This window comes from Oratosquilla oratoria, chromosome 8, assembly GCF_046742065.1.
Source record: "Oratosquilla oratoria isolate Oo_2021 chromosome 8, ASM4674206v1, whole genome shotgun sequence".
NCBI classification, from domain to species: Eukaryota; Metazoa; Arthropoda; class Malacostraca; order Stomatopoda; family Squillidae; genus Oratosquilla; species Oratosquilla oratoria.
In genome coordinates this window covers 36,265,161-36,337,249 of record NC_134784.1, presented here as the reverse complement: position 1 = coordinate 36,337,249, position 72,089 = coordinate 36,265,161, and the positions used below count along the sequence as shown (strand labels likewise).

The 72,089-nt window shown below is 39.8% G+C and overlaps 3 protein-coding genes across 6 annotated transcripts; all 3 read left to right on the top strand.

Moving 5' to 3' along the window:
* Positions 1-2,548: 2,548 nt before the first annotated feature.
* Positions 2,549-15,176, top strand: LOC143027698 (uncharacterized). Of its 2 annotated transcripts, none has more exons than XM_076189152.1 (10): positions 2,549-2,689; positions 6,916-7,245; positions 8,149-8,292; positions 8,456-8,633; positions 10,394-10,523; positions 11,042-11,167; positions 11,302-11,384; positions 13,258-13,306; positions 13,805-13,930; positions 14,637-15,176. In XM_076189152.1, the coding sequence occupies exons 2-10, from the start codon at positions 6,921-6,923 to the stop codon at positions 14,835-14,837; spliced, it is 1,362 nt and encodes a 453-aa protein (XP_076045267.1). In that variant the 5' UTR covers positions 2,549-2,689; positions 6,916-6,920; the 3' UTR covers positions 14,838-15,176. The 2 variants fall into 2 exon arrangements, with proteins under 2 accessions (XP_076045267.1, XP_076045268.1); XM_076189153.1 differs by having other exon boundaries at positions 2,551-2,689; positions 6,876-7,245.
* Positions 15,177-23,578: 8,402 nt separating this feature from the next.
* Positions 23,579-40,823, top strand: LOC143027695 (uncharacterized). 3 transcript variants are annotated; one of them, XM_076189148.1, is made up of 7 exons: positions 23,580-24,097; positions 24,220-24,333; positions 32,786-32,908; positions 36,637-36,817; positions 38,402-38,591; positions 39,803-40,256; positions 40,548-40,823. In XM_076189148.1, the coding sequence occupies exons 1-7, from the start codon at positions 23,666-23,668 to the stop codon at positions 40,701-40,703; spliced, it is 1,650 nt and encodes a 549-aa protein (XP_076045263.1). In that variant the 5' UTR covers positions 23,580-23,665; the 3' UTR covers positions 40,704-40,823. The 3 variants fall into 3 exon arrangements, with proteins under 3 accessions (XP_076045262.1, XP_076045263.1, XP_076045261.1); XM_076189146.1 differs by having other exon boundaries at positions 23,581-24,097; positions 24,220-24,294; XM_076189147.1 differs by lacking the exon at positions 24,220-24,333 and having other exon boundaries at positions 23,579-24,097.
* Positions 40,824-59,355: 18,532 nt separating this feature from the next.
* LOC143027694 (adenosine receptor A2a-like) lies at positions 59,356-68,768 on the top strand. The gene is made up of 6 exons (XM_076189145.1): positions 59,356-59,675; positions 60,479-60,657; positions 61,060-61,234; positions 62,936-63,139; positions 66,193-66,285; positions 68,247-68,768. Exons 1-6 carry the CDS (start codon positions 59,358-59,360, stop codon positions 68,319-68,321), a joined length of 1,044 nt encoding a protein of 347 aa, XP_076045260.1. The 5' UTR covers positions 59,356-59,357; the 3' UTR covers positions 68,322-68,768.
* Positions 68,769-72,089: the final 3,321 nt, after the last annotated feature.

Genomic DNA, 72,089 nt, shown 5'->3' with positions numbered 1-72,089 from the left:
TGCATATGATACCTCATCATTGTGTTGAGCTTTGTTGTTCTTATCTGGGTTACGCCCATTAGCGGCTGCACACCCAGTTACACTTCTGCGAATAGCAAGATAAGAAATGTCAACTTGGTCGTGCCCAGAGATAAAGCTTTGGGCTGTGACGCCTTACCCACTCAATACGATTGTGGAAAAAATAAGTGGGTATGAATAGTATATGCAGTTACATGTGCTTGTAGCCTAGGGCATGTATAAATGTGCGTAAACATGTATAAATGTATGTATGAATGCATGCACGGCAAGGCAATACAAATCTACCCAAGCTATTTACAGCTTACTTCGAAGAGAGTGTCAGGGATCACCGGTGACAAACATCGTTTCCATCCTTTGGGCGACAATATAGCACTGACGATATGACGTCACAGAGGTGGTCAACGGGATATTAAAGCATGGCAATAGAAGGATGGAAGGAGTTAAGGAAGCCTTGGCGATTCGAGAAGATCTTACAGAGGTATTGCAAAATGGAGTCTGCAGAAATAAAGAAAGATGGAGAGAAATTAGGAAACGAGAACCACTGGCTGACAGGAGATAATCCTACCAGGCGGCTGGCAAGAGGAGAAGGTAAGAATAGGCGTGACAGTGGAAGAGAGAAAAAAAAACTATGTGCATTTCTTTATACAATCCTCAATCACACAGAAATTGTGACATTACGAAATGCGAAATGAAAATGCGACATCTGTTGGAATGTCACTAAAAGTCAATAATAGTTGTGGCGGGAAGTTGAATATTGCAGAATGGGTCATATATATGGGAAATGTTTCAGTTACCTAAGACTTGTGTGTAAAATTATTTTTATTTCTGAAAACAGCGAGAGGCTGGGCGGTCTAAACAAGAAAAGACCCAGAGTAGGATTGATGATGAATTAATAAAAAATCAAAGTCATGTTCACCCCTATAGTTCAAAGTAAATAAATATAAACTTGAAGAAGTTGAGGAGTATATTTGTTTAAGCTAGGTGATGTCCAAACCGACGAAGAATCATGGAAACTCACAATCACGTAGTGTGTAATCCCGACTATAATCTAATGATAATCTCGGAAACCAGCAAAGGTGATGGAAACAAAGTTTAACAATGCATAAAGAAGAAAGGAGAGATCCATGCCGGGAATAATGCAAGTATGTGAAATTAAAGATGAAATGTAGAAGTTCAAAGCCAACATAAGTAATATAGAAAATATGAAGTATCATATAAATATTTACAATCAAAGAACAGACAAATGACAAAAAACAAATAAACAAATAATATAAAATAAGTGACAGTCATTACAGCATCTTGCTTAGGTGTTTATCTAAATGACTCTTAAAGCTTCGAACTGAACTACATTGCACTGCCTCTGCAGGAAATTTTTCCCACTCATTAACTACATGGTTGGCGAAGTTGTTTCTACCCACTTCCAAATTAAATCTATTCCCTGACCGTTTGAGACCATTGTCTCTTGTCGGATTTTCATTCAGTGTGAAAATTTTGTCACTTTTGATGTTATCAATTCCCTTTAGAATCTTAAAGACCTGTATCAAGTCACCTCTGAGTCTACGCTTTTTTAGGGAGACCAGATTCATATGTTTAAGTCGATTTTCGTATGGTTTTCTTTTGATATTTGGAATTAGTTTTGTGGCTCGCCGTTGTATTTTTTCCAATCTGTCAATGTCTTTAATGAGATTCGGTGACCATACGGAAACAGCATATTCCAAATGTGGACAAACTAACGATTTATATGCCGCTAGCTTGTTAATGAGTGATGGACTTTTGAAGTCAAAAGATCGCGCAATCAGTCCTAGAATCTTATTTGCTTTCTCAGAGGCTAAAATACACTGCATGGATGATTTTAGATCGTTACTGATAACTACGCCGAGATCTTTTCCACTATCCACTTTTGTTAACGAATTTCCAAATAACTTGTAATTGTACTTACTGTTGTTTTTACCTATGTGAATTACCTTGCATTTACTTGTGTTTAAATTTCATTAGCCACTTTTTAGACCATTGCTGTAATCTATCTAAATCTTCTTGCATATCTAATTGGTTTAAGTGATAATTTGCTATTCCGCACAGTTTTGTATCATCAGCAAATTTTGAAACAATAGATTTTAGTCCGTGGTCTATATAATATATTTATACTATGAATAGAGTGGCCCATGAACGGAACCCTGAGGAACTCCACTCGTAACATTTTTCCATCTAGAAGTTTTTCCATTTAAAACAACTCTCTGTTTTCGATCATTCAACCAATTACTAGTCCAACTTAATATGCTACCACTTATTCCAACTGAAGCTGATTTAGTAAGTAGTCTTTCGTGGGTGACGATATCAAAATCTTTTGAAAAGTCTAGATATATTAAATCTATATTGTTTCATCAACTTGTCACAATGTCACAGCATATATATATATATATATATATATATATATATATATATATAAATATATATAGACATCCAGACACAAGAGTGCGTCGTTAGTAGGCTGGCTAATAAGATAAGCGACTGATTAAGTCATCAGCTGATAAAGGCTTTCGGATATAAAAGAGAGAATTCGACTAGGTCTTCTATTAGTCTGTTGCTTTTGCATTTCGTGAGTATATTTGGATATCTGCTGGCCAAGAAGCATAATATTTTGTTTAAAAGCTGGGGACGTTTTTCATAAGCGGTGAGTGTGGTGCATTGAAAGATGATACACATGCGACCTCGTACTTTATTTGTCCGTGATTGTTACCAAACAACACAAGTGGGTACTATTGTATTATAAAGATTCAAATATAACATATCTGATGCGTCATGAACCAAGTCTGGGTGTCCACAACATTACAACAAACAAAATCATTGTTAGAAAGACATCTCAAAGGCCGAAAAGCAATACGTCAATACACGCATGTGATCGTAAATAGATCGGGTCCTGTACGAACTTTGAGCTCTCATCGGGGAGGGTACAAGTGGATCACGAGACCAACACATGGTTCAAGACCATGGTGAATCACACACATACGCATACATACCAATCCGCCTCAGACAGACATTAATCTACTTAAAAAGGGAAAATTACTTTGGCTAATGAGATTAAACTTCTCACTGTCACAAAAGCAAACGATAACAGAATAAGATTAGATAAATTAAAAAAGCAATATAGATTTGATATATCTAGACTTTATACAAGCTTCTGATACCGTCCCCCACGAAAGACTACTTACTAAATTAGCTTCACACGGAATAAGTGGTAGCCTATTAAGTTGGACTAGTAATTGGTTGAATGATCGAAAACAGAGAGTTGTTTGAATGGAAAAACTTCTAGATGGAAAAATGTTACGAGTGGAGTTCCTCAAGGTTCTGTTCTTGGGCCACTTCTATTCATAACTGATATACACCATGGACTAAAATCTACGGTTTCCAAATTTGCTGACGATACAAAAATGTCCGGAATGGTAAATGATCACTTAAACCAATTAGATATTCAAGAAGATTTAGATAAATGGTCTGAAAAGTGACTAGTGAAATTTAAACACAAGTAAATACAAGGTAATGCACATAGGTAAAAATAACAGTAAGTACGATTACAAGTTATTTGGAAATTCGTTAACAAAAGTGGATAGTGGAAAAGATCTCGGCATAGTTTTCATTAACGATCTCAAAACATTCAAGCAGTGTATTTCAGCCTCTAAGAAAGTAAATAAGATTCTAGGACTGATTGCGCGATCTTTTGACTTCAAAAATCCATCACTCATTAACAAACTACCGGTATATAAATCATTAGTTTGTCCACATTTGGAATATGCTGTTTCCGTATGGTCTCCGAATCTCATTAAAGACATTGACAGATTGGAAAAAATGCAACGGCGAGCCACAAAACTAATTCCAAATATCAAAATTAATCATACAAAAATTGACTAAAACATATGAATCTGGTCTCCCTAAAAAAGCGTAGACTCAGAGGTGACTTGATACAGGTCTTTAAGATTCTAAAGGGAATTAACATCAAAAGTTTCACACTGAATGAGAATCCGACAAGAAACAATGGTCTCAAACTGTCAGGGAATAGATTTAATTTGGAAGTGGGTAGAAACAACTTCGCCAACCGTGTAGTTAATGAATGGAATAAACTTCCTGCAGAGGCAGTGCAATGTAGTTCAGTTCGAAGCTTTAAGAATCATTTAGATAAACACCTAAGCAAGATGCTGTAATGATTATAGTTTATTCTATATTATTTGTTTTTGTTTTGTTATCATTTGTCTTTTTTATTTTCATTTATTATTAGTTATATGTCAATTTATTATGTACTACTTACCTGTTTATTTATTATTTAACTATACCTATGCATTTATTTATGTATTTTATTTGTTATTTACATTATTATAGTTTTTATTTACTATTTTATTATTATGATTTTTTTTTTCTCATCCGACCTAGATATGAACCAAAAGGTCTCATGCTTTGGTTTGTCCCATGCTTGGGAGGGCCCTAAGGTCATCAGCTTGTATATTTATATTTGGGCTCAACTCTTTAATGTATAATGTATAAATGTATAAATGTTTACTATTTACCTGTTTGTTTATCATTTAACTATACTTATGCACTTATTGTTTTTATTATTATTTACATTATTATAATTTCTATTTCATCTATTTATTCTATTGATCATCATTATAATTTTTTCGCATCCGACCTAGTTATAGACCAAAAGGTCTACTGTCGGCATGCTCAGCCTTTGTAATCTTTTGTAATTTAGCTTTAAGGTAATATACAAGAACTGGTTTACCAACGGAGTTGTTAACGAATGGAATAGACTTGGTAAAAATGTAGTGAGCACTGAAACTATTGGTTATTTTAAGAGAAGGTTAGATAACTATGGATAGGGATGAAAGATGGAAGGGAAATGGAACTGACTTGTGTAGGCCTTGAAGTCTCTAGCACTCCTCCATATTTGTGTTCTTCATGAGTAAGTTCCGTGATTTCAGTTAGAGGGAATAACACTCCCACAAAGTTTGACTTGCTTCTTATTAAAGAAGCAGCTCACTGAAATAGCTTGGCATTTTTGGAAAATGTGGCACAATAGCACGTGAATTTGAGTTGGCGTTAAGTGGGCTCCTCAGGCCTGAGGAAATTCTTTGAAGAAGCAGGCTGGGAGGAATTCATGAATACCAACGGAACTACGAGGAAATGGGAAACTTTTCTTTGCATTTACACATAAGGTGCCAGGGAATAATGGAAGGAAAAGGCAAATGCAAGACTGGTTTAATAATAAGTGCACGTTTTGTATACCGTAACGATAGCCACTACATTCATCTCCGAGGATATCGCGCCCATCGGGTGAAATCTACTTGAAGAGTTCAAGGAGAAATAAGAGGGCAGCTGCAGAAAGGAGGGATGAGGGAGGAGTCGAATGAACCAAAAACAAGGATAGTACATAAGATATTAACAATTAGAATGAGACCCTAATAGAGAAAATGGGTTATGTGGGTGATCACTTCGAAACAAAGTCTTCTCTTGAGTCTAGTCTAACCAGAGGTCTTGTCAAGAAAGCGGATTCGTACGAAAAGGTGAAGGGAATCCGTGCGATTATTTATAAGTCGACCTGAAATGGTGTACTTCCGGCAAGGGGTTTAGGACTAACGCCGAGTAGGGGGGGGGGTTAGTCACGGAAATCCGGCTCTGACGTCACAGTCAGTCGATCGTCTCTCGGTCGAAGTCGGTTGCGAGCCAAATAGAAGTGTATAAAAAGGTACTTAGGGCTCACTACCATGGAAGAAGCCGACGCTTGACGACAGTCAATCTGCCTTTCTTTCGGTCGACTACGTATTCGAGTGCTTACGTGACTTTTGATATGTGAAGAATACAGAGTACATTTCGTAATTTTGATAAACATAATATGTGAAGTTGATTACATACTGGATTGCACATTGCATTAATGGTGCAGTTTGCACTTACACATGAGAATACAAAATAATAATACATAGTACATGATGACAAATACATCATAAGTTAGAATGATAAGCATGGGTAAAACATAAAGGAAAGAAAAAGTATTCATACAAATAATAACGTAATAATCTATATATATATATACATTTCATCTAATCTACAATTAATGCTTTATGCAGCAAATAACATTGATTGTTCTATATACTTATGTGCATTAATGGTGCAGTTTGCACTTACACATGAGAATACAAAATAATAATACATAGTACATGATGACAAATACATCATAAGTTAGAATGATAAGCATGGGTAAAACATAAAGAAAAGAAAAAGTATTCATACAAATAATAACGTAATAATTTATATATATATACATTTCATCTAATCTACAATTAATGCTTTATGCAGCAAATAACATTGATTGTTCTATATACTTATGTGACGAGTTAAACACCAAATGAGGACGGAGCCTTTTTTTGTATGTTTCGCTTATTACAGCTTTTTCAAGTACAAGTTGAGATACATATGCTTGAGATTAAATATGGGGAAAGGAGGGAACGAGGAGAGAAAAGAAGTAAGGTGGCCCAAACCTTTCCCATTGTTCAATCCACTTCTCCTCCTCCTACTACTCCTCTCCTCCTCCTCCTCTTCCTTCCCCCCTACTTCTTTTCTCTCCCCGTTCCCTCCTTTCCCCTTATCTAATCTCAAGCATGTGTATCTCAACTTGTACTTGAAAAAGCTGTAATAAACGAAACGTCGTACAAATAAAGGCTCCGTCCTCATATGGTGTTTAATTCATCAGTCTTGTCGGCAACTGCTACTTTCATGAAAATATACTTATGTATTCATCAGTACATTTATTCATTCATCCACCTTTTCCTCCACTCGTTTTTTCTCTATCTTGCCCTTTATTTTATTCTTAGATTAACCAGACTAAAAGACAACCTGGACCCTCTATTCAAGGTGCCATGACTTGGCTAATTGTGGTGCAGCTCCTTCTGCTGCAGATGAACTTCCTCTCTGGACAGAGGAACGGAACAGCTTTAACAGAAGGTAACCCCACTAACAGCTTCAGGGGCAGCAGCAGCCCTCTTAAGGCCCAGGAGCCCCAGTCTCACAATGTGACATTTGCCCAAAGCCGTCCTCCTCTACATAAGATCGAGGAAGCTACCAAGCAAGTCGCCGCAGAGGGAGCCCGCGGCATATTTACACCGTGTCGCAGCCTCTCACCCCCGGAGAATGAAACGCTTTTTCCCGTCCTCGTGAAGGGAAACGATTACTTGGACCTTGAACGTAAGTACAAGAGGATTCGGTTGATTTGTACAAGGTTCTTCTTAATGTCGCCGTTTCCTGTCTTCTGCCTTCTCAAATAATAAACACACACACACATTATATATATATATATATATATATATATATATATATAATATATACATATATATATGTATATATATATGTATATATATATATATATGTATATAATATACATATATATATATATATATATATATATATATATATATACATATATATATATATATATATGACCCACCCACTTGTCAAGTTTTCTTTCCCTTCCTAGCCGCGGGTCCAGTGTCAACTGCTTGCAAGATGTATACAGAACCGTCTTTTAATGGCACTCAATTCTTACTGCCATCTTTATTGTTCTAATTGTAGATCTTACTACCAGATGATGTACATAATCTTTCCAACAAAGCTTGACAGCCTAATATAATGTAACTCGGAAATTGACCATTTGTTTCTTCCTTTCTTTTCTATGACCTTCCAACTTGACGAATCGGCACTTGCTCCCTCTGCATGCTTTATTTTTGATGGACTGGCCGGAGCATGGCCAAATAAAATAACGTTGCTGTCACCAATATAATCATTTGGAAGGCGATGCTGTCACTCACATATGGTTTGGTCAGTGAAAGGGTGCAAAACATGTACTGAAAAAGGAAGACTATGAGTTTGTGTACTGCATACCATGTAATAGTTGACGAAACAAGGATTATTGAAGACCTTAATGTTGACGTTTTGAAACTGAACCGATGGGGCTCTTAGAGCTGACGTTGACATAAGGGCACAATCTTGGACATCTGGCCTCAAAGTTCGGTGTCTTCCTAGCTACATAATGACTTTGCCTTTCAAGAACCTCTTCGCACCAAGACTTTCAACATCCACGTTTCATTTCAGTAACGTTGACCTCTGTGATTTGTGAATTCATCCCAGGGTTGGAATTCGTAGGTCCTGCTATCCATGTTTTCAAGAAATTGGCCTCTTTTTTCAAAGGTCAGACATCTACCACCGTAGAGGCCGACTACTGGGAGCTTCTCAAAAGTAGGTGCATTTTTATTTTTATTTACGTTTGGTTAAAAGTTTTACTAAGTCACTGGTTCCTGCAAAATTCATTGTTAAACACATCTAGTTAAATGAGCATAATTACTGTTTTTTATCCACCCACTTGCATACTAACGATTACTCTTCTGGCCCGTGATGACAGACCAAGTGGAGTACATGATAGAAAGCTCCATTGACGAGAGTATACTTTCCGCCACTAACAACGCCATAAGTAGGATGCAGGAAGACATGGATCTCTTCCTTGAAAACTCTCAGCCGACGAAGACGTGGTCTACTCTAGCAATTGCCTTGACGATGGACGCTACATTAAATGATATCCTGTAAGGGTGCAAAAATATCGTGCCAGGTGCTAAGAATTGTGATTATCAAACTTCGAAAAATCTTCTAGATTGTTGTCTTACGGGTTTCTGTAGCCAAGGACAAACTATTGTAACAACATGGCAATGCCATTGGGCCACACCTCCAAGGAGTCCCCATAGGCCTTGTTCTCTTGAGATCAAGGCGTATATCTGAAACAGAATAAATGGAGTTCTGTAGTTCCTCAATAGATGCGACATACAATCAATAGATGCCATAAACAAAAAGTGTGTGTGTGTGTGTGTGTGTGTGTGTGTGTGTGTGTGTGTGTGTGTGTGTGTGTGTGTGTGTGTGTGTGTGTGTGTGTGTGTGTGTGTGTGTGTGTGTGTGTGTGTGTGTGTGTGTGTGTGTGTGTGTGTGTGTGTGTGTGTGTGTGTGTGTGTGTGTGTGTGTGTGTGTGTGTGTGTGTTCTCCTACCATGGCGTATGAACTTGAGAAGTGATGGTTTATGCTAAACTTGACTTTATATTTGACCAGTGCTCGCCACAGGACACTCGTTGTTTTGCATGACTTCGATGTAATTATTGGCATCTATAGAATTGGTATAGCGATGCCGCAGCTATGGCAAGAGTAAGTACTCGTTGGATAGTCATACAGAGCTGCAGAGCTACATGGCCTTCTGGAGTGCTGAGTTCTTTGCGACCCATCGTAGACTTGTGGTTACAACATTCAGGCTACGTGTCCAGTCCAAGGAAATCCTGAGGTGTAATCCACCAGGATTTCATCTGAAGAAGCTCAGGGATGCTCACGCTCAAGAGTATCCGGTTGTATTTTCCACCCTTGAAGATCTTGAAGAGCCGTGGAATATCTTCAAACTCTAGAAGATACCGAGGAATGCAATGGAGACCGTCCAAGGTCGAGTAGTGTGGCGTCGTGTGAGACACTAAGAATATAGACGATTTGCGTTGCCAGTTTGGCTGATGCGGCGGACTTGAGCTCTCTTGAGGAAGAGATAATTATGTCAGGGGAATCACTGAGAATTTCGAGGCCTATTTTAATACAAATTACCTCAGAACTGCTTGTCGAACCCCAAAGAAACTTAGACTCAGGTAAACACTGCCCGAACAGCTGATGGGCAAATAACGTCACTAATGATGGATGTAGAGCTGTTTGGGTACTTTGAACAGCTATTCATGGCTGACTCTTCGAGTGCCCCGAATCCTCTGGTTGGTGTCTGGGTAACGGTTGCTAATCTACCGATAGATGGAACTCCTCAGTCTAAGTGAGGTTACAGAGGTTGTAAATTGGAGGGTGAAAAAGGAAACTAGGATCTGGATTGTCGGTGTGGAGTTGCCGAAACCTGGAGGTGGGGCCATGATCCGTGAGTTGCATACAGTGCTGTCTGCCGTTTGGCCTTCCTGTACCATCACAGGATTCTCAGTATGAATTGAGATTAATTTACTCTAACCTTGATCATTCAGCTTCATGATTTTACAAGTTCTCTTGGAAACCCCTGTCTTCGAAAAACATTGGTTGGTTAGACATGTCCCTAAGATTTCGAAGAGATTTAGGAAGGTCAAATGAACATTGTGGATAGTACAGGATACATGTCGGTCAAATGAGGTGGTTCTTCATGTTTTGTTTTGTTTTTTGTGTTGTCGAAATGGATAAAGGAAAACCAGGAAAAAATAAAAATAGATATAACTTTCCCGTGCGCCGACCTGCAGTGCAGATAAATCCGTAAAAAATAAGCAGGTCAGATTATAATTGTTCTTTTTTCCAGTTCTGACTACTATGGTGTAACTCACACAGAGAAGTCACTTTTGCATTACATGGATATGGCCACCACTAGGATAGTTCTTTGGCAAACGACAGCCATCCGCTATATTGCAGAATTAGGACTTTACGGACAAGTAAGTCGGTTTCCATGCACAGTTAAAGTGAATCTGACATAATTGTTTGGTACCATGTTTCAAGATAGGATATTCTAATTTTAATAGGGTCAACTTATATGTACCTAAACCTATCCATAAATACATGTACACACACATATATGCATAGTGCATACTCGTTCACACACACATATATTTTATATCAATTACACTATCAAATGCACTAAATAACTTTCTAAATATTTCCCCTGAAGAATACCATGTTTCAATCCTCTTTTTTTTTTTTTTTTTTTTTTTATTTTTTTTTTTTATTTTTGGGACTCGTCGAGAGCTGTGGCGTTCGCCCATTCACTACGACGGCCAAATATAAAATGTGCGTGCGTGCGCGCGTGCGTGTGTATCTGTGTGCACTCTTAGCACAAAAGAGTTAAACGTTACACGTTATTTAGAATCAAGCACATATTTATACACACTTCACAGATTTGTCTATCAATCACTAATTCTTCCCTCGCCCGATATGACCTGTCATTAACTTACAGGGAAGTTCGAGCAGTGTATGTGACATCGTCCTGAAGTGGCGTAACGCTTACGAATTCGAGACGGAGCGCGTCAAGAAGGACATCATACCTGCCATGGATACGTGGAGGAAGACATGGAAATCCAAAGTAAATGGAGATTCACCTTTCAAATTCTTGTAAATTGAAAATTAAAGAACTTATGTCTGTAACCAGTCCATTGGAGAATCCGGCGAAGGCTATTAGGTAGAAATGTTAATGACTCTTCCTCCCCTCCCTCACAGATGCAACTCTCTTGTCGTGTAGAATGTGACGACTATTTCGGATGGGGTTGGAATAAATACATCGACTGCTACGTTAGAGATGGGTAATGTAGTTACATGGAGCCACTTTTTGGGTTATCTTATATAATCTACTTATTCTATGATGTCCTTTTATTTACTTACCTATTTATCTAGTTATCTATTTATTTTTTTATTTACCTAATTTTTTTTTTATCTACTAAGTATTTCAGCGGCTTTGACCCATCGTTTTTCGCTCATATTTCCGAAATAATCATTCACATCAGCATGGTATATTAGCACAGCCTAATTCACACCCGGCCATAATTTTTGAAGTTATAGTGTATTCACAAGTGTATTTAATTACGGTGTTTACTCTTGATATTGTGTGTGTCGTAGCCGACACCCGTGAAGTAAATCGAACAAGTGAAGTTGGGATACACGAGGTAGTTTGTGATGACGTCACGACTTCACCTGTTCGATTTACTTCACGGGTGTCGGCTACGACACACTTAATATCAAGAGTAAACGCCGTAATTAAATACACTTGTAAATGCACTCTAACGTCAAAAATTATGGCCGGGTGTGAATTAGGCTGCGCTAATATATCATACTGATGTGAATGGTTATTTCGGAAATATGAGCGAAAAACGATGGGTCAAAGCCGCTGAAATACTAAGTAGTTTGTTATTCTTAAGCACCAGGAAGGGAGAGCATGATCTTTCTTCACATTCTTTATGCTCATCTCGATATTCACGCATAGTCAGAAGAATCTAGGCCAGGCTTAGTACTAGTACTGTGGCTTCTTCACGCATAAATATTTCGCAACACTACTTTGCTTTATCCACTCCTAATGCCACCAAAGACACAAACCAAATCCAGTGATTGAAGAAAGAAAGACTTTACCAGCGACCTTCAATATAGGATTGTTTTATTGTAGGTTCAGGACCAAGCTGTAATTGGGGTAGGTCCACATGTAAGGACTAAACACTCACATTCAAATTACAGACATTATGCTTGAATCCTTCTTGAGATAGTTTGATATCAAGTACTACCATTTGTTCCCAATTGATACAAATTACGATAGCATTTGGATGGTTTCCATTCATGTCATACAAGAGTGACACAGGCAGATAATGACAAAGTTCTGTAGGGTGTCAGAGGAGAAAGTTGAAAGCAAATGTAAATAAAAGTAAAGTGATGAGATGCACAAGGGGTGATGGTGGCAGTGGGCTGGAGTGGTAGTGGATCTTAAAGGAGAGAGGCTAAAGGAAGGAGAGTTTTAAGTATTTAGGGTCACACGTAGCAGGAAATGAAGAAGTGGGGTGGACCGTAGAGTGAGAGAAACAAATAAATGTCTTGGGGAAATGGAAATTGCCATGACAAATAGCTATCTGAGGATGGATACAAAGAGAAAACGGTATGAATGGGTGACTGCGCCTAAGAGGGGCTTTACACGGTGTAACGGTTCGTCGAACGCGGTTCGACAGACACGTGTTTAAAGTGATGTGTGAACGTGTGAACGGGGTATTTGGTTGTCGAACACGTTGGTTAAACCCCAAATACCCCGTTCACACGTTCACACATCACTTTAAAAACGTGTCTGTCGAACCGCGTTCGACGAACCTCTTAGACATTATGCGGGTGGGTTTCAGATGTGTGATCTATTTATTCACCAGTGGGACGTGCTCCCAAACCGAGAGTTTATTTCAGACCCACCCTTCGGTTAAAGAAAACCGCCCGTCATGAGCTAAGATGAAATCTATACATTGTGTCATTGTGTGGGCGAGGATTTGTACTCATCTACAAGAGCTTATGTTCAGTTTGTACAAACCTGCCTTTACAGGTGCGTGAGGTAAACACTATAAGGAGTACGGATCAAGGATCATCCTAGACTTCATAAATAACCTACGATGGACTAAGTTCTTGTGAATAACCTAACTATATTTTCGCTTCCAGGTACAACGGGCATAACTATCCGACTTCACACCACTCGTGCGATCACCATGTAAGTGGAAATAAGATTATTGTGTTGGAACTGGAAATGGTTGTCAAGCAACAACCACGCATGTATTAGTCTTAAACAGTATTTTCATATTCAAGATTTGACAGCCTTTACAACTCAAAATAATAAAAAATTCAATACAGCTACGAGCATTGCAATACGTTAACTATAAGATAACAGATGAAGAACTCTTCACAATAAAAGTCAATGGTACTGTCAACGGGAGTAATCTTTGGAAAGAATGAACATACTATTACCCATGTAAACAGCCCTATTGTTCCATACTCTAGCCGATCGTAACCTATGTCATTACTGCCCCTGCTTTCGTTGACTTCTGTCTTGACCGACCCGACCCGTTTGTATACTAACCCATGCGGGTACTGAGCAATTACTTGTCTTCCAATTGCTGATTTCTGTCTCAACCAACCAGTCCGCATGATGACCGACCTATCCAAATATCAATCTATGACCATACTAACGCGTTATCTAATCTCCACCCAGACTTGTTGGACCCACGTCTGCGACCAGTTTTGTTCGAAGATGGTGTCCGAGCAACAAGCTAAAGCTGATGCTACATACCGCGACATTATGACAGTTCCAGATACTTTTATGAAGAATATGGAGCAGGTGAGACCTGCATCTTTCTTCTCCCTTCCTTCCGCTGTAATTACTTCCAAAACTTATCATTTGTCCTTGAAAATGGGTAAGACAGTTTACACAGTGTTCAATGCAAGTACCTGGGATCTTCGTAATTGGTCACACTCTGTGCTATCAGACAGGCATTAAACTGTAAAGGCGGATTCCCTCTCATGGGTCCCGCCGATGACAGAGGCGATCAAGTCGGGAGTACAAGGTCTTTCTGCTGAGACTACTTTGGCTTGAGTCTCTGGGCCCGGGAACTTTGAGAGCACAAGAGGAATTTGGATTGGAAAGATGGAGCTGAATGGCTATTGACTCTCATAACTGGCGAAAAATCAACAGGGGAACCGGTTGAGTGGTGCCCTATTTATAAACGTGAATTGGAAACATATTTGTGTGCCATGGACTATCGACGAACATTTTCTCATGAGTTACCTTCAGTCGTTGTACAATATCAATGTAACTTTCTGTGGAACAATGAATTTACTCATGTTTTCCTTCAGTGTTTGAGTACCATCCACCATGCCTTTGTATTACGTCAGTTCGGACCTTTCCAGTTTAGATGGGAGTTTCCTAGGCGGAATAACGTTGTCAAACAGCAGATAAAATATATCCTGTAATAACGTGAATCTTTGATTACCAGGTGACAGAAATTACGCGTGGCAGCAACTAATCTCAACCTTTCCTCCCGCAGGTTCCTTCTTCCAAGATGTTCGACTATGTGCGCGGGTGCTCTGTAGGTCCTACCCCCACCCCACCCACCCCCGAATGTCGTGTCCCCGTCTATCAGTACAGCAGGAACTCGGGACACAAAGTCAGCAACAGCCAAGGCGTTCTTCTTGTGTCCCTTTTGGCTGCATTGGCGTTTGGCCTCCGGTTGCCACTCCTTCAGTAGTCTTGGAGGACGAATTATCTTGCTGCATCCAGTGCTCCTGGGTCCAGGTTTCTTTACCCGAATTCAAAGGTGATGAGTTATTCTGTTGCGTGCCTATTGGATTCATCTAATCATCGATGTCGTTGGAACATTCTGATGACTTCAATATTTGTTTACATGCAAATGTTTGTTCAAACTATGCATTACCTCCAGTTTAGTTTTGTGATTCAATGTCCACCGCAGATTAACTAGGACATAAGAATGATCTTGAGGCACACTTAGTAAATATCATATTTGTAATGTCATTATGTTTGCTACATGAATGATTAATAAATGCACCAATAAAAAATGTATGAGATATTTTGCACTCTTTCTTCCTTTTGCACCTCCTTATCTTTTGTCCTTTTCCTCTTTCTCCATCTATCCTGCACTCTCAACTTACCTTCCACCAAAAAATGATCTGATATTCCCCCGCCCTCTCCCCTAAGAATATAGACATCCAAAAATCTTCCTACTCTTATCCTGGTAATCACTGTATAGTCCTGGTTGCAAGAAAATGTATAAATTGTAAGGTCAGTAGATCACCAGGAATGCAGCAAGTCAATTGGTACCTCTTCGAGTTCCTCCACCACGGCTTATTCAATCATACATGCTTGTCATTCATTTCTTCTCTGTACAAAGCACAGAAAATATAGGTACACAAAAACACTCTGCCCCATCAGAGACTACTAAATAAAGTCAAAGCCCATGGCATAGGATTGTTTTATTGGATTAGAGCTTGGATCAGTGACAGAAAACAGTGGGTTACCATAAACGGTGTAAAATTCAAATGGTGGAGCGTTTCTAGCGGTGTCCCCCAGGGCTCGGTTTTGGGTCCCTTATTGTTCTTTATGTATATAAACGACTAAGACAATGAGATCAATAGTGATGTTAGTAAGTTTGCGGCCGACACTAAAATAGGACGCCTAATTAGGTCATTAGAAGACGCTGAAATTCTGCACGATCTTAACAAATTGTTGACATGGTCGGTGAAATGGCATATGGACTTCAATATCCCAAAGCGTAGCGTGTTAAACGTAGGTTTACACAACCCAGAATGCAGGTATAGCTTATATAACACTTCTTTAAAGAAAACCGAGCAGGAGAGACTTGGGAGTTCTAGTGAGTCCTGTGTGTGTGTGTGTGTGTGTGTGTGTGTGTGTGTGTGTGTGTGTGTGTGTGTGTGTGTGTGTGTGTGTGTGTGTGTGTGTGTGTGTGTGTGTGTTTGTGTGCGTGTGCATGTGTGTGTGTGCGCGCGCGCGGGTTTTGTGGTTACAAGCAGAGCTGTGGAGTCGGAGTCGTGGAGTCGGAGTCGGAGTCGGAAGCAATTACGGTGTCACTGGATTCGGAGTCGGTAAAAATATACCAACTTCGACTCCAGTTATATTTACACTTTATAATGACTTCGTTTAGTCTGTACAGTTATGCAGTGCACACTCCTTATAAGTAGATTATATATAAAAATATATATATAAAATGTAATAAATCTCATCGTCTTATCTTCGTGGTCATTCCACTAAACCCCCAAAACGTCCTTGTGCAACGCTGGCTTTCAAATTTATACATACAGCGATAAACATCCAAAGTATTACTTGAATAAATTAGATAAACACCTCCATTTTACACCTTCTGTTGACACACAGTCACGGGAGCTGTAATATTCCTGTAAAGTTCCATATGCGTCGTTTCCATCACTCCATCAGTTTGGTGGTTTCCCCCACTGCTGTGCTGCCAAACATTAGGATAATTATGATTTCAACTGTTGACTAACGCAATAATACTGTCTCTTCTCTCTTTTCCCCTTCTTTGTCCCCTCTATACTTTTTAACATTAAATTATTGAAATAAGGATATCTAAAGTTGAAAAAAAAAGTTTCACGTTTCAAACATGTTCAGCTCTATCTTGTATTATACTCGTATCGATAAGATCGGTTCCAGAACCAGAGTAATGTCCATCGCAATAATCGCATAGCAGTGCCAGTATGTAGTTAAATCAAGAGGTACATTATAGAATCTTTATTTTACTGAATTTTCTTCAATATCCTTTCAAAAAATCTCTACTTCAGTAATAAAGTAATAATGAGGAGGCCAAAAATAGCAAGGCCACACTATAACATATATATTCATTCTTTGATATAAACCAGTTATAATGAAATAAGTCTACTCAAGATTGGAGCGTATGTGTGTTGTATAGGCTCTATGAAATATGTAGGCCATAATCAGTTAATTACATGAAGAGGAGTCGGAGTCGGAGTCGGAGTCGGAGTCGGTGGTGCCAAAAATAGAGTCAGAGTCGGAGTCGGTGGTGCCAAAAATAGAGGAGTCGGAATCGGAGTCGGTTTTGTGTTCCGACTCCACAGCCTTGGTTACAAGTGCAAAATATTTTAGTCTATCCTTAACGTTTTTCTTGAATCTCAACTTACAAAAAACGAATAAGAACGGGAGTAACCTTAATATTTTTCATACATTACAGAACCGTACACACCTACTCTTAATTTAGTTTTACTTTTACAATAGGATATATAACTATAAAAATACAATGTATAATATTACGATGATGATACAAAAAAGAGTTTGACATTTATTCCCATTGCGGCGCTCGAGGAAACCCGTCTCTCATTATCAAATTTAATATTTATCATACCTAAATATAGGCTGTGGCCAAAAATTAGATTTTTGGGTGGGCTAACCATGCTTTAGAGGGTGCTGCCGCTGCACTTTACCCACACACACACACACACACAAACACACTCACACACACACACACACACACACACACACACACACACACACACACACACACACACACACACACACACACACATACGAGCTTCTTTGCGGATGATGCAAAATTGTTGGAAAAATGAACACTGAAGAAGATTGTGAGTTGCTACAGAGTGATCTCAATAAAGTATGGGAATGGAGTAGGAAGTGGGAGATGGAATTCAATATCAAGAAGTGTAGTATAATGGAATTTGGAAGAAGCAAAGAAAGAATAGTGGGATCATATAAATTAGGAGAAGAAGAATTAAAAAAAGTAGAAAATGAGAAGGACCTGGGACTCATTATTATGAATAATATGTCCCCTGAGAAGCATATAAACAAATTTTTTGGAGAAACTTATGATTCAATAAGAACAATTAAAGTGGCTTTTACATACCTGGACGAAGAAATGGTGAAGAAAATAGTAGTTACCTTGATAAGACCAAGATTGGAATATGCAGCGACGATGTGGTCACCAAGTACAAAAAAATGTATAACAAAATTTGAAAGAACACAAAGAGCAATTACTCCGGGAGGGAAATGGTGTCGATCGCGAGTCCAACACGTGATCCAAGACCATGGTGAATCACACGATGCGCGCGCGCACACACAAGTTTTTGCCCTTCACGTTAGAGTGCAGGCTCGCAATGCAGCGATGTTGATTTTTTCAGGCCTGTGTGAGACTCTTACTCGGACCGCTGAATTAGTCATGGATGACGATACCACCGCACTGTCGAGCCTTGCGTTTCATCCTTACTCAGAAAGTACGTACGAAACGAAGTCAACATTCCATGCCCTTACATTGTTCTTCTGCGGCCCTCCTCCTCCTCCTCCTCTTGCCCGTCCGCTCCGTTTTCTGTGTATACCTACCAATTCTTAGCCGAGTCCACCGGTGGGGTTAGGCCGGGTGTGAAACTGGGACCCTGCTACCACTGAGCTACGTCACCCCCGTACTGGATGGTGCCTGTCCCTTTATTCTGGCTGCCCTTAGACTGTTCTATTAATTCCTCTCCATGTGCACTAGTAGCGTAATCAGAATCTTGCTGGTCTCGCATTCGCCTAGTTGTGGGTTCGAATCCATGCACTTCTCTCCGATTCCCAGCAGTGACTACTGAATTTCCTGTCCCTAATAATCCCCATAGCGTATGGTATGGGAAAGATGACGGCTTCGGCCGCAGCTACTCAGCGCCTCCTGGCATGGTGTAGGCTTCTCATCCCCCCCCCCACACACACACACACCCAACCCCGGGCAGCGCCGGAGTACAAGTAGATAAGAGTGATAAAATGGTGTAAAAGAGTGGCGTTAGGGCGAAGAAGAGTAAAAGGATTGAGGAGAGTGAGTATACAGTAGGAGATTCTTGGCCTGTTCTTCCACGTGTTCCGTTCTTGCTGTTTTTTAGTCTCCCGAAGGTCGCACAAGCACTGGATATAAATCGCTAAACATCCACTCACACATACTAGTTTTCGGTTTTTGCTCCGCCAGGGATCAACGGAGACCAGGTGGAGACCCGCAGGGTCGTATGTTCTCTAAATTAAACATGACAATGGAGGAGATGAAGGCCACGGTGGGCAAAGGTAACAGAACACCTACGTCTCTTCTGATAGCTACTTTCACCTAAAGACGGACACTTCAGAGGAGTACAACCAATGAACAGGAAATTCCTTTCGAATGACCTCACCCGGGAGTGACGTATATTGTGTCTGATAAAGGTGCATAAGCTGGTGAGCCGAGTCCGTGTGTACAATGCAGCACCAGGATATAAATCTCGGTGGGTCAGGCACCTGAAGGGGAAGGGTAGGTCCAAGGCTTAAATAATAGCATATTAGATATATATACAGTATATATATATATATATATATATATATATATATATATATATATATATACATATACATATATATATATACATATACATATATATATATAATATATATATACATATTATATATATATATATATATATATATATATATATGTGTGTGTGTGTGTGTGTGTGTGTGTGTGTGTGTGTGTGTGTGTGTGTGTGTGTGTGTGTTTACCTAGTTGTATTTACCTAGTTGTATTTTGCGGGAAGGGGAGCTATGCTCGTGATGTCCCGCCATTGTATCTCGCAGTGTCTAGTTTGCTTTTAAACTCATGAATGGTTTTTGCGCATACTATTTCATTATCCAGTTTGTTCGGAGAAGAATAGGCGAAAGTAAAAAGATCCGTGTATTCCGATCACTATGATCCTCTTCAGCAGATGTGATTACAGAGTGGAGAAAAGCATGTATTTATACAAAAGTAGTGAGGTAGGCGGGTAGAGGACGGGGGCTCAGGTCACGTGTCCGGCGCTACGTGGACATTGGTGGATTTTGTCCACTGTTAATGAAGAGGGTAGCAGTCTATTTATAGCTAAGGAAGTTATACAATCTGGTGACCATTGGCCATGGGGAATATTATCATTAGGAAAATTATTAAAGAGGATTCTGTTATCTTTCTTCTGAAATTGCACTTAGATTTGTAAATAATTTCAGCGTCGTCCCAATTTATCCGATGGTTTTTATTGGCGACATGATGAAATACGGCGGAATTTTTCTGCCCATATTTAACAGAGTTCTTGTGCTCTTTGATCCTAGTGGTGAGGTCTCTACCCGTTTGTCCCCAATACACATCATTGCAATCTAAACAAGGTAACTTATAAACTCCAGGAGTTGTATTACTCTTTGATCTGCTATGTACATTGACAACTTTATTGAACAAATTATTGGGATAATTGAAGATAAAATTGACTTTGTCTTTTGGTAACATTTGAGACATATCATTGATTGATTTATTATATGGTAATTTTATGCAAAATTATCCCACTTGTAATTCATGGTTGTATGCGAATCAGATTTATAAAAACTAATTTTGGCCTTACTAAGGTCTTTTTGTACAAACCACGACGGGTATCCTAATTTTGTTAATTGATTTTTTACTGAAATTAGTTCCATGTCTAAATATTGTGAACTACATATTCTCAAAGCACTTAAAAATAGGCCAGAAGCGACACTATATATTTTTTTGTCTGGATGATGGCTAAAGAAATGTAGGTAGCTCCCTGTATAGGTGGGCTTCCTATAAACTGTAAACGATAAAGACTCCGAATTTCTAATTATTAAGATATCTAAAAATGGTAATTTGTGATCTATTTCCCATTCCACCTTGAATTTGATGTTATTCGTTAAGTGATTGAGTTTATTGTGGAATTCTTGGAAGGAACCCCATTCATCATCCCAAACCGTAAAAATGTCATCAACATATCTGTACCAAAACATTGCGGGTGGTTTAATTCCCGGTAGTAGCACTGACTCAAAATATTCCATATATAAATTGGCTAGAACTGGCGAGAGATTTGAGCCCATGGAACATCCGAATTTCTGTTTAAAGTAATGATCTTTGAATGAAAAAACATTAGTGTTGACACAAAGTTTTGTTAAGCTTATTATTTTTTCTAGTGGCAGTGGTAGCTGGTTTTGGTATGGTTGTAATTTTTCCTCCAAGAATTTAAGAACCACCGCTACATCAATCTGTGTAAATAACGACACTACGTCTAGACTTAGTAATTTCCTGCTCCCTGGTAGGTTGTGACTTTTGGTCTTACTGATAAAGTCTTCTGAGTGTTTTATGTGAGACTCTGAAAAACAACCTACAAACGGTGATAGTATTTGTGTAAGCCATTTTGAGGCCTTATGGGTGCAAGAATTCGTATTTGATGTGATAGGTCTGAGAGGAATGCCATCTTTGCGCAATTTTTGAGGACGGTAAAAATTAGGCAACTGAGGATTAATGACTCAATTTTTGGAACATGTCTTTGCCTAAGATTTTAATGTCATGTTTGTTAAATTCTGAGGCAGTGCTTTTAGTGGATTTTTGGACAATTGTTCATACGTGTCATTATCTTTTAATAGATCATGAACTTTGCTTTCATAGTCTAAGTTGTTAAGGATAACTAATTTCCCACCTTTATCTGCCCTGGATATGGTGACATCTTTACGATTTCTGAGATTTTCTACAGCCAGTTTGTATCGTTTTGGTAACCCAGTCTTTTTTTAAACAATCCAAAATACCATGCATGAGAATACCTTTTAGGCAAAGTAGGTCTTTGTCATAATTTTTTGAAGCCAAGAACTCGTCGAACTCTACGATGTAGTCTAATGCATGGTATTTAGTTGGGTACATGGCAAAATCGACTCCTAATTCATGGCGACTCATTATCTTGAGATGCAGCGTGATGTAGAAAATTAATTTCAAGGCAATGAATATATGTATAGATACCAAGGGCATCTTTTCTCCTTATAAGGAAGGTAGGTAGGCTGCCAAGGCACGCTCTCAGTCTCACCCATTCCACCACCCACGGTTTCCCTTCCAATCTTAACTTCTCGTGGTTGTAGAGTATTCCTGCTTCCAGCCCACTGCCTAGGTCAGAAGCAATGCAGCAGGACTCAATGCAATGAAGCAATGAATAGATATATAAATAAGCAAATAAAAACATATTGGAACTCGTTATAAGTAGGGTATCGTTAAGTAATTCAGTGAGGAAGGAAACCATTATGAAAGCAATTATAAGTTTTGGTGATAGAAAATGTCACCAGAAAGACGCATTAACATGACTACACGAGATATTTAAGCTTTTGACGAACATGAGTGGTATTTCACTACATAGACAAGATGATGTCGAAACACGCCGAAAACAAATCGGATTTACCTCGATTTAAATACACATCTGAGGCGGCGTGGTCTCCACACAAAAACAAGAACACAAGGAGCAGCAACTAAAACGGCTTCCTGCACAGCTGACTCTGAGAGACTAGGAAAACTACATAAGTTGGAACAGCTCAAATTAGAAAAATTAGATAAAGTGGCATGACTGCTGCCTTCAGGAATATGAAAGGAGTGGACATAGTCGACAAAGAAGACCCCATAGTGTGGTACTAAACACAAGAAGCATGAAATGGTGTCCCTTACATATCCAGAGATTTGTGGGACACGTCTGAAGTAGAAATCTACCAGTAAGTGAAACAACATACGAATATCAAAGTATGACCGATAGAAGTAGACATGACTACGAATGTGGGTATCATCTTGTGTGTTACGATTAAGTAAATGCACGCAGAACTAATCAACCACAAATTATAATTAAAAGTGGCATAATAGCGGATACCCAAAGGCAAAGTGAGCAATAAATTTGCGAGTTGAGGAAGGTGCATGGGGCTCTGCCATCACCCAGGGGGACCGACACTGCCGACCGCCTAACGACTTCTAGCGCGATTTACCTTTCACTCGTTAGAAATGGGATTCTTCTCTACTTATCCTTTCAATTATGTGGCGATTTGTAAAGTTCGCCCCAGACAACCTTTAAATATAAAAATACAGAAGGACCTTTTCTACCTTACAAGTGGAGGCCGTGTCAAAACATACCACTCATCCCTACACCCACCCATCCAAAAATACACTCGTCACCCCTGTCATCTTAGCGTGATTCTACAGTGATAATATTTGGTTTGCCGTCAGACGATTTTATTCAGTGAAGGGAAAACTACTGTTGCACTACTCTTCACGACTTGTTCTAGTTGCAAACAACAAAAGGAACAACACTTTACACGGAATTTTATTCCAACCAACTGAATGAAATAAAACTTAAAAACAGTACTGAATTTATTATCTTAGCCTGGAACCGGTACTTGTAAACATGGGGTCACGAAACGGAATATACGGGTCTCCATATTTTTCCACTTCCTGTGGAAATACGAATATTTCTATAAGCGTAGTTGGCAGTAATTATGCCAACCCTGTACAACTCGAGCAACCTGACGCCAGTCACACCAATCTATTATACCTTGTGATAACGATTCCACTGATAAGATTATCAGAGCTGTCTCTGCCAAGCTTGCTCAACCGTGCCAGTAACTAGTAGTTCTATAACATTTGTGCAAAGCAGTGTGACACATCAAAGCAAACCAGATTACTTTTCCTCCCCCCCCCCCCTTTTTCTTCTTTCTTTTTTACTTTGGAAAGCCGCCAGCATGGTCAAACGACTTGATCAAAACCAGTCCAAGACAGGACCCTATACGTTGCAGCCCTCCCCTCCAAGCGAAAACCAGCCACCTGTCAACAGAACCATAGAAGAGCCCCTATGCAACATTCCTAATACTTTACTACAACAACAGTGCGACAGTCTGTCCCTATTTGCTGAATTCGCTCCCACACACCTTCCATCAACGTCAGATGGGATAAGTGCGCAGCAGCACCTTCAACCTTCTGGATTCCAGAACATCAACCAAGCTCAGTATCCGTACACAAAAACAACCTTGCAAAGCCACCATCTGGAAACAAAGAACCAGATGCATCAGCAGTATGACCTTACTAACGACCAGAAGCATATAAACTCTCAAACACATATACAGCAGCAAGAACAGCTAATGAATGAGGACTTGACATCTGTGATTCAAGACTTGGTGAGTTTGTGTTTGACCGCTTGCCTCTCCCGTTTGCTTGGAAATATATATATATTTTTTTTTCTACCAGGCCACATGATCTTCTTGTTCAAAGTACAAATATATATGTTTTCACATTCCAGGATCCATCCGAGATTGGAAAAATTGACGGATATATAAATTTTTTACAAGTGGCGTCGACTAGCCAAGGCGATACGGTAAAGTGTATGGCACACGTAGACAGGTTTCGTAGACAGGTATCGAAATGAAAAAGCATATAAAAAACCTCTTTAACAATAACTCTCTTTGCATATGAATCGGCATTATTACTTCGTGTGTGTGTGTGTGTGTGTGTGTGTGTGTGTGTGTGTGTGTGTGTGTGTGTGTGTGTGTGTGTGTGTGTGTGTGTGTGTGTGTGTGTGTGTGTGTGTGTATTTTACCTAGTTGTATTTTACGGGAAAAAAGCTTTGCTCGAAGTGACCCGATTTTGTATCTTTCCGTATCCAGTTTGTTCTTAAAATCTTGTATAGTTTTAGCACTCACTGTTTCCTTATTTAATTTGTTCCAAATATCCAACACTCTGTGTGGGAAGCTATTCTTTTTCAGATCTCTTCTGTATCTGGTGTCCTCTTGTTTTTCTTCTGTCCCACTTTAGTAGGTTGTCTCTGTTAAGAATTTCCATCCCTTTCATAATTCTGTGGATGGTTAGCAAATCACCTCTTTCTCTTCTTTGTTCCACGATCGGTAGATTTAGTTAATCAATCTTTGTTCGTATGTCAAGTTGGAGAGTGTTGGTGCCATCTCTGTCGTTGCTCTTTGAATTCTTTTTAGTTTCTTTATGTTTTTTTTTCTTTTAAACTAGGTGTCCATAGTGTCGCAACGCGCGCGCCCGCGCGCGTGTGTGTGTGCATGTATGTATTTGCCTAATTGTGTTTACCTAATGGTGATTAAGTCATAAAAAATAAACTACCCGGAAGGTTAAGAACAATTTCAGTTCGTACTTTCCAATCTGGGTCGAATTGGATTTTATAAATTCATTTATTGATTTACTTATTTTCATTATTCCTTTGTTATTCCTTATGTATGAGTACTGAAACGTCAATTTTCATAGAATTCGTAAACAACTTGTTTACCTCTTTAACAATCGTATAAAAATGTTTTCTGGGTAAATTTTTTTTTTTTTTTTTTTTTTTTTTTTTTTTTTTTTTTTTTTTTTTTTTTTTTTTTTTTGTCTCTCACCTAATAACTTATTCATTTCAGTCCGATAATTCCATTAATGTACTTTTACCAAGTTCCAATATTTTCTATTTAATTCGTACATCTGCATCCATAAACCCCATCTACTTTCCTACAATAATTTGTAATTATTTTTTTTTTCTTCTATTTTTTCATGACTTTAGCATCGTCTACAAATAAATTAGTATAACTATTTCTCCCGAAGCATTACGAGTGCTGTTTACTTCCATTCGAGGCTCTTTTGTTGAAGTCTTCCCAAATGGTAAGTTCTGCATTCGGTGCTTGTAAGGCATTGACTGGCCCTGCTGTTGTAGTGCTGTGTCTTGTTACATTGCTTCTGATCTGGTCAGTGGGCAGGTGACAGGGATGACCCTTCATCCACGAGGTGCTAATGGGTGACGAACGGGAGTGAAATGGGTGGGGTTGGCCAGGGTAAAACGAATACTATAAGGTACGTTAGCGGGGGGGGGTGAGGGAAAGCCAGAAAACCTCTCCACTGCGCAGGTAGATGATGACGTCAACGGAAATATCGAGACCAGGGTTCCGCGGGTCGAGAGCTGTCAGTCACTCACACACCAGTGTGTGGAGCGAAGCTCCATCTTCTGATTTAAGGGGTAGCTAGGGCAGATAAATAACATATAAAAATGCCAACAGTTTGTATAGTGCAGAAATGCAATGCCGTTAGACTGAAAGGTGATAGAAATATACATTTCTTTTCACTGCCCAAGGATAAAGAACTTAGAAAGAAATGGATTGAATTATGTGGCACACACAATACTCGGTCATCTGGATATGTATACAGCCGTCGTTTTGAAAGTAACTATTTATCAGCAACATTTCCTGAAATTTTCATTCAATTGCAAATAAACAGACTAAGGAATCCGGTTAAAACATAACTGAGCTTGGTGGAGATAAAGGTCTACATATAAAATCCACGCAAATCCAAAATGTAATATAATAAAAACCATATGATGATTTTATGTGTCATTACTACTGGGTTTATATTCAGCTAGTTGGTGTGTATCAACAGTATAATATCTTCCTCATCTAGGATACCTGAACAACATATAAATTGACATGTCATCCCATCTAATAACTCATATTAATATAATCCACCTAATGTGAAAGCATGGAAAACATTTTTATAACTTTTCTGGCGGTCATATCTCAGCTACTGATAATTTGAGGAAAAGAAAGTGATACTGAGTAATTTCAGTATTATGTGAACATCATACATACAGATGGTTTTCTTTAAAGTTTATATTTTCTTCCACCTCTCACTCTCTCCCCCTCTGAATTTCCTATAACGTCACGGTGGAGGTGCGCGGAGGAGGGGTGCTCAACGTACCTTATAGTATTCGTTTTACCTTGGGGTTGGCCATTTCCCACGTAAGGAGAAAGAAGCCTAGTGCTCTATAGATAGATAGAGGGTACTTGGTAAAAAGCTTTCTCCATATCCATGTATATGAGGATATAGATAACTAAGTAGAGTTTTGGAAACTAATGCGTTTATGATAGGGTAATTGTTCATGCAAACATTATGTGAAAAGTAGAATATAGACTTATGAAATCATGAATCGGTGATCCCATAAAAGCTCGAACAAGTGAAATGTGTGTACATATTAGGGAGACTTTGGCTCGTTACACATGCATCAACTTTTCGCCGTGCGTCGTCCACAACACGACGTCGTGTTCTCAAATAACCATGGACGTTTTCCCATGTGGTCATGGACGTGTAAAACCGTCCATAGGCACTCATAGACAACCGTCGTGCCGTGGGCGGCACATGGCGATAAGTCGATACATGTAAAACGAGAGGTAAGTTAAGTGTGCAAATAACTTGCACACTTGCCTTTCAACTTGCCCCGTGGAAATGAGGCTTAAGAGAACAACGATTAGGGCGACGACCTGCTTGTTCCATGACAGGGGTGCTGGAGAAAGGAAATGTGTCCACACGAAGAGGAAGATGTGAAAGGAACGAGGATGATGGCGGGGAGAAACTGGTAAAAAGATGTTCCTTTCACGTGGCTATGAACTGCAGTCCCGCTCTGGTAATAAACTGATAAATACATAAACAAATAAGTAAATGAATAAAGGTCTGTGCGTATATATGCAGGATTGAAGGGAAACACCGATATACGAAATGTTGTTAGAATCCATTTCACGGGGCAATACGGTATATGCACTTTTACCAAATTGCTATAGACCAGTTTATACATTTGAATTAACAAGGGAATGGTATTAAGTGCATATAATACATATGATATCTAGATACAAATGTGGACTGAATATTGTATGGCGCTGCCCCTCCCGACAAGTAATAATAAATTGGTGCTGCTAGGTTTATGCAAAAAAAAAAAAAAAAAAAAAACGATACTGTGCCTCATCTACGGTATATCAGTAAAACTTCACAGAGAGCTTTACCATAACTTTGGACATAATGAAGAAGACCTCAGCTAGTGTCAGTCCGTTCAGAGACCTCAGCTAGTGAACTCGTTTTGCTGCCGAGACACCAGCTAGTGAATACCTCCTGTGAAGTTTATCACTTCCTGTGAAATTTATATCTTCGAATAGTGACAAGTGATTGCGTTGTGTCTTTTGTAATTGTATACGTATGGCGTTATACATTTACAGGTATAAGATAAAAGTAGTGTTCTTGTGATTTAGAATCAAAACAGTAGTCTGTTACTGTACTCTAGAGGTAAGAGTAATGGTATAAGGTAAGCAGAGTAAGCTTCATGTATTTAGTTTATTTAGTGACCGATTTTTTCTCACTCTCTTCGCCATTTGTATTGTCGGAGGAGCGAAATAGCTTGTGAGGGTCGTGTGAACCTGGAGGACCGTCTCAGGATGTGTGAGGAGGAAATTCGTCTTCTCAAGAGTGCACTCTGTGAGAAGAGTGAATCCTTATCACAGCCCAAAGAGCGTTCCCCCTGTTCCACTTCTGCCACTGCCGTGAGCGAGTGGCGCTCCGTGGGGTCCCGTTTGTCAAGTCAGCGTTTGATAAACGAGTGCCCTGCGGAGCAACCGCGGTGGCTAAAAATCGGGAGTTCTTCGTAGCGTGGGACTTCATGGTGCAAGACTATGACGACATCTTGCAGCAGAAGACTAAACGACGTTGCAAGCTTATATGTCAACTGGGCCGTGGGATCGCCGATTGTACCCAGACCATCAGGGAGCAAAGGCGGACGAACACGGTTACAATTGTTCATACGGGAAGTAATGATGTGGGTAGGGTGAGATCAGAGGAACTTGTTCGTAATTACAAGGCCCTCCTTCAGGAGATGAAGGAGTGTGGGAGTCGTCACGTAGTCGGTGGAATCCTTCCGAGGATCTACGATGCCTCGTGTTGGATCAGTAGAGCCATAGGGAATAATGAAAGGGTACCACAGTTGTGCACGCAACTGGGATATCACTTTTTTTATCCTTGGTATCTCTTTTCTAAGCGTCATGACCTTTATGTTTCTGATGGGATCCACCTTACTCGCAGAGGCAAAGATGTTCTTACAAACTTTATTGTGGGAGTTTGTAATGAACTAGTTCCTTTTTGGGGGGATAGAAACTCAAAGGAAATAGAGAGAATTTAATGGGGATAACAGAGTAGGGCGAAGCAATAATGTAGAGCAATATGTCAGTGTAGGACAAAATATCATTTTAGGATACGATGTCGATAGAGGACAAAATATTACATTAGGATGTAATGTCAATGAAGGACTGACATTGCTTGGATGACCCTAGAACATGGCCATATAGATCTTCTCGGTGATAGTTACTTAGTTCAGCATGTAAAAGAGCCCACTAGCCGCGAAAGCATGATAACCGATGTAGAAGTTGGTGAAACATTGCATGTAGTGATCACAACTTACATTCAAACTGCTTTAAAAATTAATATATACCTGTGTATCTAAAATACCCGATTTCAGTAAAGCTCATTTCATAGGACTACGTCAGGAGCTTCAGCTTACTGATTGGGAGGCAAAATTAAGTGAGAGACCTGTAGATCAGATGTGGGAAATATTTCAAAATACGCTTACTAAGATGATTTATACTTACATACCATTTAAGTACAGAAGCCCCCACCCTCCCAAATCAGGTTTGCCCAAAATGCCTTGTCATATATATATATATATATATATATATATATATATATATATATATATATATATATATATATATATATATATATATATATATATATATATATATTGCTAAAATAGACAGGATCATAAAAATACAAGTGCTAGGGTGTACCTAATGACTTTCAAAGTTATGCAATAATACAGATAAATGAAAAAAACGAAAGCATACATACATACATACATACATACATATACCAAAGGCTTTTTCCCCCTTACAAGGGAGGTAGCCAAAAAACAAAGGCATAAAAACCACTCCCACCTATTCCATCCCTATCACACTCCACCTCCTCCACCCCCTTCCCTCCCTCTTATCTTGGCATCTCCTGGATGACGGGTCATCCCTGCATCTTGTCCAAATATCCCTGATAAATCCAAAGAGAATCCCAAAGAATTCTATGGTTGCATTAGAGATAAAAAGTTTATTAGGAATCACATCGGCCCATATTATCTGCTGACGGTCAACTTGAATATTCAAGTGAAGGAATGTGTGATATTTTAAACAGCTATTTTAGCTCAGTATTCGTAAACGAAACATATCAAAGTGAACTCCAAACTGAAATCTGTGAAAAGTCTGGGGTGAACTTACTGCGGTAAATATAACAAAAGAAAAAATAAAAGATGTATAGAAAAACTCAAAGTTAATAAAACACCAGGACCTGACGGTTGCCATCGAAGAATCTTAAAGGAAATGAAAAATGAGATTGTTGTTCCATTAGAAATTATTTTTAAGAAATTCATCATATTCGGAGATGTCCCAAGAGAATGGAAGCTACCTAACGTTACTCCCATATTCAAAAAAGGCGACAAAAAGAAACCAACTAACTACAAATAACTTAAATCGTAGGAAAAATAATGGAAACTATCATCAGAGATACTATCGAACACCATTTAGAAAGTAACTGTTTGTTGATAGCCAGCATGGATTCAGATGGAAACGTTCTTGTGTGACTAACTTACTCGAATTCTACAACACAGCCATCTCGAATTATATAAAAAATATATATAGATTTTATATCTAGACTTTGCAAAAGCTTTTGATACCGTCCCCCACGAAAGACTACTTACTAAATTAGCTTCACACGGAATAAGTGGTAGCCTATTAAGTTGGACTAGTAATTGGTTAAACGATCGAAAACAGAGAGTTGTTCTAAATGGCAAAACTTCTAGATGGAAAAATGTTACGAGTGGAGTTCCTCAGGGTTCCGTTCTTGGGCCACTTCTATTCATAGTATATATAAATGATATAGACCACGGACTGAAATCTATTGTCTCCAAATTTGCTGATGATTCAAAACTGTGCGGAATGGCAAATGATCACTTAAACCAATGGTCTGAAAAATGGCTAATGAAATTTGATATAAGTAAATGCAAGGTTATGCACATACGTAAAAATAACAGTAAGTACGGTCACAAGTTATTTGGAAATTCGTTAACAAAAGTGGATGGTGGAAAAGATCTCGGCATAATTATCAGTAACGATCTCAAATCATCCAAACAGTGTACTTCAGCCTCTGAGAAAGCAAATAAGATTCTAGGACTGATTGCGCGATCTTTTGATTTCAAAAGTCCGTCTCTCATTTGGAATATGCTGTTTCCGTATGGTCACTGAATCTCATTAAAGACATTGACAGATTGGAAAAGTACAACGGAAAGCCACAAAACTTATTCCAAATATCAAAAATAAATCCTATGAAAATCAAGTAAAACATATTAATCTACTTTCCCTAAAAAAGCGTAGACTCAGAGATGACTTGATACAAGTTTTTAAGATTCTAAAGGGAATTGACTTCAAAAGTGATCAAATTTTCACAGTGAATGAGAATCAGACAAGAAATAATGGTCTCAAACTGCCTGGAAATATACTCAATTTGGAAGTGGGTAGAAACAACTTTGCCAACCATGTAGTTAATGAATGGAATAAACTTCCCGCAGAGGCAGTGCAATGTAGTTCAGTTCGAAGCCTTAATATTCATTTAAACACCTAAGCAAGATGCTGCAATGCCTGCCATTTATCTTATATTTTATTTATTATTTTACTGTTTATTATCATTTTATTATTATTTATTATTATTTATATGTCCACTTATTATTTACTACTTACCTGTTTGTTTATTATTCAACTTTACCTATTTATCTATTTTATCTATTATTATCTATATGATATTTATTTATTTATTTATCTATTTGTCATTATCATTTTTTCGCATCCGACCTAGTTATGGACCCAAAAGGTCTCTTGTAAGCATGCTACCCCTTTGTAATCCGTGGCCAGACTTGCAAAGGATTACAAAGATTTGACGCTCCCGAGACGGGGTTAATGACTATGAAAGAACACTACCACATCATCAGGCTGTACAGTAGTGCCCACGAGACTGTGAATCCCACCTCTAAGATAACTTACTATGGTGAACTCACTCATCGAGAATAAAAGATGCACTCAGATCACCGAAACAATGACAAGCTACTGTACTCTGGATGTGTTGTTCATTCAGTGCATACCGACCGTGCCACTGTTTCTCTTATCCTGGTTTCTATCAAGGCTCTCCTTCATCTCCACTCTCGTCGGAAGTGGGGCGTTCTTTGCCAATCTCGACCTTAATTACAGCTGGTGGTGTCATCGGAAGCGTGCTGGTCTTGCATTCGCTGTTTTGTGGCTTCGAATCCCGCACTACACTCCAATTCCCACCAGTAACCGTTTGTTACCTGTCCCAACAGTACCTAAACCGCATTATACAATAAGGCAAAGGTAATGGCTTCGGCCGCAGCTACTCAGCGTTTCTTGGCGTAGGCTCCTCGCCTTTGCCTTGATAGTGACAGCTCTATGGGCCAAATCATTCTTTTGTGACCGGAGACTAATTTCCACTCAAACAGGAATGTTGATCTTCTAGCCCTCCGTTCGGCTACCCCGCACTTAACTCTCTCTTACACCACTTATAAGAATCCCCCTTTTCGGTCCTCAAGGCAGAGAATATTTACAGTGTTAACCTATCTCGAAGAATCCTTTCATCTTGGTTGCATTCAAATCTGGGGCACCCCTCTGATTGTAAGAGTGTCTATGCTTCCCTCCATCTCTCTTTTTCTCATGGTGTGAATGTGAACCCAATCATCACGAATGATATTGATGAATGGATTCTGAATCCCTATTCGTTAACGATGCTTTTCGGCATGAAAGACCAAGATTATCTATCAGGATGTAAATACCAAAACCTTATCATTTTCTCAATGGCATGTTGTTCTAGAATACCATCTGAAGTATCTTACAAAATGTTACATTATGACGTCATCTTTCATTCAACATTGACTAGACGCAACTGTGATAAAGCTTCTATTGCAGGTCTTTGAGGATACTCCCGGACTCGCTATCCCACCTATTCGAGAAATTCCGGACACCACTGGATTTAAGGGAGACTTCGAATTCAAGGTCTCCTTCCCCGAAAACTCGTCCAAGCTGATTGTGGTACGTATTCTTTCCTCCGTATAAAGCGCCATAGATGTTCCCTACCTGCCGCCTTCTCGTGTATCAAATACTTATGGAATACTGTTTCTCAGCCATCGTTACAGTCACATTAACGCTGATTAAAATCCCCATTCATTATCTAGTCGTGGTACCAACTGGGAGTTTCTGCGGCAAGGGAGTTCGCATGACTCAAAGGTATTCTTGGTACTGGGCCTGTCAAAGTTATCATACTTTTCATTCCTGTTCAGCTATGTGAATATCCTTTTCACAGAAAAGGGATTATTATAGCTACTTGAATTTACTATCTCAATAGGCAGAGAGTTGACCTCGTTTACTGTCTGCCACGAGACTACCTCTCGTAGTTGTAGAGAAGCTGTCTCTCCGGGCAGTTGACCAATATATGCTCATTCCAAATTCACTTTCACTCTTGACCTCACCTCGCCAGTTCCCAAATGAAGTTGAAAGAGCAGGTGACAGGCTTCGACTTACACCTTTCTCAAGCCAAAACCGGTGGTCGAGTGGTGGTGTTCTCTCTCTCCTGACGATGCCTCCTCCATAGTCTCGTGTATTCCCCCTTCCTCTGGTTTTCTTTCGCTGTCTTTCCATGGAAGTCATCTGTCCAACAGATTTATTCCAGAGAGTTAGAGAGAGAGGGGCGAGGCACAGATACAGAGATAGTGAGAGAGGGAAGACACACACACACACACACACACACACACACACACACAGAGAGAGAGAGAGAGAGAGAGAGAGAGAGAAAGGGGCAAGACACACACAAACACACAAACACACACACACACACACACACATACACACACAGAAATTCAGAGTCAGAAAGTTAGCGAGACAGAGATGAATGAACCCTTTTCACTCTCAGGCCTGTCCTCCAGTCGAATAGAGCCATTTACCGATAACCAGAACAATAGCTGCATAAAAGGGTCGAAAGGTCTGCTGAAGGGGTCACGACTTAATGACTTTCGCTGGGTGGAGTTGCCCTCAGCTGAATAAAGTCTCTTGGTATCTTTTCTAGGCTTGTGGCCACGGGGACTATGAAGGGGACTGACCCCACTTAAAAACTTATTAGTCCTCCAAGAAGTAGTAAAAAAAATTATGAACATAATTATCATGATACCTTAAAGAATAATAAAACAAACATATCTATAATAAAGATTAATTATCAGTGGATATCATAGGGTTAATCAAAGAATAGTGGGTTGGTTTGGCATATGGAAAGAATGAGTGAAGAAAGGCTATCTAAAACAGTGTGGAAGACAGAGGTGGACGGAATGAACTTGAGGGAAAGATCGAGCATGAGGTTGATGGGTGGATGGGGTGAAAGAGGCCATGGATACGAGGTAACGTCTGTCTGGCAGGGAAGGGAGAAGGGAAGAAACGAGTGTGAGTGGAGAGTGGGGCTGTGAATGTATTGGGTAAATTGACGTGAACCCAAGGGATTTTCTTTTGTCTGCTCCGTAAATTCTGATATGAATGAGGGGGGTGTTGATTTGTAGTTGATATCTACATTTATGTACTGGTTTTGGAGAGGTAAACTCTGAGAGGTTTTCTTCCTTTAATGTTCTAGTCTATGTTGTTTAAACCAAAGCAGTCCTTTGGACTTCCTTCAGTTACATTTAGCAATCTTCAATTTATAGAAGCCCGTGTATGGAATCTTCCAGTGAAGTTACAAGTTTTCGCCATCGGAGTTGTTTCTGATGTCATCTCAACGACTGCCAGAAATCTAAATACGTTCTTCTGCCCTCTCCCCCTGTGCCAGTTACAAATCTACCAACAAGTCTATCTCCGAAGTGTCTTCTCCCGGACTACCAAAACATCATATGTTTGGCAATCGACTTTTTCCAAAATCACCCATTAGAGAAGAGATTGAGAGGCGCGGTTCAAACGATTTCCGTCGGCGCGTCACTAGAACCAAGACTCAAGTTCGCTCTCTGTCAGTGTGTGCAGCATTTAGACGCACTACTACCTGCCATACCTGGTCAAACTGAGTCCATTTAAATATTCATGTTTATATTTAATTCATTTATCGTGTTTGTGCATCTTTACATGTTCTTATGTATATGTATTATAAGTGTTTTTATCTATGTACTAAAAAAAAAAGTTGTCGAAATGGTCGGAACGGCGGCTCCGCTGAATAGAGGACATCGCCGGGTATAGTTGGCCCAGTAACATGGTAACGTCTTCTAAGGATAAACGTAGGTCCGTGATTAGCTAAGAGAGTGGTGACGTCATGGAAACGAAGACGACTGATTGGCCAAGAGCGGAGACGACTAAGTGGCTGAGAGCAAGACATCCACAAACTCCCGGGGAAGCCTCTGGAAACACCCGGGGAGCCCTTTGGGAGCCCTTGAATAGTCACTATGGAACCTCTGAGAATCCCTGTGGGGATTCCCTGTGGAACCCTTCAGAAACTCCTGAGGAGCCCATATAAAACCCCCTGGAACTTCAAGTGGAGCACTTGCGGAGCCCCTGGGGTACACTTTGAAAACTCCTGGGGAGCCCCTGTGGAACCTCTCGGAAGCCCTCATGGGAGCCCCTGGTATCAATAAAAGAATTCCAGTAATCGGACCGGAAACAGGAAATCCCTCATGGGGACACGTCCCCTCCGGTCCGGTTGTGTGATTCGTCCCGGTTGTCAAACACCATGGCTGGTACCACGCAAGACAAACGCAGGCAACGCCATTTTTGGAGTTGGGTAACAAAGGGAAATATTCACTAAGTGATATGAGAAAGAATAAGAGTTCAAAACAAGGGTTAGCATTCACAGAAGTGAATTCCCTGAGAAGTACAAGTCTTCTTTGTCTCCTTTTGGCAAGAAGAAAGCTAATGAGGTATCAGAAGTCAAGAAGAGTATTTTGTTGTTAAGAAAAATTAAGCGCCTAGAGGAGGAGTTTAAGAACAATCCAGCTCAACTGCTGAGTCTTGAGGATCTTACAGATTACGATGGAAATATGGACCCTGAAGAAGAGAAGTGATTTGTGTCTCTCTACTGGGGTGGATACAGATCGTTTATATCCAAAAGTGGGTGGTTTAGTGCTAACGAGGATTTCAGATCCTATTATTTTGACATGAAATGCAAGCAGCCCGTAGGGTTGTCGGCGGCTGCGAGCGAAGCGAGGTCGCCCGAAGGGCCAAGACCCCGCATAGTGGAGTTGGGCGCAAACCGTTCCTCGTCTCTGTAAATAATATTTAGTTCTAACGAAGAGTTTAATTATCCTGCCTGAACTCTATGACACACGTGCGAGCTGCGCATGGCCTTAACTTTTCTTCTTCTTTTATTCGTGTCGCGACTAGCCTGGCCTATAAGTGGGTCGTGATATAGGAAAGGGTATGAAAAGTGAAGCCCCTCCCCACCTTACAGTAGAATGTCCTTCCGTCCCGATTTCAAATCCTAGCAATGTCTGACCTCGTCTGACCTCTCGTTTACTTTGCTGCCTCACCTATGCTGGTGGATTAATATTTACTTATTTTGATTAATTTTGTTCTCTGCTGAACAAAATCGCCTGGTTGTTGGCTGGGTGAATAAACATACAAATCAAGTTAGGTTATCTAAGAGGTTACCTAGAGCACAGCTTCTCTCACTGACCCCACCCATCCGATCATATAGGAATGAGCCTAATCATCTAATCGTAGGTGTGATAACAATAACCCGTAAAGAGAAAATCCATGAAATGTATATCAGAATACTAACCTCCCCCCACCCTCCCTTCCAGCAAGAGGGCGAGAACGGCATCCGGAAGCTGTATACGACGGACGGCGAGGCTGTGACGACGTGCATCAAGCATGCGGCCGGTCGAGCTACGACCCTTCGCATCTTCATCTGCTACAAGGACGCTACACTCATGGCAAAACCTGTTCATCCTTGCAAGGTCAACCGTAAAGACGCCCATCCATGTAAGTGCTTCCGGCCTCAAAGGTAAGTAGAATTTCGAATTTGAACAGGCTACGCGCGCTGAACTTTAATGATCCACTGGAACATCAACTTGTCCCCTACTGGGGCGACACAGCCCTTGTACAACATCGTGGAGGTTCGATCCCTTTTCTTCACTGGGAAAGAATTAAATAAGTCATGAAGAGGGTCACGACCTGATGGACTTGTTAAAACGTGGAAAGGAAGTGTATTGTGCAATGATACAAGGAAGACATCCATTTGTACTCAATGGGAATAGCTAAGCTAGCTAGCCCTTATTTTTTTTTTTTTTTTTTTTTTCATTGCACTGTAGCTACTTGGTTGGTCTGATGCGATGTATAGTGGTTGATGCGATTGTGTTTGGGTAAAGACTCGATGGCACAGTAGGCAACGCGTGAACATCGTAATATCCGGCTTGGTTATGCCGCGTCCACACGGTCGAGCTGTGCCTGGCAGACTTTGCCTTTACCGGGCAAAGTCCGCAGACTCTGCCCGCGAAGTGTCCACACGGTTGACGATGGTGGTTGGAGGTTAGTTGGCCGCAAGCAGAGGTTGGGAGGGAATGGTTCAGTGCGGCACGATAACCATGGTTCCCGCCATACTTGGAAAGAAGGTAGCACTTTACAGCATTATAATTGCTGCCTGCATTAAAAAGAAAAACAAGAAATCACGGAGACATGTCTGATGCCGGGAGTGGTTACAAAGACGTGATTTAATGGGAAGCTCAGTGACAATCCTACGTGAATTGCAGGATGAAAATGAACAATTGTTTTGCAATTACATGAGAATGAACATACGCAGCTTTTCTGTTCTTTCGAAAGTGGAGCCATATATACAAAGGCAAGAGACAAATATGAGGAAAAGCATAGCACCAATAGCACGTCTTGTCGAGACCAGTACACACTAGTACTAGGTGCGGACATGGTGGAAAAGGTAACTTCGGTCTGTACTGAGCGGGTTTGCTAACTTTGCTCGCACCTCACCTCGTGCGTTTGGCAGCGATGTCAGCCCTCCATCCACTGCCCGCAAATGGCGCCGGGAACGGACGGTTTGATGGTTTGCCCGCTGAAATTGCCCGTTGTCGAGCAAAGCCCTCGTGCCCGGCGGACAGTGCTCGACCGTGTGGACGTGGCATTAGATTATATGGAGTGCATGTGGCGTTCGGGGCGTCTTGGATAGGCTGCGATTAGGAATATAATCTGAAAGCAGTATAAATAGCTGAGTTCTATCAACTAATACAATAAAAGTGAATATTCTTTAGAGCCTACGGCCCCGTGGAATTTCTAAGACCCGAGCGAGTCTAGTTTTGAGTCCGATTAATGACATCAGTCTTAACGACAAAATAATTGGTCCTCTCCGTTTCTACTACATGACGTCATCAAATAAAGACATCCCTAATCCTTACATTGAATAAACCTATCACTCGTTTTCATTACTTAAATCTGTGTTGCCTCTCTCCCCTAATGAGAAATACCTTATCAAGCTTCTTGGCAAAAGGCACGTGTCTCCCAGGTTTTTACAGCCAAATCTATCAAAAGTGTAATTGCATCTGGGCTTATCATCCACAGATCATATGATGGACATTGTGTGTTCGAACGAAGTCCGTTGGTTTGATCAACCCCACCCCTCCATCGTCATTCCCATTGGCCTTCAACCTTCCAACAGTCAGGGTGATTACAAGCTGCAGCTCAAATTCCTCTGTCGGAATTCTTGTATCAAGCGCAAAGGCCTGTACCTGATTTTCCAGCTAGAGGAAAGGTAAGTATCTCAGGCATATTTGGGCATAGGAATTCCTGGTACACCAAGACAGGTATACGCAATTTTTTCCTTCATCAAAATGACATAAAAGAACAATCTCTACTGTTACGAATAAGAATGGGTCTTGCAACCAAATAAAATCACTAACCTTACTCCATTTCCAACTGGAGAAAGAAAGCAGTTTATATACTACATAAGAACATAATGAAGAAGACTGCAAGAGGCCATAAGGCCTACACTAGTGAGTTCCATGTCCATTACCACATGTCATCCCCATCCATAAAGATACCTAACCTTTTCTTAAAACAACCAATAGTTTCAGCGCTCAATACATGGTTACTAAGTCTATAACATTCGTTGACCACTCGATTGGTAAACTAGTTCTTGCCTATTTCCTTTTTAAATCTACAATTGTCCAATCTAAATCCATTACTGCGATTCCTGCCTTTTTTTTTTTTTTTTTTGTCACCTTTGTTAAAGCCTTTGATTCACTCGAACACCTCTATTAAATCACCCCGCACTCTTTGTCTTTCCAGAGAGTGTAAGTTAAGGTGCCGAAGCCTGTCCTCGTAAGGTTGATTTCTGAACCCATGTATCATTTTGGTCATTCTCCTTTGTACTGATTCTAGTGAACTGATATCCATTCTATAGGACGGACACCAAAACTGTATTGCATGGTCAATTATGGGTCTAACTAACGCCAAATAGTTTGATAACTACCTATGTACTTTTATTCGTAACGATCCTAGCAATGAAATCTAATACTCCATTAGTTCTATTCCTGACGCAAAGGAGTACCATCAGTTTCTGTGCTCAACTGTACCATGTCTCGAGAGGGTAAGGTACTATAGAACATTCATACTTTAAAGGCCTCTGCTTCACACTGGACCGATGCTCGTCAGTTGTTTTGGGTTCATTTGTGTAGAAATTATTTCGGTAACAAGTTTTTGTTTTTCGAATTTCCAAATGGGAAATTATTTTTACTTCACATAATAAGAACCTAAATGACAAAATAAGAGAAGTTAAACCTATGCGAATGGTACACATTGTCGACAAAGAAGTCTAGAATACGGTAAACGGTCTTCTCGTTATTTAAATTCACAACATTTAACAAGGATCGGCCCAGGGTGAAGCAACTATGACCAAAATACCGTTCTCTCTTCTTGACGCACCAGACTCTTTCATCAGGTCTTCAAACCTGTCTCCCCCAGGAACCACACCATTGGCCGGGAGACACTCGAGCTGAAGGTCAGCGCTTGCCCAAAGCGTGATTCGAGAGGGAAGCGGGCCTTCGGAGAGGCTTTTGGTGACGGCAGGGAGGTGCTCGTCAAGATAGGAAAGGCATCCGAGCCGTTGGACACACTGGAACCGAGTCAACCCAGCTGGGGTTCCCAAACAAGTCAGCCGATGATTAACATTTCAACGGACATAGCATGCGATTTCCAGTTCCAGGATCTCATAACCGGACTTGAAACAGGAGCACACCAAGACTCTTTTACGGACTCTATTCCCAAGGATTCTTTCGAGAGATCTGTAATTCCAACAAACTCCGAGCACAACCCAGAGCAGCTGAATCATCAAGAGGTATTGCCGAAAAAAGCGTCTGGGGGAGGAACTCGTGTCATCGTTCCTAAGGAGTTGCCACAGGATGACCATGAAAATGAAGTGAGTAGTTAAAGCTTTATTAGGTCAGTCTCAGTCATTTCCCATGTCACAGTCCAACATAAATTTTCACAATGACATCGCCTCTCTGAGCGTCTGGCAATTGCATATAGGATCCACTTCTATTATAGTGTGTCATATACGGCATGTCCATAGTTTAGTTGATACTCCCCCAGCAAACTACCTCCTTTTTTGGCAAAACTGTGATTAAGTGTACAGCATTAATAATTGCCATATTTTTCTGTGTTAGATTTCCTATGATATACTAAACGAGTTATCCAAATTCTCCCCCAGTTGTTTCAGATGCTGGGAGATGAAGGGAAAAAGAAGGCGTTAAATTACATGAAGGACCTCTTTCTGGGGAAAAGATTTCGTGAGCTCCACCCGGACGAGTGTTTTAATGAAGAAATCAAGTTTATGACTAGATTCAAAACGTGGGAAGGAAACTAACGACGAAATAAAGTGGTAGCATCATTCATGGAACCGCTTCTCTACGCCCTCCGCCTGATGGCTTGTTAGTGGAAGCGACCAAGCCAACCACAATCATTTGAAAACAAACAAAAAAACAAATTCAACAGTAGAAATGATGTTTCTGTAACTACTAATGATAACGCTATGGTGGTCATGAACAGTTTATTTTCTGTTCTTGTTCACACCATATCAGCAAAACCCTATTTATGTGTTCTTCCGCACTTGCCCTCTTAAAAGGTTTTTCTTGTCTCTAATAAGCCTTTATACTTTCTTCTTGTATGACACAAACTCTTCGAACAGTCCACACCCAATCTTTACCCTTCATTTCGTTACCATGGCACGGTCTCCATTATATTCTCTCTCTAACCCATCTTTGATGCAAGCGACATTTTCCTTCTCCCCGTTCTTTCTTAAGTGATTTCGCATCTATCAGTCCATGTTTCATTTCCTGCTTCAAACCCATATCCTTTTACACGTATCTGAAAACTGTTTCCTGTTGACTCTTTTGACCCTTTTTGTCGCTTCCTGTGTCCCACAAACCATACATTATTCCCAAAGACACTATGTGCATACATCTTTCATTTCCCTCCCAAAGTAACATTACCTTTTATCAAACATTTACTCTGGTTTCCTTTGTGACTCCTTATCAATACTAACCACTCACTGTGACATCGCGCACTCATGTCTCATTCTATCTTCTGTTCTAAATTACTTGCTTCTTCTCCACAAATCTATACACACATTTTCATATATGTCTACTAATTTTGTCACTCATCTCCTAAACTTGACCCTACTCTATCAATGAGCATTATTCACTCTATGTACTTTTTCACCTACTCGTTACAATGTCAACCTCCGTTCACGCAGTCTCTTCCCTTCCTGAAACTATTCGATTTCACATCTAATTTTCTTTTTCTTAGTTTCCTTCATCCTGTCTACTGATGTCCCATTAGAAAACGAAAGGTCTCTCTATCTTCACCCTTTCTCCCCCCACCGCATCCTTTATTCTTCTTTTCTCCTTTGGATCCCCTTTTGCGTCCATTGCCAAACTATTTACCACTGAATCTTTGCTTTGTTCATGCGGTGTTTGAGCCCGTATGTCCATATTCATACACCTTCTACAAATCTCTGAAATCACCGCGGTCCCAACCCCAATCTTGTTCACCCGTCGACGAACCTCCATGGAATCCTCAAGTTTCCATCTCCACTTTTTTTTTCTTCTGCCTCTCTCATTTCAATTCACAGACTCAACTTCCTTTCCTGGAATGCATCCATTATCATTTATTTTATTCAATTTGCTATGACACCTCCATGATTTTCCACTTCCTTGTTCCTTCATCATTGTTTCCTTTCGTCAATTTTCTAAATCACTACACCTTCCTTTGATTCTCCCATTTGTGCAGCAAAAATATACACAGTGTAATACACACACACTGAATGGTCCCTAGTGTAGATATTAATCTTTTTTCAACCACATTAACTTTTTACTTTTAATTCCATCTCATCACGAACGAGACTGACAATGCATATGTCTCCGTCGAGCGAATTGTCAGTCTCGTTCGTGATGACATGGAATTAAAAGTAAAAAAGGTAATGTGGTTGAAAAAAAGATACATAGTGTAAATACACACACAAATATATATATATATAGATATATATATGTATATAATATATATATATATACATATATATATATATGTATATATATATATATTTATATATCATATATATGTGTATATATATATATATATATATATATATATGTATATATATACATATATATATATATACATGTACATATACATATCACATGAAAACCACTGTCGGAGTAAAAAAAGACTGGAGATAAGGAATCTATATATTTTGATTGCAAATTGCAATCCTCTTCAGTAGGTATCTACTGAAGAGGATTGCAGTTTGAAATCGAAATATACAGATTCCCTGTCTCCAGTCAGTTTTACTCCTGTGGTTTTCATGTGATTGAGAAATGTGTGATTACATTTTCACCTGCAAAATATATATATATATACATATATATATACATATATATATATATATATATATATATATATATATATGTATGTATATGTATATGTATTTGTGTGTCTGATTCACCATGGTCTTGGATCAGGTGTTGGACTCGTGATCGACAGTTATTTCCCTCCCGGAAGAGAGCTCAGAGCTCATATATTATATGTGTGTGTGTATTTTACCCAGTTGTATTATACGGGAAGGGAGCTATGCTCGTTGTGACCTGTGTGTGTGTGTATGTGTGTGTGTGTGTGTGTGTGTGTGTGTGTGTGTGTGTGTGTGTGTGTGTGTGTGTGTGTGTGTGTGTGTGTGTGTGTTTTATAAATGCATACATATATATTAGCTAATGGCAGTTACCAGGTTGAACGTGGTGGTCCTGCAAAATGGACATCGGAATTGCCCATTTCCAAAATCCCCTATTCAGGCTTCTCACCAAAAGATGCGGACCTGAAGGGCTGGCACCCGGTCCTTGGACTACTGGGCACAAGATCGATCGCTCTCCAGCAGCTCTGGATGTACTTCATCCATCTCTTTGACATAAAGAGATCTATCTACCACCCACCTTGCCGTCCTCCTATGAAAATGTCCGTTCCCTTGTTCTAACCTTGGCGTCACCAACGCAAGACGACCTTACCATTCTTAGAAAGTATAAATGGATTTGATTCCTTAGGCTTTGGTTTCAAATCTTTTTCATCTCCCTTTTTTTTTTTTTTTTTTTAGAGTAAATATACTTAAACGCTTTGGGCAATTTTTTTTTATCTAATCTATTCCTGTGATTTGATAATAGTCTTCTCTGCGTCCTCTTAATTTGTTATCATATCTGACAACATTTGATGGGAGTGCGCATTATAAATATTGAAGCTAAATGATTGCGTGATAATTCCTTAAATCTACTTGATTTGTTTGATAAAGAAATGAAATGTTGATTCAATTAATATTGATACAGATTACACAAATTTTTTAGATAATATTTTAAGTCCTTTCTTTTCGTTGTGATTTCAGTTTGAGTTATTTTTGCTTTATGGATTCTAAACAAGTTCAATAAACCTTTGACCAATTATGATGGAGTGTTTCTTGACCAGCTGTGTGGTCCCGTAGACTAGAGCATCATCCATATTCGAAAACTAACGGGAGATACTAGACGCGATACGATATCACGCAAGTAGGATAGGGTCACCAGAGAGCTGATGAATAAGATTAGATTGGAAAAAGTACAACGGCGAGCCACAAAATTGATTCCAAATATCAAAAATAAATCATACGAAAATCGACAAAAACATATGAATCTGTTTTCCCTAAAAAAGCGTAGACTCAGAGGTGACTTGGTACAGGTCATTAAGATTCTAAAGGGAATTAACAACATCAAAAGTGACAAAATTTTCACACTGAATGAGAATCCGACAAGAAATAATGGTCTCAAACTGTCAGGAAATAGATTTAATTTGGAAGTAGGTAGAAACAACTTCTCCAACCGTGTAGTTAATGAATGGAATAAACTTCCTGCAAAGGTCAACGTAGTTCAGTTCAAAGCTTCAAGATTCGTTTATATAAACACCTAAGTAAGATCCTGTAACGCCTGCCATTTATTTTATATTATTTGTTTACTTGTTTGTTATTATTTGTCTGATTGTTTATTATCAATAACTTGGTTTTCATTTATCATTTATGTCAATTTATTATTATTTACTTTTTACCTGTATGTTAATTATTTAACTATACCTATGAATTTATTTATTCTATTTATTATTATTCATAATATTATCATTTTTATTTATTTATTTATTTATTTATTTATTTATTCATTATGATTTTTTCACATCCGACCTAGTTATGAACCAAAAGGTCTCTGTCGGCATGCTCCTCCTTTGTAATCCTTTGTAAAAAAAAAAAAAAAAAAAAATTGATTGACAAGCTTCTGCGTCCCACCAAGCTTTACGTCATGTTTCACATTGGGCCGATACTCGCCAATTATTACGAGTTCGATTGAGGAAAAAAGACTTTGGTTACAATCTTTCCTTTTTTTTTTAATCTCCAAATGTCAGATTACCTTTGCGTCACACACCGAGAACTTGAATGCCAAACTAATAGAAGTATTATCACAGAAATGGCAACATCCTACAGATTTAGGGAGGACGGTAGCGGTAGAACGGAGGTGATAGTACAAGTTCAACGTGATATATGAACAGCACGATTGTCTTTATGAAAGGATTTGAATCCCCAATCATAAAGTAATACTGGGTGACTCTGATCCGTAGGGATATCATTAAAGCCCCTAAAATATCGACTGCAAAAAAGACCAACCTTCTGGGAATCCTCTGTATAAAGATTTCTCTTCTAAGGAGGCCCTAAGCATCAAAACCTTTTATATGTACATTACATGAGCTCATATATTGCCCGATATGGATAATGCTATAACCTTACACACACACACACACACACACACACACACACACACACACACACACACACACACACACACACACACACACACACACACACACAAAGCGCCAAGGATTGACTGCTATGAAAACAGTCCCATCCCCTCCATTGTGCACATAATCAACTCAATGTAAACTTGTACCGTGTATATACTCTAAGTTTTGATATATTTAATCATCTTTTGAATTGTATTATTGTCAGTGTATTACTGCTATTGAAATAAACATTTTATCATTATTATTATTTATTTACACACACACACACACACACACACACATTGGAGCAACATCCTACTAGATATGACCATCGAATACACCCTAACTCAATGGGTTAAGGAAAATACTAGATATAGAAACAATGAGGAACCGTCGAAACTAGACTTAATATTAACTTCTGAACCAGATATTGTGAACAAAATGGAGTACAAAACACCAATTGGAAAGAGTGACCATATACTAATAGAGTTTGAATTAAAAGAACAGAACAATGTAAGTAGAAACGATAAGCATAGAGAAGGAAGATTAATGTACAATAAAACGGATTTTGAAAAACTAAGAAAAAAAATCCAAAACACAAATTGGGACAAATTTTCCAAAGAGGAAACAAAGATGGAAGACAAATGGAACATATTCAAAGAAAAGTACAGTGAAGGAATTGACAAATATGTACCAAAAAAGAAACAAAAAAAATTATATCAAGTGTTGGTAAACAAAAGGTACAGCGAGGCTAGAGACAGAGACAAAGCCTGGAAAAATGGAAAATAGACAAAAAACATCTAAATGGCAAACATACATAAGACTTAGGAACGAATATGTGAATATATGCAGGAAAGAAAAAAGAAATTATAAAAAAGATATCTAGACAACTGTAAGGATCAACCCAAACTCTTTTACAGATATATAAATGAAAAACTAAAGGATAAACACGAAATAGTGAAATTGCGTGAAGGAGATAAAGAATATATAGATGATACAGAAATGGCAGAAGTCATGATCAGACATTTCAGGTCAGTTTTTACAATTGAGAGCTCACAATTTTGGGAAGATAGAAAACAAGAAAGATCACCCAAAATGGAAGAAATAAAGGTAACACAAAAAGAAATAAGAGATCAAATAAAAAACCTAGATGTCAGGAAATCGCATGGACCAGACGGAATTGCAAATTGGATACTGAAAGAGTGTATAGACGAACTGACAGACAAACTATACAAGATAATAGACTCCTCACTCAAAGAAGGAAAGGTACCGCAAGATTGGAAAGATGCAAATATAGTACCAATATACAAAGGAGGAAATAGGGAAGACCCTACAAATTTCAGACCGGTATCCCTTACAAGCACAGTAGCAAAAATATGTGAAAAAGTCATCAGAAATAAATGGACCAAACACTTGGAGGAAAATGAAATAATAAACCCTAAATAGTTTGGCTTTAGAAGTGGAAGATCGTGTACCACAAACTTAACTTGCTTTTACTCAAGATTAATTGAGATAATACAAGAAAGATATGGCTGGGTAGATTGCGCCTTCTTGGATTTGCAAAAGGCGTTCGATAAGGTACCACATAAAAAATTAATAAGAAAAATCTAAATAATCGGAGGAATACAGGGTAAGCTACTAGAATGGATTAAGGACTTCTTAATTGGAAGAAAAATGAGAGTGGTACTTAGAGACAAAAATTCGAACTGGGAAGATGTGAAAAGTGGAGTCCCGCAAGGCTCTGTATTGGCTCCTTTAATGTTTGCCATATATATAAATGATATGGATGAGGGAGTAAATTGTTATATGAACTTCTTTGCTGACGATGCCAAATTACTCAAGAGAGTAAAAACGGAGGAGGATTGTAGATCGCTACAAGAAGACCTAGACAAAATATGGGAATGGAGTCAGAAATGTGAGATGAACTTCAACATTAAGAAATGTAGTATAATAGAATTTGGAAAAAGCAAAAATAGAGTATCGGGCTAATTCAAAATTGGAAACAAAGAAGTCAAAAAAGTAAATTCAGAAAGGGACCTGGGAGTAATCACCTGACAAACACATCAACAAATTATTTGGAGAGACTTTTAACTTACCGAGATCAATGAAAGTGGCCTTCGACTACATAGACGAAGAGATGGTTAAAAAATAGTGGTTACACTGATAAGACCTAAACTAGAATATGCTGCAACATTGTGGGCACCCAGCACAAAGAAGAACATAAGAAAATTAGAAAGAATCCAAAGAGCAGCGACAAAAATGGCACCTACACTGGTAAATCTGATATATGAACAAAGATTGGAGAAACTACATCTGTCAACACTGGAACAGAGAAGAGAAAGAGGTAATTTATTGACCATTTACAGAATTATGAAAGGGATGGAAATCCGCGATAGAGATGACTTATCAAAGTGGGACATAAGAGAAACAAGAGGACATGAAGAGAAACTAAAGAAGGACACTTATAGAAGAGACCTGATAAAGAATAGCTTCCCACATAGAGTGATTGATGTCTGGAACAAACTGAACAGAGAAACAGTGAATGCCAAACCTATACACGATTTTAAGAATAAACTGGATGCGGAGAGATACGAAAACAGGTTACTACGAGCATAGCTCTCGTCCCGTAAAATACAACTAGGTAAATATACACACACGCCAACTTGTTTGTGGATGCATCCATGCATACATTAACGTATTTTCCTTTGGGGAGTTGCAAGTGAATTAATTCCTGGACACGAGTTTGGACAGACGCGTCTAAAGAAGTGACAGGCCCGGCGGAAGTCACATGGGACTTCAAATTATCAGTGAAAGAAACGGATTTGGGAAACTTTGTATAACTCAAGGAGTTACGCTCAGGTATCATAACATAGGCCCATTTGTGCAAGGACTCAAGATAAAAACAAAAAGGTGTCGTAGGTATTCATAACTAACGCCCTCTCCATTGCCGTCACATAAACTAACATTGAACTAAGGCCAGTAAGTGGGACGATGACGCTACGCAACTAACTTTTACCCAATGAAGAAACACTCTACAAGAGGAGTTTTCTAAAGAAAGACATAGCTTTGCAACTGCCCGTGCGATTGGTGCACGCTGTACTACAATCCCTTTTCTATTGATGTCCTCCATCCTTAGCAGGAGACTTGCAATCCACCTGTTCGACATGCTCATCCCCAAAATCCCGCAGTTCCTTTTTCCATAAAGATTGTGTCGTACCTTGACGGCTTTGCCTTGACTCCACTGGTGTGGCTGGATGGCACCAGTGGCTCCCTCAAGGCACAGGCAAGGTCTTGAAATGTGCCCCATGGCGGCGGGATCGACTTTATGAAGATCACCTTTCCGATGTCTAAAGTCGAAACGACTAGGCTCCTGTGTGTAAGAGAGCGAGAGAGAGAAACATCAAGAGAGAGAGAGAGAGAGAGAGAGAGAGAGAGAGAGAGAGAGAGAGAGAGAGAGAGAGACAAAGAGAGAAGAGAGAGACAAAGAGAGAGACAGAGAGAGAGAGACAGAGAGAGAGAGAGAGAGAGAGAGAGAGAGAGAGAGAGAGAGAGAGAGAGAGAGAGAGAGAGAGAGAGAGAGAGGCGAAGAGAGAGGGAGACGAAGAGAGGCAAAGAGAGAGAGATAGAGAGAGACGAAGAGAGAATGAAACAGAGTGAGAGAAAGAGAGAAAGAGAGAAAGGGAGAAAGAGAAAGACAGAGACAAAGAGAGAAAAAGAGAAAGAAAAGGATAAATAAAGAGAAAGGGAAAGAAAAGAAGGAAAAGAGAGAAAGGGAGAACTAGAGAGAGAGAAAAAAGAAAGAAAAGGGAAAGGAGAAAAAGAGGAAAATAGAAAGCGACAAAGACATGGGCAGATTGAAAAGGGTGCAACGAAGAGCTACTAAAATGATGTAAAGTATCAGATGCAAATCATACGAAAACCGCCTAAAACACTTGAGCCCATTTTCTCCAAAAGAGCCGAGATTCATTGTTTTAACAATTCCTCAGAATTTCAAATGGTGAGATTTGTTTCACATGAAGTTATAACAAGACAAGAAACAATGGTTTGGGTGTATATTCAATCTAAAAACAGTTTGAACCAACGAATAGAATCAACTTCCTTCTGAGGCGATTGGATAATTTACAGGTCTAAGATTCAGTAAACTACTAAGTATTTCAGCGGCTTTGACCCATCGTTTTTCGTTCATATTTCCGAAATAATAATTCACATCAGCATGGTATATTAGCACAGCCTAATTCACACCCGGCCATAATTTTTGACGTTATAGTGTGTGTGTCGTAGCCGACACCCGTGAAGTAAATCGAACAAGTGAAGTTGGGATACACGAGGTAGTTTGTGATGACGTCACGACTTCACCTGTTCGATTTACTTCACGGGTGTTGGCTACGACACACTTAATATCAAGAGTAAACGCCGTAATTAAATACACTTGTAAATGCACTCTAACGTCAAAAATTATGGCCGGGTGTGAATTAGGCTGTGCTAATATATCATACTGATGTGAATGGTTATTTCGGAAATATGAGCGAAAAACGATGGGTCAAAGCCGCTGAAATACTTAGTAAGCACCTAATCAATGTGCTTTAATGTGTGAATCTTCGACAAATGAAGTTAATTTATCTATACCTAGGCATATGATTGGAGTTTGGAAAAAAAAGAAAAGTTGCGAGTGGTTTTCACAAGTGAATTAAATCATCATCCACTGAATATCAATCCAGATCGACACAAATTTATTACGAGTAACAGTTGCGAGCTACATTTTTACACCTTGGTAAATAAATAGATAAATAAATAAATAAATAAACAATGCCAATCTGCGAGAAAGCGTTCTTAAATATACAGAATTTCACGGAAACGCGTGAATTAATTATGCCTGATATCGTAATTTCTATTAATCAGGTCGCTCACTTGTAACCATCTACACGTTTATCCGTTTTGTTTTTGTTTTTTCTGCATCCGATCCTATTCTGGACCCAAAAGTCTTCTGTCGACATTCGTTGCCAACGTAACCCAAGGCATTACCTTAATCCCGGTGTCTCCTCGGAAAGGTAATCGTGCAAGGACGACAGCAAAACGAACCTAAGGCACCGCATCTTAGCTTCTTATGGTATCCATGTCATCCATTTCGCAGAGCCAAATGTTTTGACGTCCTTCACCCTTCTGTGTGCGCGCGTGCACACACACACACACACACACACACACACACACACACACACACACACACACACAGACACTACCGACTTTTCTGTCGATCTGCGCATTTCAAAGCGCGGCCCTTTCCCGCTGCGTCCTACACGGTAGTCCTAAGTCGAGGCCCGATGGCAACACCAACAGAAGCTCCTCTGAAGACACTGCTGTGTTCAACGACCAGATTGACCTGTCCATCTGTCTGCCTGCCTGCCTGCCTGTCAACCTCTCTGCCAGCTAACCTATCTCGTCGCGGGAAACTGGAAAGTGGCTGACTGACTGCGTCGGATTGCAAGGTTCGTACCAGTCATTTGGGTCCCAGTTAGGTAAAGCTTACGAACTCTTTCCAAGATAGATAAACAAGTCGACATTCGCGCGCAGAGACAAAATCACGGATTACCATAACAATGTATGTATCAAGGGGGGGAAATTACCAAAATTCGATCTTAAAATACGTTCTTTCGATTTCTTGTGAAGTTTTACGTATGACCCAAGTTGATTCCCTTGTTGCCATATGTCGGATTTTTTTTTTTTTTTTGGGGGGGGGGGGCGGGAGACTGGGAGTCCCCTCCAGGATATTTGGTTCATCTCCCAGCAATGAGGAGGAAAAGAGGAGAGACGGGGAGAGACTTGATCTATAATGATAGCCTTAACACTCCAAACAAATCCTCTCTATGAGTACATTAGGGTAGAAGGTTTTCCCTCAAGCAAGTGATACTGAACGTAACTGCGGTCTCACAGGTTAAAATATTCTGTAGATTTTTCTGTTCACCTTACTTGATGCTCAGATGTGTGTGCGTGAGCTGAATAAAGTTCATGGTATTGACCATAACACGCCCAAGAGTACTCTGATATAGTTAGTAAGGGATCACTCTAAAGGTGAGGGATCTACGCTAGGAGGCGCTGAGTAGCCGAAGCCGTCACCTTTGCCCTATTACGCTTTGGGGCAGTTAAAAAAAAAAGTAATTTCTGGGAATCGGAGAGAAGTGCGGGATTCGAACCCACAACTAAGTGAATGCGAGACCAGCACGCTTCCGATAACGCCATCTCTCTAGGTCATCAAAAATAATTTTGACCCACCAACCACCTGATAAATCAGCTGCCTGACGTAGACGTCGATGTTAAATGAGGTGATGATTAATAATGGTTAGACCATCCCTACAGAAAAATATGTTTTTCAACATGAACATAATTCAAGACATCCGTTCCCTCTCAGCTGAGCAGCACCCAGTCTTTGTAAAACAAATAGAATATCTATAAAATATTGCCAACCGTTACATTAAATATTCCCTTTTATGAAATGCCTTTACTTCTTTTTTTTAGGAATGTCCCCTTTTGGGGCTACAGGTAGCAGGACTCCTAATCCCATCCCCCGTCCCGTTTTTTGTCGCCTTTTACGACTCAAGTGGAAAGACTTGGTGGTAGGATTCTCTTCCCCCACCACAGGGTCGGCGAAAAAAGGAAATGAATATTCATAGAAATGGTACAGGACAGTAACAAGGGGTTGGGGGACAGCATAACGGAGGGATAGTCCAGGATGAGGGAGAGGGAGGAAGGTGGAGGGGAGTGGATATAGGAAAAGGAATGGGTGGGAGGTGTTTCTATGCCTTTTTCTTTTTGGCTACCCCCCGTGTAGGGGGAAGGAGCCTTTGGTATATGTATGTATGTATGAAATGCGAGGGGCTAAATGGAAACAGCATTTGCCGCAAGAACAGCATCCAAAGACCCACGCAGATGAAGACCCAAATCAAAGTGGCGCCCAGCGAGGAAGGGAGTTTATCGAAATGACATGGCACAAACCCCTTCTCTGCCGAAGGGAGTTTAGGGGCCCACAGATGAATAAAATCGCCATGCACCCGCCAGGATAGAAGAGATCTGCTCTGATTTGTGGGACAACTGATACAAGGCACTTGCACTCCACGAGTGCGTGTGTGGGTGTGTGGGTGTGGGTGTGGGTGTGTGGGTGTGAGGGGGGGGGAGTCGTCATCGACATGTCCGTACATACATCGAGCTGCTTTCCCTCGGGTCGATGGCTCAATTGGATTCCGCATTACGGTCAATTACTCCTCCTCTGTTGTTCTTCGTAATCGTAAGACAATCTCGGAGGAATCGGGTTACTACAGCCGGACATCAAGAACCAGAAGGTAAGGAGGAGCCTACTACTACGACAGGAGGCGCTGAATATCTGAATACGTCACTTTTGCCCTATTATGCGCCTCGGGGACTGTTTAGGCAAGTAACAGTCACTGCTGGCAAACGGAAGAATGCAGGATTCGAACCCACAACTAAACGCTTCTGATTACCCCACCGGCGCACCATTAAGCAGAGGTCGCTCGAAAGTTGATCGATTAAATCGTCCGGCGGCGCTCGCCCAAACACAATTAATCATTGGAGGTCCTGCAAGGCCTTGGCTCCTTCCGTCCCAAGCGATACTTTTCATTTCGTTTTATTATTATTGTTCAGGGTGCCGCCGCCGGGCGATTTCATTCATCTCTCAGACACCATCTCCGATATTTTCTCTCATTTTACATTCAAAGTTTATTTTCCATTGCCCCTTTGTTTTGATTTGTTGTTTACTTGTTTATTTGTTCCTTGTTTATCTCCATCTCTTCTCATTTTATTGCCATTGTTCTGTGCTTCTTATCCGTCATCTTGGGTGTGTTGTTCCACAACAGGTAATGGTGTATTCTTCAAGCTATATTGTCCGGTAATTACCAGGGCTGTGGTCGAGTCTGAGCCGAGTAAGTCCCAAGTAAGAGACGAGTAAGTCCCGAGTAAGAACCAAGGCTGTCCCGAGCAATAGGGCTGTCCCGAGTCCAACAGGATTTCAGAAGTTCCGAGTCCATGCTGGTTTCTGTTTCCATTCGTCACTCCAACAATTAAAGGGCTATTCATTCAAACAAATATAAATTGAATAGTTAGATTTGTGCGATTGAAGCTACAGAAGTTAATTCTATTCGAGTACTTCTATCATCAAAGTAGAGAAATGTCAAATGTGTACCCTCCTCGCTATAACCAAAAATGTACATATATTGTATTGCAGTACATTATGTATCCCTGGATAAGAACACTAACTTCTGACAGCCATCCAAACACTTTTTTTTTTATTCTTTTCTTTTGAAAATGTGTTGGGAGAGAAGAATAATATAGTGCATGCTGGTGTCTAATTCGCTTAGTTGTGGGTTCGAATCTCGCACTCCTCTCAGATTCCCAGCAGTGACTGCTATGACCTACCCCCAACAGTTCTGTAAGTGCATGACAGTACAAAGATGACGGTTTTGGCTGCAGTTGCCCCTCCTGGCGTCGTAGTCCCCCTCCTCACCTTGTTAGCCAGGACATAAATTTGGTAGGTGACACTTGACATTCATGGGTTATTAAAGACTGTGTTTTAACACTTCAGCGCCCACTGGTCACATCTAAGTTAGTTAACTCTAGAACTCTAGTGTTATCTAGAACAAAGTATCTGAAAAATGACCCTGGGTCTCGAAAGGGGTAAAAACTGAGGCGAGATCGATAAACATCTGGGATGCGACTTCGAGAAAACTAAGACGAGTTCAAAGGATTACAGACGAAGAACATGCCAACAGGAGACTTTTGGTCCATAGTTAGATCGGGTGAGAAAACAAATAGTAAAATATAATAAACAGATAAATAATACATACATGCATACACCAAGGGCTTTCCCCCCTTATAAATGAGGTAGCCAAAGTCAAAGGCATAAATTCATTCCCACCCATTTCATCACCACCCACTCCACTCCCATTCATCACCCCTCCCTCCCTCCCTCTCTCTTTTCTTGGCTGCTCCTGGGTGACGGGTCATCCTTGTATCTCGCCCACTGCCCTGGGTCAGAAGCAATGTAGCAAAACACAGCACATCCACAGCAAGGCCGCTTCATTTAATCGGTGACCCCCATCCTCTCCGTCCCCTCAAGCAGAAAAATAGAGGACAGAGAGAAATCCCTTCGGGCTGCGTCAAAATATCATTTACACATACTCCCTCACTACCTCCATCCCCCTTCACTCCCTTCCAAGTATCACAGAATCATCCATACACAACCATTCTCCATTCACCCCTATCTTCTATCCTCTCCCTTCCTTTCTCAACAGACATTCCCATCTTTCCTAATGCCCCTTTTACCCCACCCTTGGTCGCCCCCTCATGTTCACTACCTCTACCTCTACTTTCCACACCTCTTTTACTAATCTTTCTTCACTCATTCTTTCCATATGTCCAAACCATCCCAATACTCTTTCATCAACCCTATCTCCCAACTCCCTTTCCACCCTTTCTCTCTTCCTCACCTACTCATTTCTCACTCTATCCAGCCTTGTAACCCCTATCATACTTCTCAGGCATTTCACCTCAAACACATTTAAACTCTTCCTTTCTTATATTCTGTGTTTCTGCTTTATAAAATGCTGTCGGCACAGTCACTTCTTCGTACAATCTTATCCATTCCCAAATGTCTATTTCTCATTACACTTTTTAATTCCCCAACACATTTACTTGCTTTTCTCAATCTGCATTCTACCTTCACCTCCACTCCTCCCTTTCCTTCCACATATGCACCCGAGTATCTACAGCTATCCACTTCCTCCAGTCTCTCTCCCTTAGTACTCACTTCCAATTTCCTGCCACATTCTCCCCTTGTACATCTCATCACGTACTTTTAGCCACATTTTTCAATTTCCTTCTTTCGTACACCTTCCCAAACTCCGTCACTAACTTCCTTAATCCCTCCTCTGATCCTGCCACACGTGCAGTGTCGTCAGCAAACAACAACTGGCTTACCTCCCATTTTTCTCCATTTTCTTTAACCATCCAACCATCTCCAGTCCCCGGTTCATTACCCTTTCGTTTACCTAATGCACCACCCCAACCATGTATAAATTGAACAGCCAAGGCGATATAAATTGGGGTGTGCCGATTAATCGGCATCGTCAAGAATCGGCTCTTTTTTTGGTGAGTCGGCATCGGGAGAATCGTTTTTTTTTTTTCAGAATGGGATTCGGCATCAGCATCGGCAATACTTTGCCAATGCCGATGCTTTTGAAATAACAGCACAAGCCGGAGTAAATGTTAGAGCAAATTGTATTAATCTTTAATTTTATTTTTGTATTTCTTATATAAAACTAAACTAAAAATTATGCATATATATATATACATATATATATATATATATACATATATATATATACATATATATATATATATATTGAACAGCAAAGTTTCTACGACAGAAATTAAGTGAGAGTAATATGGGACTAAATCGTCCGGGCGTCCGTGGACTTGGTCGATTTTATCCGCTTATGAGTGCTTACTCTGCAGTCATTTATAGCCAAACAAATCGTTTATGAATATTTTTTTATGTGTTTTGACATCTTTATGCATTTTGGCTTAAAAGTTTTCTGTTATTCAAAAATACAATTTTTGTAAGTAGATTTTAGATGCTTAAAAATCGCTCAATTAAAAACATCTGGCATCTTTATAAATAGTATCACATGTATTTTATTAGCGTTTTTAAAGTTTATATTAAGTTTTTTTTTTCTAATAAGAAGTTGTTGCTGTTCATCAACAACATAATAAAAAGTATTATTCTTTTATGTATATATGTATTGTTTTAGTGATTATGTACTACTGGCTTATAGAATAAAACCACTAATTAATTATGTTTAGTGATGCTGGTTTAAAGATATTTGTAAACAAGATTTTTTATGGAAATAAGTACATAATAAAAAGTAGATAGATAATAAAATGGTAAAAAGTAGCCCAATCTGGCGCGTATATACATGGATTATAAATCAAGTAAAAATCATAGTTCAATTACTTTATATTAAAACTGATATACCGTAATTATATAAAGTGGAATCGGCATCGGCAACTAAGAGAATAGGAATCGGCATCGGCATCGGCAAATAAATGGAATCGGCACACTCTTAGACATAACACATCCCTGGCGGAGTCCCACGTTTACCTCAAACTACTCACTCTCTCCATTTGTAATTCTAACACAGGCTCTACTACTCTCGTAAAAACTCTTCACTGCTCTTAACAGCTTTCCTCCTATCCCATATATCTGCCTTGTCTACCCTCTCATAAGCCTTTTCCAATTTCATAAAGGCCCAAAAAATATCCATACCTTTTCCTTAAGCTTTATCACATATCTGCCTTACCACAAAAATCTGATTCACACAATCCCAACCTGTCCTAAACCCACACTGTTATTTACCAATTACTCCCTCTGTTCCTCTCCTAATCATTTCAATCAAGACCCTCCCATAAGCCCTCCCAACTACACTCAACAAATTGATCCCTCTGAAACTACTACACTCACACTTGTCCCCTTTTCCCTTGTAAAGCGGAAATATACAGGCACTCCTGTCCTCCGGTACTTTACCCTCTTTTAGACAAACATTAAACAACCTCACCAACCGGTCCACCATCACTTTACCTCATTTTTAGACACTTTGCATGACACTCATCCAATTCAGGTGCTTTACCTGCTCTCATCATTTTAATAACTGCTTTCCCCTCATCTTCCCTTATTTCTCCTCATTCGCCATTGTCATTTTCTTGGTGCTTCCCACTGCAACTACTTTTCCCTCCCTATCCTCCTTCACATTTAGCAACTCCATAAAATAATCTGCCCATCTTCCTCTTACTGCCATCTCTTCCATTATCATCTCTCCATCTGCACCTTTTACAATTTCTTCTCAACTTGATTTACCTCCTCTTCCTCTCTTAATTTCTTTTCAAAACATCTTTTTATTACTTTCAATATTTTGTCATACTCTAACCCAATTTCACATTTATTCTCCTCTTTGCCTCTTTTATCTTATGCTTTACTTCTCTTTTCTTTGTACCTCTCATATGCTTCTCTAGTCTTATTTTGTAACCAATCTGTGAATGCTCGTTTCTTTTCTTCTACAACCTTCTTTGCTTCATCACCCCACCACTCACTACCCTTTCTTCTATTTCCTCCTGTCCTCCATGTTGCACACACCATCTTTGCACATCTTGTGATTCCCCCATGAGCCATCCCCATTTCTCCCCAACTCCTAGTTCTACTCTACCCTTCATTCCCTCCCACTCCTCTCTCAGCTTGTATTTCTCCTTTTCTTTCTCATTTAAGCAGTTTGCTCTAAGCATCTCCATACCTTCTGCCCTTTTTCTCTTTCTCCATCTATCCTCCATTCTCAACTTATCTTCCACCAAAATATTATCTGATATTCCCCCACTCTCTCCTCTTAGAACATGTACATCCTTAACTCTTCCTACTCTTCTCCTGGCTACCACTATATAGTCCATTAAAGCCCAATCTACCACCCTTTCATCCACCATCCTCTCCTATGCGTACTTATGCTTGACTTTCTTCCTAAACACTGTATTTGCTATCATCAGCTCTCTAGACACATCTCCACCATCATCTCTGCACTACGATCTTTTCTTGGAACTCCATATTTCCCAATAACTCTATCTACTGGTTCATCTCATACCCTAGCATTGAGATCTCCCAATACAACTACATTGACATTTCTCTCTAAACCCTCTACACACTCATTTAAATTTATCGAAAAAACCTCCCATTCCTCTACACTCTTCTCACTACCAGGCCCATATGCACTTACAAAAACCCAAATCTCCCTTCCCAGTTTCATCTTCATCCACATTAACCTTGAAGAAACCTCCTTCCACTCCACCACACGTTTACCTATTTCTTCACTTACTAGTATCGCCACCCCTTCTCTCCCTTGTCCTCTCTTCACTCCTAACACCCTACCAAACTCAAACTCTCTCCTCCCTTTCAACTTAGTTTCACTCAATGCCAATACATCCATATTTCTTTTCACAAACGTACTGCCTCTCTCAGGTGTACCATATCCACGCACACTAAAACCCTTTTTTTTTTTTTTTTTTTTTTTGTGGGGAAACCTGGTGGGAGTATTCTTCTCCCCTACCACAGGGTTCGACGAAAAATGAAATGAATAATCAGAGAAGCGGTACAGGGCAGTATTAAGAGTTGAGGGACAGCATACCGGAGGAACATTCCCAGTACATTTCGCTTGTTATAGCTTCTTCAAGTACGACTTACGACTTGCTAGGTAAGACCACCCGCTCGCGCGGGACCGGTTTTTGTGTGAGGGGAAGAATGTCTGTAAGAAAATGAAGAGATAGTAGTGTATAAAAGAGGGCTTCTGCCACCGGGTGATTAGGGATATTTATTTCGTGGTGTCGTGGCTTTGGAGGTGTGGGCAGGAGACTTGGGGTTGGAGACTGCGATTAATGTGTAACCGTTAGGTTACGTAGGAATATTTATTCTTCTTATCCCCATCCATAGTGCATAGTCGTAATACACATGACTGAGATTAAATAAGAAGAACTGGGGAAACGGGGAGAGGGAGGGAGAGAGGGAGGTAGGGGGGAGTTGGGTCGCAGAATACTTGGAAAGGTTAATGAAAAGGTAGACCAAGGGTCTGGGAACAGGAAAAGTTAAGGATAAGATGGAACAATTGCCTAGGTGAAGGACATTAGCTCACAACATAGGAACAAAAGGAAAAAGAAAATAAGAAGGGTGAATAATTGTCTACTGAGGGTGGACAATGACCTTGAGAGGAAGAAAAGGTATTTTGGAGGGCAACTAGGGATAGCTTAAAATTCTGTTGGCAATGGGCATTAAATGAATTAGGTGGGGTGAACATATCCCTATTTTGTTCTGTTGCATTGGAACCAGCCACCATACAAGGAACCAACACAATTTAACAAAATAGGGTTATGTTCAATACCTCATCCTTCATAATTCTTTTAATGCCCATTGCCAAAATATGTTAAGCTATCCCTAGTTGCCCTCCAAAATCCCCTTTTTTCCCCTCAAGGTCATTGTCCACCCTCAGTAGACAATTATTCACCCTTCTTATTTTCTTCTTCCTTTTGTTCCTTTGTTTATAATATGACACATTCCTTCATTCGACAATTCCCCTTCAGGAAAATAGGGGCAAGGATGTCCCTGCTGTCAACAAACGACTCTTCCAACTCCGGCAGTGGCAACCTGACCTGTGACGACAACCTCCTACAAAAGGAGAACGACCCGACAGGGGAGACCGTGAGTGTGGCATGGACGATGGCGCTGGCCCTTGTTGTGTGGTGTTCCTCGGGGGTCACCATGAACGCCATCTGGCGGTGCCAGAGGCTGCACTCGTTCCAGAACGCCCTCATCCTCAACCTGGCGGCCGGGGACATCCTTCTCGGGTTCGTCGTCTTCAACGTGGCGATAACGAGGGCCTACAACCTTGTCATGGGGCTCCCCTTCGACAGAATGGTAAGAGTACCTCTCATACTTATGTATTTCTGTTCTCCTTTGGTTTCTTGGAGATGACTTTAACACTGAATAGTAGGCATTAACTAAATACCACCAACTTTAAATTTGTGGCCCCGATTGCAAAACTCTGTTTCCATTGGAGTCCGTGGAGCCACTGCTCTACAGCAATGTTTCCCTTACTTGGATCAGACCACCCTATCGGGTGTCCCATATATTCCCATATATCAGTTCAGACACCCACAAACCTGACCAATAGAATATCAGAACTACGCAATTATATCTACCGTTATTGAATATTCAATTCACTTTTGTATAAGCGAGATCTCTTATAAAATGGGACTTATTCCCTGTCAACAAAATAAATACATTATGGGTCAGCTTTGACTACTGACAAAGTCAGAAAGAACATATTTGCGGTCCACCTGCTCGTACAAGACGGCTTACGTGTCACCAGTGACTATGTTATCACTGACTGGGGTATATAAACGTTAGTGAACCCAATCAATATTGCTGTATTCTGTTTATCTTGAAGCTTACACGAGAACGCATACGACACTATCGCCACGTCAGCCATCTTACTCTAGCATGGACAATGTAGAACTGTAATACTTGTAATATTGATGTCATCTCTGTGACTCTGCAGCAGCAGAGTTGGTGATACGGGAGAGATAAATTTTGCATACATTTTCCTGGATTCGGTGAGAAGTGCGGGAATCGAACCTACAACTACGTGAATACGAGACCAGTACATTTCCTATTAAACTACCAACAAGGGACTGCTCGACCCTTTCCTTCCCTTGCAGGCTCTGGGCATGTGCATGGTGAGCATCATCCTGATGTGCATGTCCCGGGCCTCCATCATCTCCTCGCTGCTGGCCATCGCCCTGGACCGCTTCCTGGCCATCAGGGAGCCACTCCGCTACTACCAGATCCTGACGGCGCCCATCCGTAGGGCCGTCGTCGCTGCCATCTGGAGCGTCAGGTGAGGAGTCACACCAAGGAAAAGTAGTTTGTCAGTAACAATAATAGATAGCGCTTCTATCTTTGGGGACAAAGTTTCATCCAAGAGAGATTTAAAGTGGGCAGTAGAACAGATTAGTTTTCTTTTTTTTATGGATTATCATCATTTTTCCGTGAACCTTATTCAAAATGCTTGGCAAACCACTTCCTCTCTAAGATCTGTATTCTTTTCTTTCTTCTTTTCCGTACAGATAGGCACTACACATCTTCTCTTCCAACATTTTAGTACATTCACTTCTTCCTTGCGCTTCCAAAGATTTTTTGTAACTATCAATGAAACATCTTCCTTGCCCAATATCTCCCTCTCAGTATTATATTGACTGAGTTTTTCTGTGCATTTACATGTCCTTCTGACCATTGGCAGCCTGACAGAGATGTTGGTGTTGCTGCTGCCGTGGAGTCGCGGCCCTAGCTGGACCCACTGGAAGAACGAGTGTTTGTTTGGTCCCGTCTTCGGACGTCCCGTGGCTGTGACCATCAACCTCGTCCACTTCGCTGGGAGCTCGGCCGTCCTCGCCATCTACGTCGCCCTCTTCAAGGTAAACAACCAGATAGGAAGCCGCGAGCTGATCCGAACTGGCCTGAAAGATAGATTACCACCCGTCCGTTGTTGCTGTTGCCTTCTTTTTTTTTTTTTTTTTTTTCAAGGTGTTGGAGAAGTCGACGCATGCACATTTCGGGATTTAGTCACAAGCTAATTAATTATCTTTTTTTAAGCAATCTTTAGGACATTACATGATTCTGTGTGTACTACCGTTTTTAAATGGGTTGTGTATTAAATTTGTATATGGCATTTTGAGACGGCTTCGTATGTAATTCATCAAAATAAGGATCATCCCTTCCCCTACCTTTATCAATAAGGTCAAAAGAGGCTTGGCCTCGAGACGTGACACCATTGGGATAGAAACGCTGGAAACTAGTCTGTAACAACGTGCCGGCTCGTATGTGCGCCTTGTACAGTCACTGTCAGAATTCTCCAACCACCCTGTGATTTCTATAAAGTAAATGCAACATTGTAAGTGTAAGTCTGAGAAATAGACATTTGGAAATGGATGCTAAGAGGAGACTGTATGAAGAGATGATTGCGCCGACAGCACTGTATGGGGCAGAAACATGGAACATAAGACAGGAAGAGAGGAGGAGTTTAAATTTGTTTGAGATGAAATGTCTGAGAAATATGGTAAGGGTTACTAGGCTAGATAGAGTGAGAAACGAGGGGGTGAGGAGGAGAGCGGGGGTGGAAAGGGAGTTGGGAGATAAGGTTTATGAAAGAGTATTGGGATAGTTTGGACGCATGGAAAGGATGAGTGAAGAAAGATTAGTAAACGAGATGTAGAAGGTAGAGGCAGAGGGAGTGAACATGAGGGAGCGATCAAGAATGAGATGGATGGACTGGGTAAAAGGGGCATTAGGAAATATGGGAATGTCTGTTGAGGAAGGAAGGAATAAGACAGAAGATAGGGGTGAATGGAGAATGTTTGTGTATGGATGATGCTGTGAGGCATGGAAGGGAGTGGGTGGGGGATGGGGGTGAGGGAGTATGTGTGAATATTTTGACTCAGCCCAAAGGGACTTCTCCCCGTCTCTTTTTCTACGCGAGGAGACGGAGAGAGCGGGGGTCCCCGATTAAATGAAGTGGCCTTGCTATGGATGTGCTGTGTCTTGCTGCATTGTTTCTGGTCTAGGGCGGTGGGCGAGATACAAGGATAACCCGTCATCCAGGTGGAGCCAAGAAAAGAAGGAGGGAGGGGTGGTGAATGGGAGTGAAGTTTGTGGGGATGAAATGGGTGGGAGTGGATTTATGCCTTTGACTTTAGCTACCTCCCTTGTAAGGGGGAAAAAGCCCTTGGTATATGAATGTAAATGTAACATTTGTTGATAGGTATTTCATACACTTATACATAAATGTTTCATAAAGCACATGTCACCTTACAAAGATAATCATAGGGTTCTTTTAAGATTACGACGGTACGAAAGACTTGGGAATACAACACTCCTTCCATGTTTCAAATTGTCCCTATCTTGTCAGTACTAGTGCTGGTGTATCCTATGTCCTTCATTACAATGAATGACCTCAGAATAATTATGTGCAAGCTCAGCCACTCTAGAATTGAGTCCATGTTCACATTTACCGGTGCGCGTTTGCATGACTACCTGGCGAAGAACGGGTGAAATGCCCTGAGAGTGTATTTAGGTGCTTCACTCATTCGAACCCTCCCTTCATGACTTCCTACTTTCAGATCGCACGCAAGCACCGCCTCCAGATCCAGCAGGAGCGACAACTCTTCGGCGAGTACCACACCAATACTTTCAAGGAGAACGTCAAAGCAGCCAAATTCACACTCCGCATCTGCATCGTGTTTCTGGTCTGCTGGTGGCCGCAGAACATCCTACGCTTCCTCGAAGAGGCCTTCGGGTACGTCATCCACGGCACTACATTGCAGGTCAGTGATGCCACGACTCACCAAGTTGTGAATAAAGACACTCCTACTCTTCCTGGGTCGTCCTGCCGTCAGCGTGCGTTTCATCATGATGAATCGGTGGGGTTGACCCATGCATGTCGCAAGACAAGGTTCGTTGACTGAGGAGCTGCGCATTTTTATTCATGAAGCTGATCAAAAATTATCAGAAACTCGATCTTCAAAGTATTTTATTTTTCGATTTTTCGTTTTCTTGTTAAACTTTATCTGACTATGGTTAACCTACTCCAACCTAACCTCAACCTACTTCACTAAATCCCTATTCATCCTGGGAAAGACTGTATTTGCGTACCACCCTCCATTGAGCCATATTATCAAATATAAATAAGGGTTTGACGAGAAACTTTAGATCCACTCCGAATGGGGTCTTGCCCCTGCCCCTTTACCTTGAATAAAGTTGTCTGTCATCCTTCAAGGCCAATCTACAAACTGGAATAATCAACCCAAGGGGGTCAATCATGTTGTCAGTTTCCACTTCACTCTGCGAAATACTTCCCAGGCCACTGTTTATCAATGTGTTATCTAATAATTGTTTACAAATTCATAGTTAAAATATGCCCATTCAGCTCCGGATTCAATTTTACCATACATTCAAACCTTACAATCATATTCAAATTAATAAATATATGTGTGCAAATATGGGACCACATTACAAAAAATGTGCATAAAAGGGCACACATGTACACACAATATATCTATACATACATACATACATACATACACAAACACACTCATATATATATGTGTGTGTGTGTGTGTGTGTGTGTGTGTGTGTGTGTGTGTGTGTGTGTGTGTGTGTGTGTGTGTGTGTGTGTGTGTGTGTGTGTGTGTGTGTGTGTGTGTGTGTGTGTGTGTGTGTGTGTGTGTGTGTGTGTGTGTGTGTGTGTGTGTGTGTGTGCATGTGTGTGTGTGTGTGTGTGTGTGTGTGTGTGTGTGTGTGTGTGTGTGTGTGTGTGTGTGTGTGTGTGTGTGTGTGTGTGTGTGTGTGTGTGTGTGTGTGTGTGTGTAAAAGGTTTTCTCTTATGCATATCTCATTGAAAACGATGGCTAGTTGTGCGCTTTCTCAACCCAGAGAAATTACCAAACTTAGTAATCTATTATAAGACCAAGACAATAAGCCACCTCCTACTTAAGAGCAGCCCGCACCAAGAAACTTCAGAAGCCACATGTCATCTATAGGTTCAAATGCACCTGAGGGAACTGTGAAATCCTCCCCTACACCTATATTAGCATGACGACAATAAGGTTATCCCATCGCCCTTCATACCACTTTACATCAGGATCCCTAAAAACCACATAAGACCTGAACATGTCATAGCCCTGACTAGAAACATGTTAGAAGAAAATATATAGGTTTTGGATATATGTAATTCGATAAATGCTTCCCAGTCTTAAAGGCATTATATATCAGAGTTGAGCCCCAATTTAACATACAAGCAGAGGACCTCAAGGCACTTCCAAGCATGCGAGTAACCACCACTACCCCAAGCACGCAACAAACCATCACAAACCCAAGTATAGGACAAAATGTCACAAAATCAAGCACGCGACATTTCGTCACAACCCAAAGCCGGAGGCCAAGGACTCGAACCTGTGCTATCACGTGACAAGAGTTAGAACTATTGTTAACTATACGAACGCGGGAAAGTATTTGTACAACATTGAATGGGTCCCAGTGAACATATATATATATATATATATATATATATATATATATACATATATATATATATATATATGTATGTATATTATCAACCACAACACTTTAATTCTAAGCCATCAACATCGAGAAACTCGAGGTCAACATGCAGAAATTGTAACGTAAATATATAAGAAAAGTTGCGCTCATCTTATATATCTCTCTTGATGGTGCAATCGGTTAAGTTACTAACGCTTGACACGTGATAGCACAGGTTCGAGTCCTTGGCTGTACCACGATTCAATTTCTGCATGTTAGCCTCCTCGAGTCTTTCGATGTTGATGGCTTAGAATTCAAGTGTATTATGGTTGATAATATATATATATATATATATATATATATATATATAGATAGATAGATAGATAGATAGATAGATAGATAGATATAGATATAGATATATAAGAAAACACACAAAGAACTCGTCGTTTGAAGTTTATTCCTACGTTTCGAATCCTGCCCGGTGTTCATCTCCACGGTAATACAGTGGCAGCAATAGGAAATCTATATAAAAAAGGACATACCTGGTACACTGGATTAGGCAACCCAAATAACCCTTACACTGCCACCGAAAATACATATAACAAGGATTAAACATAGCGTAACCAAAGACACCCGAAAACATTCCAGATGGACACTATATCGCATACTTCACAAATCAGAATTAGTATCAAATGATGTGGCAAAGCAAAATTATGCAGCAAAACCCCTCAAGTCCAAATATACTTTAACTGCTCATCGCCCGTAACGCAAGAACACAAAACATACAATAAAAAAAAACAGACGTAGAAAAAAAAAACATCAAGAATGAAAGAGTAGATAGGCGATTGGCCCCAAGATGGACCAAAAGTCCACATGTCAGGATGCACCACAATACATTCATAAACATAAAGGTGGCAAGTACAATGTAGAAAAAATATACACATATATACATTTATAAAATAATTTGATATAGTCACCCAATTCTTAGGTTCCAGAACTTTCTTGCCAGTCCTCTTTTTCGTATATTACAAAGGATTACAAAGGCGGAGCATGCCGACAGGAGACCTTTTGGTCCATATCTAGGTCGGATGCGAAAAAAATCGTAATAATAAATTAATAAATAGAAACTATTGATGTAAATAACAAAATACATAAATAAATGCAGAGGTATAGTTAAATAATAAACAAACAGGTAAATAGTAAATAATAATAAATTGACATATAACTAATATTTGTTTATTCATTTAGTTACCTATATATTTACTTATTTGTTTATTCGTATCTACATTCAAATATGTATTCATTTGATGATTTATTCATTTATTCATATATTTTTCAGAAATTTCTCGAGCTTCTCTTGGTCATCAACTCGGCCCTGAACATGTTCTTGTACGCTTGGTTCAACAAAGACTTCCGAGAAGCTTATTTGCAGGTACGGTGGTCTTCCGCCATGGTGCAAAGAGATGGTCTGACCAACCACAATATACTAGACCAGCGTTTTTTCAACTTTTTTTTTTTTTTTTTACCCTTGCGTAATCATTAAGATAAATTGCATGTCTCAAGGAACCCCTGCGCAAAAAAAAAAAAAAAAAAAAAAAAAAAACGCGTACAATATTTCTCATTTTATTTTCATCGTAATAATAGGTTAGATAGGATGATGTCTATATTACATTATTACAATAACCAAGAATATGTCGTGCGTGTTTAATTATATCACGCATATGAAATTAGATAAAAAATCAAAAGTGCATTAGGTTACCTCACTTGTTCTCGCGAAACCCTTAGGGACCTTTTGCGGAACCTTGGGGTTCCGGGGAACCCTGGTTGAGAAACGCTGGATTGGACTAATAGGTATGGAAAAGCACAGAATGTCTTAACATGGGACGTGCCCAAGGGAAAACATCACGTGGAGCTTAGCAAATCCTGTCGTGTTTTTGTTTACTGTTTTGGGACTAGACGTTGTCCATCCAGGGTGTAAAGGTATGTCCAAGATACGAAGAGGCCAAGATATGAGGAAATAGATACACTTGCTTGCAATTACACATCTGGATGAAGAGTATTTGGCAATGATCATAAAGAATTTTTTTGGCAGCCCACTGAGTGGAACTAGGGGGTCGAAGATTCATATTTCTGCCCGGGTCTGGTATGGAAATTTCTCTCTCATTCAGCCTTTGGGGAACAATGATAAACCTAAAGCAACAGGACTATTGAAATTGCTGTCTACGTTACTGTTGTGGTGGGCAATGCACGTGCCCTTGTTCACAATAAGCAGCACTTCCATGCCTGGGATTGTTATTGCACAAAAGTGAGGGAGTCAAACCAGTAGTAAAGAAGATTCTTAAGGAGGGTAACATAGCAGAAGCATAATGTTTTGTTATCATTTGTTTTGTTTATTTGTTTTGTTGTCATTTGACCGTTTGTTTATTATTATTTGCTTGATTCTTATTAGTTATATGTCAATTTATTATTATTTACTATTTACCTGTTTATTATTTAACTATACCTATGTATTTATTTATTTTATTTATTATTGTTTATATTATTATATTTTATTTACTTATTTATTTATCTATTTATCATTATCACAATTTTTTCGCACCCGACCTAGTTATGGACCAAAAGGTCTCCAGTCGGCACGCTCCGCTTTTGTAATACTTTTTAAGGATCAGCAACCCTGAACTCTACAATCATGGAAAAAAAAAGGTTAATTGACTTGGTCTGTGAGAATGTAACTGAAATGACTACAGTATATGAAAATGAGGAATTTCCCTCCCCTACCCTTTCTAAAGAAACATGTCCTGAGCAAGCTATCGTAATGGTATGCCCAAAAAAATATAGTACAAATACTTCTTGAGGAAAAGTATAGTTGTAACTCAATCTACTTTTCTCTTGGTTTGTTAGTTATTCTTATGTATTTATCTACAAAACTCACCAGCAGTTTTCCTGTCATTTCCTTCGCCCTTTCCAAGCTTCCAAACACACGATTCACCTGCTATATTCTTCCCCGCTTTGACACAGAATTTTCCGACTGTTATCGTGTATTTAGTATCTTATTGATCCACTGCATGACATTGAAGAACTCAGTTTCATCGTCAACTGGTAATATTTTCTATGGTTGGAGAAGGTGACGCAAATGCAGAGATGACAAATTCCCGGACTAATGTCAACAACAGGATTTTTTTTTCCTTTATGAACGTGATCAAACTTGGCCTGAGAATCCATCTTGAAAGAAGACATGCGATTTCCCGAGAAATTTCACTCAATTTTTTTAGACTACACTAACCTCCTTTAAGATAGATAAGTAAATACATAAAAATCCTAATCTAGAGAATATCTGGAAGGATATAATGAGGGTACATCCTTTCTAACGTCTTCCCCAAATTACACTTGCAGATGATTCGCCGTAAACGCCAGAATCGAGTGAATATAGTTCCACCAACCGACATGCTACCCGCTCCCCGTCAATGACTTCGTCAACAAACATACTGCGCTTCCCCGCCATGGCTTCCTTATCCGACGCAGAGTAACTGTGACTCGCTACAATTGAGGCCTCTTTACCCCTGATGTTAAACTTGGAAATTGATCCACCCAAGGAAGCAAACTCGCAGAACTCTCCAAGTCACTCTTCAATTGAATTCTCTCTCCCTAGTATCTGGAGTGATACCAAGCTTCAGGTGAAAGGTCTTCTACTTGGGGGGGTGTAAGTCATCTCCAGAGAATTTCCCAAACTAGGCTCGTCTTTAGTATCCTTGGCCAGTGGCAGACTTAACGGGTTGGTTTACCACAACATAAGGTAAACAAACATTTTTTTGGTACTTCAGGTGAGTATATTTTTTCGTGAAGAATTGAAAGAATGACTGTTATTCTTTAAATTTTAGTCATTTCTTCTTCATACAGCTATATGTATAGTTTACGAGTGACAGCATTCACATTTGAACTCAAGTTTGAAATGTTATCTTCTGTATCTAAAGTTATGCGATATATATATATATATATATATACATATATATATATATATATATATATATATAGCTTTAGATACAGAAGATAACATTTCAAGCATGAACATTGAAATAATGAGCTAAAGGGGGGACTACGTTTCGTTAAAGCCATTTGTTTGTAGGTTATGTTTTGAACGTAACGTCGTACTAATTAACAACAACTACCATCAACTCCAATTATATTCGTTGTTTTTAGTTAATATTAGCATAAATACATTAATATATTGTTTGTTTTTGTTGTGAAAATTATATATGCTGCTTGTCGGTCATTTTAAGTTACTTGTCGGTCTAAATATGTTAACTGTCGGTTGACTGGGTAGGCGTCGGCGGTTCAGGACAAGATTTATCGGCAGAGAAAAAACTGTTTATTTCTACATATATAGTATGATATGGTAGAAACAATTTTCACACAAAAAACAAGCATTGTTGTAATTCATATGCTGCTTGTCGGTCATTTTGAATTACTCGTCAGTCCAAATATGTTACTTGTCGGTCCTTGTCGATCTTTAGTGCGACCCTATCTAGACGGTAAGAGACAGTCACAATGTCTGGACAGCTCTAAACGGTACCGGACGGTAGTGGTGGGCAGCTACCGGTAAAGTTACCGGTTTTATCGGTAACAACCTTAACGGTAGCTTACCGGCAACAATTCTGCTACCGTTAAGGTTCCGTTAACCGATAAGCTATACCATAACACTCGGAGAGCGGTAAGCACGTCTCGGCTTGGTGGTACTGAGTGACGGTACTGACGGTAGTGGTGGGCAGCTACCGATAGTTACGGGTTTTATCGGTAACAACCTTGACGGTAGCTTACCAGCAAAAATTCTGCTACCGTTTAGGCTCCGTTAACCGATAAGCTATACCATAACACTCAGAGAGCGGTAAGCACGTCTCGGCTTGATGGTACTGAGTGACAATACTGACGGCCCACTGTACCGCTAATTTTACTGGTTAAACTTTTACCATTAAGCAAGTATGTACCGCTAAGGTCTCGGTAATTATTTTACCATTAAAACCGTTTTTTTTTTGGGGGGGGGCATTTTTGTCAATTTCTCAATAGAATTAATGTTATTTCTGTGATCAGCATACGAAATTATATTAATTGTGAAAGTTTCATCGAAAAATTCCGCGTGTCGCCAAATGAAGACTCATATATGTATATATATATGTATATATATATATATATATATATATATATATATATATATATATATATATATATATATATATATATATGCTAGTGATGAAAATGCCAATATGCTTCTGTTTCTAAATAAGAATATGAACTAATTTGTATGAAAAGATAATTGAGGAAATAAAAAATATGCTAACAATGAAATCTAATATATCCTTGAGTATTCACCTTGGTCTTTGGATCACGTGCTGGGCTAATTTGTATGAAATAAGTATTAAAACAAGGGAACATTAAAAGCAGTTTTTAGGAAAACATCTATTACAAATTAGTCAGTTTAGGTTAGTTTTTAAGAAAACATTTATTACAATTTAGTCAAAGCTTTATACTGTATGTGTATGTGTGTGTATTAACAAAACTCCCACTCCCACATGCACCCTCCAAACATAGACCCATGCATGCAGAGGCGGACAAAAGTTTATACACCACACCCACCCTCAGACACCCTCCTTTCACTCACTTGCGCGGTAGATAGCATACTAAAGTAGCACCAATTAAAGTATGACTTTTTCCCTTTACAATGACATAACAATCAAAATAATATGTAAAATAGAACCAGACATATAGCTTATTAAAGGACAAAAACATTGATTTTTCAGGAGAGACAGTTAAACTGGGAGCCTGGATACTGTAGATAGGCGGCATGCTTCTACCTCTAACTTTGATAACGCACTGATATCTATAAAATTCAAAATCATGTGTTTACTGTTGAGAATCATAGCTTGCTTCCGATTGGTGGGAGGAGTTGCCAGATATCTCCATAAACACAATATCGTAAACAAAATAGAACTGGCTATTGAAATTTTTACTTTATTTCAATATACAGAATATGCAATGGGGTTGTGACTACACACCATAGTAGGATGAAATTTGTTTAAAGATTTAAGTCATAAAGGCGACTACTACCTCACGAGTCTTTTACCGGTAAAATACCGGTAATTCCGGTAACGGCATTGTTGTTTACCGGTAATTCCGGTACTGAGATTAGCGGTATTTGCCCAGCACTACCGGACGGTAATTTACACGACCTGCTGTGATAGATGAACTAACGGATGTCTGAGGATGAACCTACTTTGAATGTTGAATAGTAGGAGCAGTATTAGGACTAAATACATCACTTTATATGAGTACATTTTAATTTTACAAAAAAAATGAGAGCTGTGAGCCAGTTCTGTTACTTTGGTTAACTCCCATCATGTTTATTTTTTAACATATTTTATCATATCTACAAGTTTGAAAGCACGGACTTGTCAATATCAAGGTATTAAGACTTTCGTTTGGCCCTGGATTTCCTGACTTGACTGACAACGGGAGTTATGAGACAGTTCATGGCATCTTAAAGCGGTCAAGGTACCCTAGAAACCCGGTTTCTATTGAAAACCTCAAAAAAAAAACTCTCAATCCTTATCGATTGGTACAGAAATCCGTAGAATAAACAAATATTATGTCTAATTTACTGCGGTGGAATTTTGTTAAAATATTTGCGTTTTGGGCTCCTCAGCTGTTAAAATCAGACTCATGCATTTGACGTAATACGTTATACACAAGATAGGCGGCCCGACCCCATAATACACAAATGAAGACGTTTAATATTTTATCAAACGCCCCATCAGCTCTCGCCATAGTTTAGTTGCCCATTACAAGTTCATATCATTGGTTCACGATCCTGAAGTTATATAATTATATTTATTGCATAATAATAAAGAATAATCGACAGCCTAACAGTAACTGGCCCGGTTATTAAGTTGAATAGCTTATCTCTTCCATCTAGTCCAACGTGATCACATTTGATTGTCATGTTAATAATGGGGTAATACTATGGAAATAGAAACATCGTACATATTGTCATATATTTATCATGTTTATGTAGCCTAGGCAGATAGGTTCTTTACAGGTGCTATTTTTATTTAACGGCTTCAACATATTTGAAATTATTCAGTTGTCATGCCCAGAAATAGGTCTAAATGCGTCTAGTGTGTCAATACTGTACACACAAGCAGGATTGCCGCGTTTTCTATACTGCCGTGTGGAATGGGAGAGTGT

Excerpts from the sequence above, each read along its gene's own strand:
- LOC143027694 (XM_076189145.1), top strand. The coding sequence starts at position 59,358 with ATGTCCCTGCTGTCAACAAACGACTCTTCCAACTCCGGCAGTGGCAAC. Across the intron at positions 59,676-60,478 it reads GGCTCCCCTTCGACAGAATG|GCTCTGGGCATGTGCATGGT; the intron begins GTAAGAGTACCT and ends CTTCCCTTGCAG. Across the intron at positions 63,140-66,192 it reads TCCACGGCACTACATTGCAG|AAATTTCTCGAGCTTCTCTT; the intron begins GTCAGTGATGCC and ends TATATTTTTCAG.
- LOC143027695 (XM_076189148.1), top strand. The coding sequence starts at position 23,666 with ATGGTCAAACGACTTGATCAAAACCAGTCCAAGACAGGACCCTATACG. Across the intron at positions 24,334-32,785 it reads TAGACAGGTTTCGTAGACAG|GTCTTTGAGGATACTCCCGG; the intron begins GTATCGAAATGA and ends CTTCTATTGCAG. Across the intron at positions 38,592-39,802 it reads ATTTTCCAGCTAGAGGAAAG|GAACCACACCATTGGCCGGG; the intron begins GTAAGTATCTCA and ends TGTCTCCCCCAG.
- LOC143027698 (XM_076189152.1), top strand. The coding sequence starts at position 6,921 with ATGACTTGGCTAATTGTGGTGCAGCTCCTTCTGCTGCAGATGAACTTC. Across the intron at positions 8,293-8,455 it reads CTACTGGGAGCTTCTCAAAA|ACCAAGTGGAGTACATGATA; the intron begins GTAGGTGCATTT and ends CCGTGATGACAG. Across the intron at positions 13,931-14,636 it reads TTATGAAGAATATGGAGCAG|GTTCCTTCTTCCAAGATGTT; the intron begins GTGAGACCTGCA and ends TTCCTCCCGCAG.